Genomic DNA, 70,280 nt, shown 5'->3' with positions numbered 1-70,280 from the left:
GTGTTCTCGTGCAGCACCCGGCTGCGCCAGGCCCAGTGGCACCCTGGCACCCGGGCGTCCGTGCCACGTTGGCCACAGGACCTGCGCCTCGGGCAAAGGGCTAAGGTCCTGCTGCAGGCAGGGGGGATCGGCGTGGGCACCATCCGGTACCTGGGGGTCTTCCCCGAGCAGAACGAGTTCTCTGTGGGAGTGGAGCTGGAAGCCCCGGAGCAGGGGGCACCCGATGGCGCCCTGGTGGGACACTGCTGCTTCCCCTGGTGGGTCCTTCTTCTCCTGGGCCGTGTGGGGTGCAGTCGCTGGGTCGCTCGTGGGGCTGGCAGCACCCAGAGGAGACGCTCACAGCGAAGGGGAGGGGAGCCACAGGTGGGGGAGGGGAGGCCTTCCTTGGGAACGACAGAAACAGCGTGCAGCCCCGTGCCCCAACCCTGCTGAGGGAACGCGGGTGTGAGCAGCAGCTGGGGAAGGGGAGGGCGGCGCTGGAGAGCAGCCCTGAGGCACGGTGCCTGGTCCCGCTGCAGACGTCCCAGGTGGGGAAGGAGAGCGTGCCGAGGTCTCTGCTGCCTTCCGTGGCCTGGAGCCCCCCAGCTAGAGGCTGAGGCAGTCCTGAGGGGGGCCACGCACTAAGCATTATGGCTGGGAGCCGCGCTCCCCTCAGCCCCAGCAGCAGCTTCATGCGCCGCGTCTCTGTGGTTTTTATCGCTGCAGCCAACCCGGCCGTGGAGTGTTCGTGCCCTTCCGCAAAGTGCTGATGGTCTGGGACTAGGCCCACGCCCTCAGCATGGTGCTGGGCGCCACACGTGCGTGGGGAAAGAGGAAACGGCCTTTGCCCAGGCCTGGGGCCATAAGAGGGGCCGAGAGGAAGAGCCCAGCGTGACTGAGCAGCAGCAAGACCCCGTGTGCAAGGGGCAGGAGCAGCGCAGGAAGCCAGACCCGCGGCCGGGTCTGTTCCACCAGCAGACGCTCATCCTGGGAGCTCGGGGGCTGTCGCTGCTCGGGGGCCACACCAGGCTGGGGAAGGGGAGCCTGGACAGGGGCCAGTGCCTTGTGCGGATCCCACTGCCCTCTCCTCCCAGCATGCTTGGGCTAGAGCTGAGGGGAAGGATCAGTCTCCTGCCCAGACAGGTTCTCTCTCTCACGGGACCCTGGTCGCGAAGCGGGGGAGGCAGTGGCAGCAGGGTGAAGTGACTGGGTTTGCATCCAGCGCAGCCTCAGCTCAGCCGTGCCCGTTTTCTGCCTCCCTCCGGGTGCTTAGGGCTGGCGGGGAGTGGACAGGGAGCACGCCGACAGCCTAGCGCACGCAGCCCGGCTGCACAGCTCGTGGGCCCTGTTCGAGGCTGGGCCACCAGTGCCACCGTATGCCTGACTCGCCATCCAGCCCTTCGCCCGTCTCCTTCAGCCGACCGCTGCTCTCGCTCCTCCCGGGCGTGCTGCGGCGGGCTGGGCCAGCCATGCCCCGATGGAGCGACGCATGCGGGGAGCCCACAGTCTCCACAAGGGGCAGGGCTGGTAAACAGGAGGAGGCCGGCAGCTTCGTGTGGCTCCCGGGCCCGTTCCACACAGCTCCCAGCTGAGCCGCCTCGGCTGCCTCAGGGGACTGCTCTCCCAGGTGCAGCTTGTCTCAGTGCCACCTGAACTGGGGCAGGGGAGCAGGGCGGGGAAGGGTGCCGAGAGCCCTTATACTAACACCCTGTGGCCATGTCAAAGGTCTGGGACTGGCACCTGGGGCCCCACACGCGTGGCCCTCAAGCTGTGGGCACCGCGTTCCCTGAAAGGCTGGCAAAGCCGGCCCTGCCAGCTGGCAGAGCCTGCGGATGGTGCCCGCCTTCCCCCAGGTCATTTGGAAACAGCCCCCCAGGCTTGACGACACCCCAGTTCCTTTCCAATGAGGCTCCTGTGGGCCCCACCCCTGCCCCGAGTGCACTCTCACTGCAGGATCCTAGGTCCTTTAGTTTGCCTGGGGTCTGGGGGGGGGGAGGGCATAACACCCCTGGGGCTGGCTCTGTGCCCCGCCTGCCCGACTTGTCTTGCCTTTTCACCAAGGCCTGGGGCACCAAAGCTATGGCTTGCTGGCAGCTGGCTCCGGCAGGCTGGGCTGATTCACAGCAGGGCAGGATGTGTCTTGCCCACCAGCTGCCGGGAAGCCAAACCAGCCACGAAGAAGGGGAGTCAAGAAGCCGTGTCTGGGAACAACTAGGCCAGGGTGAATCGGGATTGCAGGTGGGAGAGAGCCAGAGACGTGCCGGGCTGAGCCCTGCTCAGAGGTCAGCACTGGCCCCAGTTCCCGACTGCCTGGCAGGAGGCAAGCAGACCCAGGCTCATCTGTCCTGCCAGGCACCTGGGGCTGCCCTGGCCTCCCTCCCAGAGAGCCAAGCGGCCTGGGCCAACGCGAAGGGCAGGCTCAGCCCCACAGGCAGGCCCCTCAGCCAGGCTGCAGCAGGGAGTAGACACCTGCCCCTCGGGAGCCCTGCAGGGCGGCTGGTGGGACCCTGCTTTATTGGTTTTGAATGGCTCTGATGCCTGAATTTGCTACAGGAGCCCTGCCCACATAACTTCCCCCTTAGCCTTACCGTGCCGGCTCTATGAACCTGGAACCCTTGGAAGGCCTTGGGCTCCATTCCAATGAGTTCTGGCCTCAGAGCCTTGTCTGCCCGGCCCACGGGGCGGCTCCCAGGCATCTGGTGCTGTGGGGAAAAAGAAGCGAAACCCCAAGGGCTGCGTCTAGACTGGCAAGTTTTTCTGCAAAAGCACTCGCTTTTGTGCAAAAACTTGCCAGCTGTCTACACTGGCCGCTTGATTTTGCGCAAAAGCACTGACGTTCCACTGTCCGACATCTGTGCTTCTTTGCGCAAATGCTTTGACGTTCCCGTTCGGGCAAAAGCCCTTTTCCGGAAATGTTTTTGCGCAAGAGGGCCAGTGCAGACAGCTGAAAACTGTTTTGCGCAAAAAAGCCCCGATGGCGAAAATGGCGATGGGGGCTTCCTTGTGCAAAACCGCGTCTAGATTGGCACGGACGCTTTTCTGCAAAAAGCACTTTTGCGGAAAAGCGTCCGTGCCAATCTAGACGTACTTTTCCGCAAATGCTTTTAATGGAAAAACTTTTCCATTAAAAGCATTTGCGGAAAATCATGCCAGTCTAGACGTAGCCAAGGAGCTGGGAGAGAAGCCCAAGGGGCAGAGCAGGCAGGAGCCTGACTCCTGTGAATGGCTAGTGCCCGTAGCAAAGCGCTGGCTCCCCACAAGCACGGGGCGGATCCAAGGGACCCTGCTGGACCCCACATTCCCCCAAGGGGAGAAGCACAACAGCCTGGGGCCAGGCAGGCACCAGGCCTCGCTGGCCTCCCATCCCAGCGGTGACCCGGCCCAGCCCTGGCACAGCACAGTGACGAGATGCAGGCCCTGGCCTTGCAGTGCTCTGAGTCCATCCGTTTTATCACTGGGTGGTTTCTCCTCAGGCTGCTTCCTGCTACCCAGCCCTTTCCCGGTAGTTATCAGGGTGCAGCAAAAAGTCATAAATCGGCCTAGCCCAGGGCAGGGGTGGTGCTGGCACGGCAGCTGCACCAGGAGTGACAGATCGCCTGCCGCGGCCCTACCTGCTTCATGCCCTGCAACTTGGGCAATGGCACCAGGTCCGCAGCCCCGCTGCTGCCTTTGATGCGGCGCCGAGAGAGCAGCACCTCCCAGCAGCGGGACACCTTCAAGCTCGCCTCCTTCCCGCAACGCGCAGGCTCCCAGCGCGCTCAGGGGTGAGGGCTGCAGCCAGACGCCGGCTCCTCCTGCTTCTGGGCTCATGCACTCCGCCCTCCTGCCCCTGTCCCCGAGAGCCAAGCCCGGGGGGAGGTGTGCGGACACAGGCTGCAACCGCCAAACCCCCGCCAAACCCTCGTCCTCCTGCACGTCCTGGCCACACCCTGACACCGGCAGCCACCAAACAGGGTAGAAAACTTCTAAGAGACTGTGCTCCAGCCACATCATCAAGTACCCCTCATCCCTGCCCTGCGCCCCAGGCTGCCCCCAGCACCGGCCACAGCATGCACTCCCTTTGCCGTTGCTTGCCAAAGGAGGCTGCCAGGACACCAGGCGCGGAACTCCGCTGGGCGGGACGGACACAGAACCCGTACTACGGGCACTGAGAGCAACCTCCCTGCGCAGAGGGAGGGACTAAGGTGACCAGATGTCCCAATTGTATAAGGACAGTCCCAGGGTTTGGGACGTTGTGGCACCAGCGACCCTCCCCCTCTCCCTGCCTCCCCCCCCCCCCCTCCCCCCCCCCCCCCGTCCCTATTCTTCACACATTTCCCAAGCAGCTGACGCTTGGCCAATGACCTCGAAAAGAGGACTGAAAGACAATGTGACCAGGGCATGAAAGGGCTGCCTTCGCTCCGGGACATTGGGTGCTGCTGTAAAGGTCACAGCCGAACAGCTGTTCCTGCTCCGACCATGGCTGGCTGCCAGCAGCCCAGCTTGCCAAACTCCCGCCCGGGCTGCACACAGAGACGCTGGCACAAAACGGGGGGGCAAGAGCCAAAGGGAGGAGGCAGCCCCAGCTGTGCCCGGACTGAGACAGAGAACCAGGCGCCCTGCCCCTCCCTCTGAGGCAGCATCCTGGCTGCTGCTGGGCCGGACAAGCACCTGGGCCTGGGAGACATGGTATCCAGGTTTCAAACAAGCTGCAGCTGCCCCATGGGAGCCATGGGGTAAGCACTAGTGCAGGGCCCTCAACATGCTTGGGCCTGGCAGTCTCCAGCTTCCACCACTGGACCCAGGCAAGGTGAATGACAGCGACCAAGGACCTGAGGGCCCATTCAGCCCCGGTTTGAGGCTGCAGCGCTTGGAGACGGGTTTCTTGCCTAGAATAACTGCAGGTCTATAAAATCGTGACAGGTGTGGAGAAAGTGAATAAGGAAAAGTGATTTACTCATTAACTTCATTTGGTGGCCCCTAGTTCTTGTGTTATGGGAATAAGCAGCAGGTTTAAAACAAACCAAAGGAAATTTTCTACACACTGCGCACAGTCAACCTGCGGAACTCCTTGCCAGAGGATGTTGTGAAGACCGGGACTTTTAAAGGGTTCAAAAAAGAGTAGATAAGCATCAAGAGACCTATCTTCCTTGAATCTATTAGCCAGGATGGGTAGGAATGGTGTCCCTAGTGGTTTGTTAGGGGCTGGAAATGGGTGACACAGGAGGGATCACTCGGTGAGTCCCTGTTCTGTTCATGCTCTCTGGGCACCTGGCATTGGCCTCTGTTGGCAGACAGGATACAGGTCTAGGTGGACCTTTGGTCTGACCCAGTCTGGCTGTTCTTATGTTCGGGCCAACATGGGGAGGGCTTTGGCTGTACCCTGGGGTTCTTGTCACTTAGACACGCTTACATCCCAGCAGCATAGCAGGCACGTCTCGGGCTGGCTCTCAGTTCCGGTTTGCTGCAGGTTTTCTCTGGCTCCATCCTGTAAAGCTCAGCCTTCCCATCCCCCCTCCTCCAGCCCAGCCAGCGGAGCTGCAGCTGTTTCAAAGAAACAGGAAACAAAAGCCTGGCAGTTCTGGGCAGCGAGGGAGAGTGCCGGGCGCCCAGGCCTCCCACCTCTGCCAGCGTGAGCGCGGCGAGGGCGTCACACCGAGCGCTTTGCGTTCCAGCAGCGGCGGGGGCCCAGGCCAGGCGAGGCTGAGAGAAGCCAGCGTTTCCTTTCCTGCTGTGTCACGCGGCAGGCAGGGCATGCGCTCGGCATTCAGCGAAAGCAGTGAGCACCAGCGTGGGGATTTCCCAGCCAGGCTCTGCGCCAGCTGAGTCGTCTGTGGCCTACGAGGGGCCCTGCAGCAGGGAGTCTGGGACGCATGGGGGGGGTCGTGGGTCAGGCCCCTCTTCCTGAGCCAGGATCATTCCCAGCCCTGGAGAGGGATTCACCTCGCTGACCATGCCGCTCTCAAAGCTCAGCCCAGCCCCCTGGCAGGGGACGCTTCCTCCCAGCTCCTGCCAGCTCCATCCTCTGTTCTGGCTGCTGGGTTGGTTCACTTACCCCGGCAGGCCATGCACAGGTGGGCTCTGAGTCAGCCTGGGGGGCAAACAGGGAGCCAGCCACTGAAGGCTCCAGACAAAGAGGCGCTTTCAGGCACAGGCTGCTAGGTTACCGCATGCCCGGAGATGGGACATGTGCCACCGTTGGAGGCACCTGAGTGCGAGGTGGCATGGGGCTACCCGGGCAGGGATCAGGCTATTCTCAGGGACAAACGGAGTTAGGAGGTGCCTGGGCTTGTGTTGGCCCTGCTGCGCCTGGCCACAAATAGTCACACTGCCAGCCGGTTCTTGTGTCAGCCCTGAGATTCGGGGCAGGCAGTGCTGCTCAGGGCTTGGCCGAGGTCACTGTTATTAATACGAGCACAGCTCCTAAAGCCCTCGTAGACCAGCCTCCCTGTGCTAGGTGCGGTACCACGCACCTGGCCTGGCTCCTATGCCGATTAGTGTCTTACGGCCTTGGCTCTTGGGGCAGCACACAGTGCGTCGTGTCTGGCTTCTCCCATGGGCCCTGCTTTGTCCCAGTCCCTGCCGGCTCACTGGCAGCATTGAAAGCTGCTTCCTCTGTGGGTCCCAAGGGGGTAAGGGTGGCCCTAGACTGGAAACTGGCGCCCTGGGCGAACCATGCAATCGGTGCCCCCTCTCCAAACCCCTCAATCATATTGCGCCACCATTTGGCGCCCTATTTAACTTGGCGCCCTAGGCGACCGCCTAGTTTGCCTATATGGACGGGCTGCCCCTGCAGGGGGGGGTGATGGTCGTTGGGCTCCATTTTACAGTCACAGGGAGGGACTTGCACTAGGGTGCGCAGCTCATCATGACTCCGAGACAAAGCCAGGAATATACCTCAGCCCCCTGCTCTAACCACTAGCCCCCAGGGCCTTGCACAGTATGAGCGTGGACACCTGCGTGTCGTGGTTTCCCTTGGTGACGGCTGCCGGGCAGATCACGACTGAGGGGTTCGCCTGCCATGTGAGGTGACTCTGGATCAGTCAGAGTAACTTGGAAAGCAAAAGAGGAACTGTGAGTGTCTCTCTGCCGGAGGCTAGCGAAACGGGAGCAGTGTCCTGCAAGGGCCGGTGTGTGTGGGGCAGGAAGGGAAAGCAGTTGTTAGAATGCAAAGCCAGGGGAGGCCCCGAATGAACCTGCTCTAACCAAGGCAAAGCAGTAAACCAGGCTGGTTAAAACCCCCTCTTTTGTCACTGCTCCGTGGGGCACTCCTGCCGGGCCTCCCGCCAACCGGGATTGTGTCACTGGGTTTATTTGCAGGCGTCCCAGCATGCAACCCTGAGTCACCCTACCCAGCGATGCTCCCTCTAACCTTTCCATTCATGTGTGGAATCAGTTTTGTCATGCGCACTGAGGCATGCGCGGCTGTGCACTGCCAGTAGAAGCACATGCTGCTGGCTGTGAGTGCTCTGCTAATCAGCAGGGAGGTATTTGACTTGCTCCTGAGGGGCCGCCCAAGCACTCAGCTGCTTGTTCCCACGAGCCCTTTCGCTAATGTCGCTGTGTGGGTCAGGCCGCACCGCTCGGCGCACAGCCTAGCTCTTCCCTCACCACTTTGTTTTTAAAAGCCTGAAGAGCAGAGCTGGCCTGTGAGCGGCGGCTGCCACCGGCCTGCATTTTGACCCAACCCTTTCTTTTTCCCTTTGGAACCTCCCAGGTTTGTTGTTCTTTAAAATCTTTCATTTTTTTCCCGGGAGGAGGGAGATACGGCTTCAAAAGTACAAGGCAGGGCAGCAGGGTTTCAGCTGACTGGAATAAAGGAACACGGAGCCCCATTCCAGCAAAGACTCAAGCATGTGCTTTACTGCCATGCCTTGAGCAGCTGCCCTATTGAAGCCAATGTGACTCTACAGGGCACAGATTTCAGCACGTAGCTGTGTTTGCAGGATCGGGGCCTCCATGTCCACCTTGTAGCTGCGACATTGCAGCAGAAAGTGTCTGGCTATGGCAAGGCCCCACCAATGTTCCCTCTAATTTTTTTTCCATCCACATGCAGATTTTTTTCCACCAGTGTGCGGAATAAATGTTATGTGCGCCAAGGCTTGTGTGGATGTGCACCACCAATAGAAACACAAAACCCAGCTGTGGGCACTCTACTAATCAGCTGGGCAGCTTTTGAATCTCTCCTGAGTGGCCACACAAGTGCACAGCTGACAGGGGTCACTGGGCCCCACCTATAAGTGATGCATCAGGCTCAGATCGGTCCCGTGATGACCAGATGAATTTGAGAGGGACAGGGCCGTCCTGGGACGTGTACACTGCCTTGACAGCCACCTCCTGCATGAGGCCATGTCACTGTCTCTCTGAGCTGCTGGCATTTCTAACACCCAGGTCACTGGCGCACCGGGGCACCTGTTGTGGCTTTAGAAGGGACAGGGAGGTGACCCGGAGGGAGTCAGCCATGTTGTGTGTGCGGCCACATGGGGCAGACAGAGGCACACACAGGCCCTTAGGCAGATGGCACAAAGCTCTCAGACACCATGCAGCCCGCTCCACCTCTGCCCGGCAGCTCTAAGAAGCTGTCAGTGAGGATGGATACCCCGGCACCAGGGTCATAAGGATTTCCGCTCTGCAGGCTGCCACTGGTCGCTAGGAGCCCTCGCCCCAGCTGGAGAATAGGGACTAGAAGCCGGGCCCAAGAGATCCCCAAAACAGGCCTCTCCTGCCAGAGCTAAAAACCGAGCTATCTGCTAGCTGTGCCGAGTGCTCCTAGTGAGCGTAGAGCTCCTCTCAGACTAACTCACAGGTGTCAACGCTGCCCTGGGTGCAAAGCAAAGTGGGATCAGCTCCCTCTCCGGTTGCCAGATGGTTTAACTGGGGAAAAAATTCTGTTGAGCAAAAAAGGGGGAGACCAAAGGTGTTGAGAGAAAAATAAGTGACCCCGAGAGTTAAGCAAAAAAAATAAATAAAATAAAATAAAATAAAACCCAGCATGGCCCCTTTAAGAAAAGCCTTTGAAGCTTTTTGCCGGTGGCCATCTTGTTTTCCTGATTGAGCCAGAAGGTAGCTTCCCTGCGGAACCAGGTTGGGGGGGGGGGGGGGGGTGCGCCGGGGGCTGGGCCCAGTTACTGAGAATGTGTAAGGTTGCCAGGTGTCTGGTATTTTCGCCTCCTGGCAGGGAAAAAAAATCAGAAATACCTGACATTTTAGGTGTCCGGTATTTTCTGAATTTTTTTTTTTTTTTTTAACAGACAGGAGATGGAAATACTGGACTGTCTGGGTCAATACCGGACACCTATCAACCCTAGCTCCCCCGGAGCACCACCCCTGCTCCCACTATAATCCAAGGCCTAGCAGATCGCCGAGAGTAGGATCGGGCCGAGAACTCCCCGACAAGCCAGCAGGCACAGGATCAAGACCCCAAATTTCCCACAGTTAAAACGGTTCCTAACATTGAAGGAAGCTGGATTTCATCAAGCAAATGCAGGTCGCACATGAGCTCCCAAGGGGGCCGGGACACAGGGATTTTGAGCTACAAGGGGCATGCTTCCTGCTCTCTAACGCTGGCTCACCCAACGGGGCTGGCTCAGGTGCTGTGCGCTCATGCCTCCAAGAGCAATTGCTGAGGGTCAGGCCAATGCAGGTTTCCAAGCCATGGTTACAAAAGGGGCTAAAACGAAGCCGTGACTGCAGCAAGCAAGCTGTGCCCAGGTGGCCACTGCTCCGTGGTTGAAAGGCTTGGAAATAGGAGCAGATGCTCGTGCGCGCTCAGTGTCGGCACCAGCCTCCACGCCTGGGCCCAGCACCACTTTCTAACCTCACCCTCCCCTCATCCCAGCCAGTTCCTTCCTGCTCCTCCACACTCCCTAGCTCAGTCCCATGCTCCCACCTCCTGTGCCCAGGCCCATCTCCTCTAGGCGTACGACTGAGTCAGGCCATGGCAGTTTCCTTAGAAGTTGACCAATTTCTTGGAAGCTTCCAGGAATTCTTCTGGGAGGGGTAAAGCCAGAACAGTGCCCAGTGGCACTCCTGGTGTCTGCCTGGCTGAGCCTCTTTCACAAATCGGAGAAGCTGGAGTAATGGGAGGGTTGCAAAACTCAGGCATTGTCAGACCAATCTCCCTTGTTAGCCTCTCCAACACATTTTTGCTGGTCCCTAGCAGACACGCTGCTGGTGCGCAGAGGCACAAGCCACCTGGAAACACTAGTGCAGCTGGAGTGAGCCCTGTTCCAGCCAGTCTGCGTGCCATCCGCTGCATCAACGTGAGCTGGTTAATCCCCAGCAACTTCATGTCTCATTAATCACACGGAGCTAACTGCGTCTGGGACCTGGAGACAAAGAAGCGTCTATCCCGCAGAAGCAGGAAACGGAGTCACCTACGACTCAGGCACGGAGTGCCAAGTGCCCTGTGGATGCACACGCGGCATGTGACAGTGAGACACGGGGGTCTGTCTCTCCCACGCACTGCCTGGCATGAGGCTCAGAGTCCTGGCTGTGAGTCACCCCTCTGCACAATGCCCGAGGTGCTACCTCCGTATCCTTGCCCGGAGGCGCGTCCGGTCGCAGGAACAGACTCCCACCGTCCTCGTCTGCAAAATGGACCTTTGCTTTCTCCCACTTCCTCTCTTGTTTATTTTCACCGTAAGCGCTTCTGCGCCGGGCCCGTCTCTCGCCCTGGCGCAGGGGGCTGAGTGGCAGCCACCAGCTGCGGTTCTAACAATGATACTTCGATTGAAGCCACAGGCAAAGGGGAATGAGCGTCATTGTCTCGCCTACGGGAGAGAACGGCCTGGGTTCCAATCGGAAGTTCAGGTGGGACGGAACTTGCCCCTGGCCCTGCCCTGCTGGGCTGGGATCTGGATGAGCTTGTCCCCAGTGTAGGGGCCACTTGCAGGGGAGCTATTTGGAACAGGGCGACAGACTAACCCGCTGAGTGGGAAAGGAAATGGGGCGTTCCTGGCGCGGAGTGAATTCCAGGCTCCGGGAGAGCCAGGCAGCGCGAGGCCGCATGTCAGTGCAGGGAGGAATATGGAGCAGGCAGGAGTTTTCTGAGAGCGCGCCAGTCTGGAGGTACGGGGGAGCTGATCATAGGTGGCCTTTCCCCAAGCTATGGGGCTGGGGACACGGGCTGGCCCCTAGTGCGGGGATGTTACACCAATGCATGGTCCCAGGTGGGCTCCAGCCAGGTGGCGTCAGCAAACCGGGGGTGGATTCCCCCTTTCTGTCAAGATATGAAAGCCGGGGCAGATCAGCATGGGCTGTCGTGGCGGAAATGTTTATGGCAGTGCTGCCCACAAGGCTGTATCGGTGTCTCTTGGAACGTGTGGCCACAGCCCCTTCTGCCTGGGAGATAATCCCCAGAGCCAGGAGTCTGGGGAACCAGCCTCGTGACGGGACGTGCTCAGAGAAGACCCCTTGGGGCTGCTTCCCAGTGTGCTGATAAAGCCACCGGCACTCGCCTCCTTGCTCTCTGGGGATTCTCACCACCCCGTCGTGCTGGGCCAGATCTCCTGGTCTTCCCCAGCCAAGGCACAGAGCGGAGATCATCGCCCCCTCCCCCGAAGAGCAATGCGGCTCTGAGAAGGCAGTTTCAGGCCTGGCTTCGAGGAAACCCACCCCCAACTGGGATCAGACCCCCCGATCAATCATTCAGGCGAAACCCCTGTAACAATGAAAAGAGGGTGTGCACGCTGATGGCTCCCCCAGGGAACAATTATTTACACTGGGCTTGAGAGTAAATACAAGTAATTTTATTGAGTACGACCAGTAGGATGTAAGTGGTTGCAAGTGAAAACAGGCAGAGTAAATTACAAATTGAAAATACACAGAAAACGCATCGCGAGTTCTAACGCATTAAAACTTACTGCAAATTTACCCTAAAACTGTTCTTATTTCAGCTAAACCTCCAAACCAGGGAAGATCTTTTTATCCTCTTGGGAGTGTCCTGCCAACCAAAGACCAAGACGCTGGAAACTTTGCATCCTAAATAGACTTCCTTTTGGGCAGGAATTCTGTTTCTGCATTTCCCCCGCTCCCATGGAAAATTACCTGGTCGGACCCTGCCAGGTGGGGTGGTCACATGTCTTCCTAAGACCAACCACTGCTTAGACTTAAAGGACAAAGGAAGCTGTTTACAGGTGATCACCCAGACATTGAGGTGTCTGTGCACTGTAAACACCCTTGATGGCTTTCATTTGCACATTTAAAACCATAAACCATTCCCTACCTAGGGGCTACTCAATTTAGGAAGCCCCAGGAGGTGGGGGGGGAGACCATCACCAGTCTCCCCTTGCCAAATGTCACTCAAAATACCTCTCTGCAGCCTTGTCAGTGCTCAGCTTGTGCAACCCTGTCCCGCGGGCTCTGCACAGCACGTTCTACCACTCATCCACCAGCGCCGCCCTTGGCAACAACAGCCTCCCGGGCCGGGGAGCCCACTGGGAAGTCCCTAGATGTAGCAATTTCCTTTTTGGGCCAGATCCAGAACGAGTGTGGGAAACAGGTTGCTACAGAGCTTGACGTGCAGGCTGGGCCCAGCGCTCTGGATAGCGGCGACCTCTCTCACAAGCCAACCCTTTGCTGCTCCCTGTAAGCCGGGCTCTTGTGCGGCCACTCCGGAGAGAGTCAGATGCCGCCCAGCTGATTAACAGAGAGCCCCCGGCTGGGTGTTTTGTTTCTACTGGCTGGTGGTCCACCTCCACCCATGCCTGGGTGCACACACACATTTATTCTGCACATGGATGGAAAAGTTTAGAGGAACATTGCCTCTGAGCAGGGCCGGCTCGAGCCATTCCTGCGCCCTGGGCCGCGGACATGTGACGCATGCGTGGCCCCGCCCCCCGGCGCACCACACATGCGTGGCCCCGCCCCCCGGCGCACCGCACATGCGTGGCCCCGCCCCCCGGCGCACCGCACATGCGTGGCCCCGCCCCCCGGCGCACCGCACATGCGTGGCCCCGCCCCCCGGCGCACCGCGCACCTTTCAGCTGCAATCCGGCGTGCCCCCTAGGTTGGCGCCCCAGGCAGCTGCCCGGCTTGCCCCCCCTGAATCCGGCCCTGCCTCTGAGCCACCGGCCTGGGCTTGTTTGGCCCCTGCCCTTGCTACAGAGAACACCCCTCAGGGCCACTGGTGACTGGTACCCTGGACAATTGCACCTTAGGCAGTAGTTGGACCCCCAAAGCAACTCCTCCCCCGACTGCAGCACAGGCGGCTGTTGCAGCTCATTCGGGACTCCCAGCCCCTGGCCATTCCAGTGCTATTCCTGTCCCTTAGCACAGCTGTCTCCACATCTGGGCTCCCACAGACCCCTGCTTTCTGCTTTCTCTTGTGCAGGTGCAGCCAAGTGCACCGAGCTCTGAGTGGGATTAAAGTCCAGCCCCAAACTGGACCTGTCCAAGACGCCTGCTGCCTGGGCCCTGAGCTTTCTGCCTGGATGTGCTGCCCTGGCCAGCGCAGACAAGCAGCGCCTGGGAGCCACTAGGCTGCAATTACTGGGCCGTAAGGCCCTGACAGAGTGTGGCTGAGCTCTTCATGAACAACTCAGCACAGTAACCACTTCGCCTGACCCAGGCCAGGTTTTCTTTGCAGCCAGGATCCCAAAGCTCACTTGGTGCTTTTTACCTGGGCTTGGCTGATGTTTAAGGTCAGCTAGTGAGATGCGATGATTCTCGGCTCCGTCCTGGCTGCTGGCCTGGGGCTCCACGGGAATTCCTTCAGGCTGGTTTCCACTCTCCAGGAGATGCAGGTTTGTCCTCCACAGCAATTTGCCAAGGATCCCGTGATGAAACTGACCGGAGGCGGCACAGTGTGGAACCAGCCATGCCAAAGCTGGGCCTGCCCCCCTCAGCATCCCCTTGCAAGTTTGCAGTCTAAGCACTAGCACACTCCCCCCGTCTTTGCACCTCCCTTCTGGGAGCCAGCTCATGAATCTGGACTCAGGGAACAGGCTAGGAGCATGTGCAGGGGCTCTCTCCCCCAACAGGGCAGGGCCTAGTGCAGGGGTAGCCAATCTGCAGCTCTTCAACCCTGAAAGTGCAGCTCACAAAGCCTCCCCCGGCCTACAAATGGCCCCCAGCTCCCTGTGCTCACTGGGTACAGGGGAGCTGTTCAGCACGATAAAATGGCATCAGCAAGATGGAGTCTGATGTGGCCCAAAAGCCTAACCTGTGGTTTTTAAAGGGGCAGTGTCTTTTTCCTTTTTGATCAACAACTCTGGTTGGTGGGGAGCTTTTCTTTCCCTCCTCCCTCCCCCCAATGCATTTTTTCTGCCTCTGTTTCAGCTCTCTTCATTTAATGGGATGGCCACCCCTGGCCTAGTGCATTCTGGGCACTGCTGCACCACTGATAATAAAGGGATGACCCCATTTGCAGGGACCCGGCTCATGCTAGGAGCTAGAGATAAGACAAAACCCTGCGGCTACGTCTAGACTGGCAGGATTTTCCGCAAATGTTTTTAATGGAAAAGTTTTTCCCTTAAAAGCATTTGCGGAAAAGTGTCCGTGCCAATCTAGACGCGGTTTTGCACAAGAAAGCCCCGATCGCCATTTTCGCCAAGAGGCCTTTTTCCCAAGCGGGAGCAGCATAGTATTTCCGCAAGAACACTGACAATCTTACATTAGATCGTCAGTGTTCTTGCGCAAATTCAAGCAGCCAGTGTAGACAGCTGGCAAGTTGCTTTTGCAGAAAAACTTGCCAGTCTAGACGCAGCCTGCGTGTCTGAAGTACCAAAACTCGGCGTTCAATAGGGCAAGGCTTAGACAGAAGCGCTTGCTGATATTGGGTCACAGCAAAATCCCAACCCAGAAGGACTTGGGAAACCCAAATCATGCCCACATTGGCATAAGTCTAGATGGTATCCAGGCATCCTTCCGTGTGGGCCCTTGGTGAGTCAGCTGAGACAGCCCCAGGGCATGTGTATGCAATACTGCAGGGGAACACAGCAGCTGTAGATGAGCATGCAGCAAACTCCTCAAACCTCATGCTCCCCAGACCCTCTCAGGTGCTCAAAGCCTTTTACAATCATTAATGAATCAATTCCCACAAGATCTCCATTTCCCCCTTCCACCCAGTCTCACAGGTGTTTATTTAACCGTGTTCCTTCCATGCACTTTGCCCTGAGGCCACTGGACCTTTTCAGGAGTATTTCTGTTTCTGAAAAAAGACAGGAGCAACAATTCAGAATAAAACCCACAGTCAGCCCAGGCAGGAGCCAGCCCCCCATGCTCATAGACTTTAAGGTCAGAAGGGACCATTATGATCATCTAGTCTGGCCCCCTGCGCAGTGCAGGCCACAGAATCTCACCCACCCCTCCTAGACTAATCCTCTCACCTATATCTCAGATATTGAAACCTTCAAATACTTTGAAGGCCCCAAGATGCAGAGAATCCTCCAGCTGTGATCTGTACCCCATGCTACAGAGGAAGGTGAAAAACCTCCAGGGTCTCTGCCAATCTACCCTGGAGGAAAATTCCTTCCCGACCCCAAATATGGCGATCAGCTAAACCCTGAGCATGTGGGCAAGACTCACCAGCCAGACACCCAGAAAGACTTATGCTCAGCAAGACTTAGTCAAGATCCCCCCCCCCATTTTACAGGTGGGAAAACTGAGGCATCAACAGGTGAAATGACTCATCCAAACTCCCAGGTTGAGTCCATGGTGGAGCCAGGAACAGAGCCAGAGTTCCTGACTCCTGCTCCTAGACACACTAGCCTAGAGCTGGTGGAGTGCTTAAGTCTGCTGTGTTGGTGTTATTGAAGTGCAGGGGATCATGGGGCCCTGCACCCCATCTATCCTCAGATGTGGTTCTCAGGCAGCAGGGGGAACAGGTTTATTACTCAGCATAGAACAGACTTGTCATTCGCAAATTCAACACCATCAATTTAGGGTTGAATAAGGATCTTAACTGGTTAATGCGTTACAAAGGCAATTTCCCCTCTCTTGCTATCCACATAGAATCCTAGGGCTGGAAGGGACCTCAGGAGGTGATTGAGTCCAGCCTCCTGCCCAAAGCAGGACCAATCCCAGCTAAATCATCCCAGCCAGGGCTTTGTTAAGACGGGACTTAAACACCTCTAGGGATGGAGATTCCACCTCCTCCCTAGGGAACCCATCCCAGTGCTTCACCCCCCTCCTAGTAAATTAGGAAAAATCGTAATATCCAACCTAGACATCCCCCACCATTGCTCCTTGTTCTGCCATCCATCACTACTGAGAACAGCCTCTCTCCATCCTCATTGGACCCCCCCGCTTCAGGAAGTTGAAGGCTGCTATCAAATCCCCCCTCATTCTTCTCTTCTAAAGACTCACTAAGCCCAAATCCCTCAGCCTCTCCTCATAGATCATATGCTCCAGCCCCCTAATCATTTTGATTGTCCTCTGCTGGGACCCTCTCCAATGCACCCACATCCTTTCTATAGTGGAGGGCCCACAACTACGGTGAATGAGCCACTTCCACTCTCACTTGATTAGCCTAATTTACACAAGGACCCTCTTTCTCTTTTTGTCCTTGTAGACAGGACATCCCCGCTATACGTCCAAGATACGTTCAAAAACACGGGGATGAAAAGTGGAAGGTTGTAAAGTGGGGGATTTTTTTCCTCGCAGCTGGCTTCCGTTTGTGCAAATTGGTCTTTTTTTTGCATGCATGACAGAAGAGTGGGGAATGGGAGGCCTTAAAGCAGAACAGTTCTCACAAGCGTCAACGACACTAGTGTGGAACCAACATATACCGGGGCAACTTATGCGGGGAGGCCCTGTATACACACTCCTGCCTCTGTAAACTCCACTCCCAATCATCTGAGGAAGTGGATTTCACCCACAAAAGCTCATGCCCTAATAAATGTTAGGCTCTAAGGCGCCCCAGGATTCCTCGTTGGTTTTAGCAGCACAATAACCAGAAGCAGTCAGTACAATCCAGCGTTGGGAGAGAGAGGGGGCCCAGATCTGCATGCAAACTGCCTCTCTTCCCCGCTGAATTGCAGCAGGCTGGCCTAGAGGCTGCACACGCACCAGTTATCTCCAAATTTGGTAACAGCGGCTTAGCTGAGCCTGTAACCCCCCCCCCCCCCCCCAGGCCCAAGTGCCAGGGAGAAAACAACATGCAAATTCTCCCGACCTGTTGCTCAAGAAGACGCTGCATCTCCCTTGCTGTGTATGTGCAATGCAGGCCTTGGGATGGGGACAGGGCGGGCCTTCCATACACCTAGGGCACCTACCGCTGGTTGTTCCTGCTCAGCTGATGACTTTGCTGCTCATATTGGATACTGACCTGGCCTCTTTCCCTTTGTTTGTGGAAGAGCAGACATGCTCTTTCGGAAGCCCTGTCCTCTTTGGTGGCTGGACAGGGACCAATGTCAGAGGAGCAGATGCATTCCTGGAAAAACTCCATAGTCTAGACATAGCCGTAGCAAGACACACAGACAGACAATCTAGGTCTGCAGATAATGGAGATGGAGCCCACTCTGAGTATGAGCCAGCAGCGTGATACAGCCATGAAACAGACTAGTATCATACTGGGTGTATTAATGTGCAACATGTGGGAGATCATTGTCCTGCAGTGTTGGGCTCTGGTGAGGCTGCAGCTGGAGTACTGGGTCCAGTCCTGAGTGTCATGCTTAGGAAAGATGAAGACAAATTGGAGAGAGTCCAGAGGGAACAACAAACACGATCGAAGAAAAGCTGGTGTGGCAGGGGAGGTTTAAAAAAACCCACACACAACAGGCGAGTTTAGTCTCAAGGAAAGACGACGGAGGGGTGATCTGATCAGTCGTCAGCTACACTGAGGGCTGGCATAAAGAAGATAGAAGAACGGTGTTGTGATATTTAACCATGAAGAAGTGGATAAGCTCTAGCACAGGTTTGGAAGGGAGGTTGCAGAATTTCTTTCAGTGGAGGTTTAAGAACAGGTTGGAAAACAGCTTCCGGCATGGTCTGTGTTTACTTGGTCTTGCCCCAGCTCAGAAGTTGATGCGTTTGAGGTCCCTTCCAGCTCTACAATTCTATAAAAACTACATCTGGGTGGAAGGCTGCTTTCCCACACAGATTGATCTTCGGTCTCCCTCTCCCACACACTCCCCACTTTGCCTGGTTTCCTCTCCTTTGGCTGGACCTTGGTCCTTGACTTAGTGAGATATTTACTCTGCTGTGTTTGCTTTTACACTTCCTTCCTCCTTTATTCCCGGGATGCTTTCACGTGTCTATCAAATTACAAGGTGGGAGGAGGGAAAGGCTGTAAGCCTGACAGACTCTCCCAGAACTCTGTCGAGCCTTTTGGGTGGATGCAGAGAACTTCACGCTCAGGCTCCAGGCTCCTATAGAACGAGGGACACAACAGCACAAACAACATGGCTTGCAAGCTCCATCTTCGCTAGGCCCCAGCAGTCAGGTAGAACTCTCTGTCCAGCACCATCGTGAATTGTTACTCATCTCTAGCAGGCACAGCCTGAGTTGTCATCCACAGCGGAGAAGCTAGTTCTAAACCGGCCACTTCCTGGGTGTTGGGAAACCCCCTCCAGGAACCTGCTGAATTCACAAGCACATTCAGCACCAGAAAGGCATGGGGAACTTCAGCACATACAGAACGAAAAGGAGGACAGTGTAATTAATCCCAGTCTACAGTAGTTTCTGGAAAACAGATCCTGACAAGCTAGTGTGCTTTTCTTTTGGATGAGATGACAAGTTCGGTCGACAAGGTAATGGCATTGACATAATGAACCTATCCCTTTTGGAAGGCGTTTAACTTGGTACTGCACAACTCTGATTAAAAAAAACTAGAAACAGTGGAAGCTCACTTGGCTCACATTAAACAGACTGAAAGTTGACAGGACTGCCGTTGTAAGCGTAAACGGGAAACCACCATTGTCTCTCCAGTGGGTTTCTGCCAGGTTAGGTTCTTGGCGTGGCCTTAACGTTTTTAATCAACGGCCTTGCAGACAACATGAAAATCCTCACTGAGAAAAGCTGCAGATGTCACAAGAACATTGGGGGAGTGGTAAACAAGCAGGCTTAGCGAGGTGGTGGAATCTCCAGTTTTTAAGTCTCAGCTTGACAAAGCCCTGGCTGGGTTGATTTAATTAGGATTGGTCCTTCTTTGAGCAGGAGGTTGAACTCACTGACCTGCTGAGGTCTCTTCCAGCCCTAGGATTCAAACGGGCAGGTGGCAGGTTCAGACAATCTTCATTGCTTGCTGATCAGGGCCCAAGCAAGCACTAGGTTTTAACATGGCTAGGTGTAAATGCACACATCAGAATGCACACACTGAATGTTGGCGGAACTTACAAGCTGGGGGGGGAGGGGGAGAAGATTCTGCCCTGGGAAGCAGGGACTCTCGGACAGGTTTGAGGATTGTGGTGAATGAACAGCTGAACATGAGCTCTCACTGTGGCCAGAAGAGCTCATGGGATCCTGTGATGTGTAAACAGGGGAAACTCTTTGTCTTACCTCGTCAGTAGCACTGTTGGCGGAATCCCGTGTCCAATTCTGGAAACGAGGCATTCTTGTTTAATGGCAGGAGTAATTCACCGCCGGAACAACTTAGTGATGGTGGAGTCTCCATCACTGGCAATTTTTCTAAAAGCTCAGCATTACTGGAGGGGATGTTCTCCCACTGGGCTACAGTGGGGGTCACACTGGAGGACCAGAATGGTCTTCTGCCCTTAGCATCTTGGCAGAAGGAACGTGACCAAGGTTGCTAAGGAGCAGGTCAGTGCTGCAGGAAAGCAGGGACAGACCCAGTGCAGACAGCTGGCTGGGATTTCACCCATTCTGAGAAGCAGCCTGCCCCGCCTGGCGTTTTGCTGAAGCCCTGCTAAGCTGAGACAGGAGTGTGGATATATCCCCCCTCCCCTAGGGCTCATTGCAGCCTGAGGATCAGCCTGACACGCTGGCCCCAGAACCTCTCTCGGATTTGCCTTTCGAGTCTGCGCTTCCTGCCCAGGCCTTGCCTCCCCCTCCTGCATTGAGACTAACATTTAAAACAAAGCAAACATCTAGACACTTGGAACATCAAACTCCTCCTCCCTCCCCTGCCAGCTGATGTTCAACGAGAACAGATCAGGAAAGGGATCTGGGCTGGTGCCCAGCGTAAAGGGGAAGCAACCTCTTCCCTCTAATCAGGAGGCAGCGTGGTTGAGTGGACGTTTCGTTCTCACCACACCCCCGAGTCTGGCCAGGACTCTAGTTGGTCAGCCATCTCTAGCCCCCTTCCATTGCTGCCATGTCTTTTGGGATGTGCAGACCTGAGCCTAGCCAACTCAGAGACTGGAGGGGGCTGGATGGCCGGGGAGACAAGCAGGAGCAAGAGAAAGCGTAGCGACAAATGCCGCAGTAGGGTAGAGGAAAGAGCAGTTTAGAAGAGGGACAGGACAGATAACTTGAAGGTCAGCGTGGACTCGTTCTGCAGGGCTCAGAGATGCTGCATTAGCTTCCCCAGGCATGTCCAAAGTCCGGCCCGCGGGCCAATTGCGGCCCGTGTTCCGGTTTAATACGGCCCCACAGGTAATTTGGCAATATCTATCTTTTATGGCCCCCAACGAATCCATATGTATTGAGATGAATACATTGTAAAATCTGTTAATGTCAGTTGGTCTAAATCAGTTATAAATATATTTGGACACAACATGTATACTGGGTGTTATGTTCCTGTTCATATTTTTTTAACTTAAAGGTTGACAGACAACCTTTATTACCAATAATATGTAATGTACTTTACAATGTTCCTGACATATTTCAGCTTCCTGGATTTTTTTTTCATCTGGCCTTCAGATATGAAAGGCAGAGTGATTTAACACCTGTTTAGATTTGTCATCCATGTGACAAAATGAAAAGTATGCCGTTTGCAATAAACTTTGCATAAAATAGTTTATTTGCATTTAATTTTAATGGTTCAAAGAATGTCAGGCAAAATGGTCGACCCTCACGCATGTTCACTTCATCAAATCTGGCCCTCTTTGAAAAAAGTTTGGACACCGCTGCTCCAGCCTCTGCTTCCAGGTAGAAAGTTGCACTGGGAGATGACAGGAGCGTCCTTGCTCTTCCACTCTTGCCCTGGAGGAGTCTACTGCCCCATGCAGACTTGCCCTGTAACCTTACAAGACTTCCCTCGCGTGCTTCCCAGCGGCAAGGCAGAAACGCCTCACATTTTCCCCATGCATGATAGTAACGGGTGGGACCCTCACTCAAACAGAAGCTTTAGGGCTGAATATATCTGCTCACTTACCGAGTAGGGATGTATCCAAACAGGTAACCGACAATCCTGGGCTCATTTGTTAACCTTCATGGTTACACACAGGCCTCCCTCCCCCTCCTTGTGCTTCTGCCTCCGATACAGAGGCAGCAGCAGGGGAAGAGCAGGCAGGAGCTGGCTTTTAAGCAGGCTTCCTGCCAGCACCAGCTCCCACAACCACCTCCCCCTACACATGTAACCACCCACATTTTCAGCAGTTACACATTTACCAAAATAAACGCATTTTAACATTCCTACTGCCGAGATATGCCCCAGACTAGGCCAGCCACATCCAAGCCGAGGCACAACACGGATTTCACCAGCACGCAAGTGGGCTCCTCCACCCCTCCCCAGCAGACCAGCACATTGCGAAAGAGGATATAACCTATTTAGAGGGAAGAAATAGGATGCAGATGCACGGCGCTCACAAAGCTCTCACTGGGTTCTGTCTACGCTGGGGTATCCAAAAGGAAGTGGTGACCTATAAGCCGTTTTTCAAAAATTTCACAGCAGCAGACTGTGCTACAGCCAGCTTGGAGGGGCTTGGAAGGAAGACACAGGGCAGGTTGTTTTGAGCTGATGGGCCTGAACCAGTCCATGCAGCAACTCAGATAGATGCAGCCATTTCCTTCTAAACAACTGGAGAAATGCCATCTGAATCCAACAGAAAACTAATGGGGTCACTTCACCAGCAGCCCCGTGTTGAGTCACAGATACCTGGGTATGCCCCGGATGCCAGAGAACAGCAAAGCAACACCAGCGCAGATTGCTGCATGACTGGCAGGGGACAGGTTGGCAGTAGATTAGCAGGCTCTGCTCTGGGACACTGGGCAGGTCACTGTCCCTGTGTCCCTTGCTGCATTTGGGCTCCTAAATACTGTTTAGGAGGGAGGGTTCTATAATTGAGACCCAAAGTCTATGGCTACAAAGTCTGCTGTAGAAACAGAGGCAAGATCAGGGGTGGGCAACCTGCATGCGTGCGGCCCATGAGACATTTTGTTTCACATTGCCCATGACTGGGTTGCCAGATGTCGCTGTCTCCTTCCATGTGGGGGGGGAAAAAAATGTACCCGTATTAGCTACGTGACAGGTACGTGAAGTGAGGTGTGTGTTGATCACGCACAACGCTGCCGGAGAGCCGAGCGCTCCCCTGGCAGCTGATCAAAGTGCTGCCACCGTTCCATCAGCACGCAGATTCTAGGGACGCAAGCAGAGTTAGAACTACGCTATCCTGGGAGACCATCTTGGTTATGACAATCTTTGCAACCCACAGAGATGGAAGAGGGTCACTCACACAGCCCAGTCATTAGCTTAGGTTGTCCAGTGCTGGGCAAGACCAAGCTCTGTCAAAATCACAGCTGAACACAACACCTACAGCTCCCTTCTCTGTCAAGTTACATTAACTAACCTGGGGACTTCGGCACAGATACCGTGGATGTCTGCCAACGTGTCTAACGCTACAGTTCTTGGCTTGATTCCAGTATATGAATATGAGTGACTTAGAAAGGGAGAGCTTTTATTTTGATACAAGGAGGCATTTCCTTTTGAGAGACATCCGTCCATTCCTACAAGCTTTTTAAAAGTTCTCTTGTGAGGGCAATGATGATGGCTTAACTTTCAAGCAGCAGCTGTAAGTGAATTTCAGGATCACCACTAGAGATTCGCGCTCTCTCAGCCCATAACTACTAGGTAGAGGGGTATTTAATTCAGCCCCAAATCTCAACTGCATTTGCCCCCTTTTTGGGCCACTCCACTTTGTCTAAGTCCGTTCACTCTGTAAAGCAGAGGAAAACCACAGATGGTTAGATTGCAGCACCTTGTTCTGTCCATCGGCGCTAGCGGCGCCGACTGCATGTGTAATGGTGCAATGTTTCCAACCTGGCTGACGCTTTTGGTTTGAAATCAGAGTTTTACTTTGAGGTGCACTGCCTGCCGTTGCTAAGTTCGGAGGCCAAGAAAGGAAAAAACCCAGACCTTCTGAGTCCCCCTCCCAATTCTTCTCTGCCACTGCTCTCAGACTCATTAGAACACAGATACATCTACCACCTTCAAGGGAGATACCACTTTTCCTTCTGTTGAGGGAAGGGGTTTTTCCCCCCCATGTTCGCTGGAAAGAGCTGCCTTTCTATACTAGATCAAGTGACCACTTCTTTGAATATCAGAGCATGAAGTCATTCACATAAGTGAGATAAGAATATGCTGTTCTGCACTATAGAGGGTGGGGCTGCAAGGGGAAGGATTCCCCTGGAGAAATTTGAATGTTAAATTCTTAGTAGACTTCCTCCTAAGCTCATAAACAAAGGCCCATGCCAAGAGCCTTACTTACAGAAAGGTGTTATGACACAGCTATTTACACAAGAGCTTGTGTAATACAATGCTAGACAGTGCTTAGTGTGTGCCAGGGCTTGTCACAGCTAACCTCCCCGCTTCTGGAAGCTTGGCACCTCTGGACTTGCTGCTTCATTTGTGAAAGTTAAAAAAAAAGTTTGAAAGAGGGGCCGGGGCCCACGCATTACAAACTAGGCATTGGTGTTCAATGATATCAGCTCTCTGATCAGCTCTTCATGAAGATCACAAAGCTGCAGAGAGCCAACATAGGTCTCTTCCCTTTGAGTGTTCAGTTTTAATTAGCAAGCGGATCAGAAAACAGTTTGCTTTTCTGTTCTGTCCAACATTCGAGGGGGGAGGAGGAGCAGGTCTCTCAGTCCTACCAAAAGAACACACACAGCATGTACCTCGTCACTTACACTACAGCAGACACTTTCCCCACACAGCCTGGTCAAAACCCACATGCCAGCAGAGTGGCATGTCCCTGGACCACTACACACTTCCATGGTCTCCAGCCTTACAACCAGACTCAGGCAGGGCAATCTCATGCCCATTTCACAGATATTTAGTGATTTTCCTCAAGCTCATCTAGCGAGTCAGAGTTGGGAATTGAATCCAGAAATCCCAAATCTCAGTTCCGTGCCTTAACAGCACATTGAGATACATTCCTTAAAAATCGCAGCCAAGCTGTAAAATAGGCTTCCCCAAACCCTTCAAAAAGAGACCCCAACAGCCTAATCATTCAATCTAGCCATTTTTATTTGGATAAAGTTCTTAGTTTGCCAAGAGACACACACCATATGGCTAGCTGACTGCTTGAAATCTAAGTGAGACAGCAAGTTTCAATAAATGTCAACTTTAAGTATAAAAAGGTGTCTAAAGTCTTTAACTGCAATAGGACAAAGTATATATTGCTACTTACTCTTCCAGAAACCACCAGAACACATAATGGTTGAGTTAAGTACAGTACTAAGTAAAATAGTATCGCCAAGCAAGTTTCTGGACAATACCACTAAAAACATATTTCCTGTAATTTACAAATATGCAAAGTTATCAGGTTACATAAGATTAAGAAGCATTTTGCTTACTAACATGAAACATTACAGTTTTGTAATGTATCATAATTAACCAGGTATACAGGGTTTCTGTGTCCTTGTGGTTTCCATGGCACATAGTGCCAATTTGGCTCGGCCATCCTTTGGAAAACGTGAGTGGTAAGAACCAGGAACAGAATAGCCACCAACACACCACAGAGGAGTGGGGTGCTCAGCCACATCTGTACTCAGCTCTTCCTCTCATGGTTTGCCGCTAAGAAGGACCTTTGTTTAACCACAAAACGGACATAATTAATAAAAACCACCACACAGATACAATGTGTATCAACAAAGTCAACTGCTTCTGGCCTGCAAGTGCAAGAGCTTACTCTGTGCCCTAATGCAATGCTGGAACCAGAATCAATTGCTACAGTATTTGTTTAAAATATTAGTTACAGTATGTACAAGTCACAGAAGTGATCCTTAACCAAAACCGAATGAAGAGGGGCAACCGTTACCGTCATAAATGAAACCACAGTTTCGGTTATTTTGGGAATCTCAAGGGGAGGGCTGGGGAGAGAACAAGAGAGGAGTGAAAGGGCAAAAGAGTGGCAAGTTTCAAAGAGAAAATACTTAACACTGCCAAGAATTTGGAGGAGCCTTAGAACCGTAGTGGCTACAGGGCAGGTACACAACTGGCAAGTCCAAATGGGACCTTAGTCATTTCATTTCAGTGATCCCCACAGCGATAGTGAGGTGATGTCAGAGGGGGAGGTACATCACATGGATATGAGGCTTCTCCTCAGCACTACACCAATGAGTCCATAACAGGGCAGAAGGGGAGACCCGTGTTTTAGAAGAGCAGCACAAGTTGGCTTCTCTCTAAACTTTGGTACAGAATGGCCAGTTTGGGGGACGTGCAGGAAGTGAGGCTCTGGAGTCTAGAATGCAGGAGGCGCACGTCAGCCTGGTGCGGTGCCAGGCCCTTCCAGGCAAATGAGAAGCCTCATTGATCAAAGTAGCTGGCTACAGGGCTCCCACTATTCACCGCAGTGGCCCCACGTAAGGCCAGCTCATTGGGGCAGGCAGGCCCAGGCAATAAAAACGGCCCCTCAGCGCCTGGCTTTTCTCAAACACAGCAATGGAACCTGAGGCTGACCGACGGGAGTTCAAAGCAAGCCGTTGAGTTAGGAGCTAAGGGGCCCGCCTCTCCAAGATGTAGTCACAGACACTTATTGCAAAAGGCGCCACCCCAGAGTAACCGCACAGAACCCATTTGCTCAAGTGGAACCGTTAGATCTTTCGCTTCCAGCGCTATGTTGCCTTTGAATGCTGCAGGCTAATGGGAAGAACAAGAGTCCAAAGCACCCAATGGACAGTTGCCGGAGCTCAATCAGCAGGACATACCCACCTGGTCCTACAGGGGGATCCCTGCTCTGTGCTCCAGAGAAAGGCAAAATCCACCCCCCACCCCGATTCCTGGTAATATGCTCTCAGGGAGTATGGAACAGTCTCCTAACAAGCCATTTTAGGAGGTGTATTAGGACTGGCCATACCAGAATAGGCCACTGGCCCACTGAGTCTACTATTCTCCCTTCATCTTAGGCCTAGGGCTTCAGAGGAAGGTGAAAACCCTCATTGAGGCAGTTATACCAGCCGTGCAGTGCTGTCCACAGGAAACACCTTGCGCCCAGGACTCCCGGCACATCTGGCCACCAGGATAGGCTCATCCTCTGCCTCACAGACCTGGGTTCTGAGATTTGTAGGTCAGTATTTCAGCAGCTAGTCTTTGGGGATCCAACAGCTGAGGGAAACGGCTCATCACAGCATCTACTAAATGGGGGTGGAATATGCCACACAATTTCACGTGCACGTTAGCTCGCTCCTCTGCAAAGCGGTCTGGCAGGGGCCACGGGCAGTGGTCACTGTAGGCTGGTCCGGGGGCTCTAGGCATTGGGTGATGGTCTCGAATATTGCTAGGCTGTGTTGAAGGGGGAGGCAGTTGATATGGCTCAGACCAGTATTCACGAAGATGGGGTGCTGGGGGGTTGTACTCGCTGGGAACACTATAATGGCCAGCACTTCCTGGATGCAGAGACACTCCATAGCTTGGGAACGAGTGAGAGGATCTTGTGTGTGACATCTCAGGACTATATGGCAAGAAGCTACTGCAAGGGGAGACAGATTTGCGAGAGCTATGCTTATAGTGGCCCAGGGGATCCTGCTCTGCACTAGAAGCGTGTTGGTAAGCAGGTCTCTGTCGGCTGCAGCTGCAGCCACATGCTGCCCCCTGGTCAGGCTGGGAATGCTCACAGTGACTGGTAGATCTGGAAGGCCACATCTCAGACATTTGGTTCTCAAGGGATCCAATGCCTGAGTCAAGATGCTCCTGAGAGATGTAGGAGAGAGAGTCCATATGGGGAGAAGGGGGAGGGTGCTGGTACCAATTGGAAGATGGATAGCTGCCATTGACAGAAGGGATACTGCCCAAGACACCACCCTTGGTTAGGTGGGAAATGTCACCAGCTTTTGCTTTTTGGGCTGAACTTTTCCTCTCCATGGAGACCTTCTGCACGGAGCCTGTGTCGCCATCTATGGATACAGAGCACACGGACTCTGCCTGGGAAGGTTTCCTGCTCTTTTTTTCCTCTTTGGTTGTGCTGGTGGGACTTCTGGTTGGGGACAGCCTTGCATTGGCCCGTAGTTCATCAGCTACAGAGCGCTGCGGCTGGTTGGTCCTTTCGGGGTGATAGAATTTACACTTAATCCCATAAGTGCATTTCTTCCCTGAAAGGAAAAAGCAGAACATTGGGTCACTTGCTGCAATTCACCAAGGGCGTTCAGTTGACTTGGCACGGCCACTGCAGCCCTCAAGCGGACGAGGTGAGTCTTACCGTAAGGGCACTGCTGCTTCTTGTGTTCTGGCACCACAGGTTTCTTTCTCAGAAAGTTCTCCAGGCTGGGGCCATGCCGTCCTAGCGGGTCATCCGGAGGCATAAACCTAAAGCAAGGTAAGTCTCAGTCAGGACCAGCCACTTTCCTGGGCCAGAACTTCACACTCACTTCCATGAGGATTCAAAGTTACCCAAACCCATGAACTGTGTGCCAGCCAAGAAACAAGCCCTGGCACAGCCAAAAGGAGTCACTGATTTCAACAATTCCCCAACCCAGGGTCCTTACTGGGAAGAGAAGTTTCCTTTTAAAGCCTCTTTCAATGACCCATGGCAGGCTGACCCGTCTGTTAGCCATTCAGAACAGGGCTGTGGCTCATCAGGACTACTCTCAAGTAAATCAGAAAAGGATTTGTGCAAGATTGTTGCAAGAGGCTTCTTGGCCCAGGAGCAGAGCAGGCGGCTTCCACCGCTCTGCTGGTCATGCCAGTCCCGTGCTCTGCTATCAGCATGTTGGGCCAGCTGATCGTTTTCCCATTTGTAACAGAGGAAGCAAGTCTTTTGTACCAGTGCCAGGCCGGCTCAGGAATGTCAGCAGGGAGGCGCTCCCGGTTCCAAGCTAGCCAAATACAGGGAGAGCTACTCCTGGCCTTGTCTTTGGGCCCTCCCTGTGACTTGGGAGGAACTATTTCACACACAGAGCACTGAGTCACTTCCTCCCGAATTCTCACCTTACATCATTTTCTTTACCCTTGGTTTGACACTCACCTTTCCAGTCTCTACATGAGGGATGGGGAACCTAAGGCTCGGGAGCCGAATGCAGCCCCAGGCTTGCCTGGATCTGGCCCCTATAGCTCAGGGCTGCCCCACACTGGTACTCTAGTCCTCCCCCGACACCACCCTAGCACAAGGCTGAAGTACACAAAATCTACTAGCTCCCCTCAGGCACTGTTGTGTAAGGTGAATATGGGGAATGTCTTTCTGCTTCTCAGGTGGGGGCCAAGTCAGCGAGGAGTTTGGTTTTTTTGGCTTCTCACTGCTGCACTGTTGTATGTGACCGGGGAATGGGAACGTACTTGTCGTTAACGAAGGAATACATCAGCAAGCGCTCCTCGATGAACTTCTTCCATTCCGGACGCTCATTCTGCAGGTCGCGGTAAGTGTCATTGGAAACCACGATTCCATCAGATTCATATGCCAGTTTCACAATGAAGCGGTCATCGTAACAAACGACGCGTTTGCCTCCAACCCTCCTAGAAGGAGTGAAGACCAGAATTTTCTTCTTTTCGAGGTCCCGGAGAATGTGCTGATCTGGAACAAAACCACCATGAAAACGTGGCATAAACACAAACAAGCACATACAATCTGGCATCATTTACAGGCAACAGATGCCAAGGAAGTAGAAGTGTAAGGTTTACGGGAAATAAGCAACTAGCTGTGAACACACAGAGCCTTAGGTGATAGTTAGTAGGTTCCAAAGGGGCTTCGTGTCAGAATCAAGGCCTGCTTCCACACTTCATTCACTCTGTGCCCTGCCCAGACAGCTACTGTTAAAATCTTGTCAAGTTTTAGAAGCCTTTCAATTCCCCCACTCAGTTCTCCTCGGATGGGTTAAAGGTGGCACTGACACAAATTAAATTTAACACAGACCAAGAGCCATGAGAGATTGTCTTGTGCCCAAGACACTAGACTGGGCTTCTGAAAACTGGGACGTAGTCTGTGGCAGAGCCAGGAGAAACTGCTGTTATCCTAGGCAAGTAACGGAGTCTCAGTCTCTCTGGGCCCTATCTGCAAAATGGGAGACAATCTTTTCTTTTCTTGCACACTTTAGCTGTGCTGTCTGTGTAAGTCTCTGACACATGGATTGACCCCACTTAAGCGTTTCTACAGCACCTAGCTTAGCGAGATCCCGATTTTAGCTGGAACTTGTAGATGCTGCTATTGTACAATGAAACTCAAGTCCCCATGTTTTCCCTCCACCTATGACAGGCAGGCTGATAAGACAAGGCCAAAGCATGCCTTTGATTGCAGTGATCAGACTGACTTTTTATGGTGTTCTGGAGCATGCATGGATTTCTTTTCTAAGATGAAATATTTATTTACTTACAAACTTCAAACCTCAGCTGCTTGAAAACTCAGAACAATAATTATCACTGACTGGATCGATCTGAACAGATCCCCAGCCTGCTGTATTTTACTTAACTGCATGACTGTTAACATTTCATACAGGTGCGCTGCGCTGTATGGCCATTTACCAGAGGAAAAAAAAAAACCTGGAGATAAGAAAAGGTAACTCACATTTCTTATCTCAGGACTTAGGAAGCATTTTGGAATAAAGTTAGTTATATTCTTCAAACTCTGTCACCTTATCTAAGCAATTTTTTGCTCAGAGGAGAGGTTAAGGATTTGAAAGCTCACTGGTAAGGAGTGTGGTTAAGTTTCCAGTGCTCTTATTTTCCATTCACTCCTTAGGAGCTTACTGGCCAAAAGGACCTCAGCAGGCTTATTAAAGTACAACAACAGGACACTTTAGATACTTAGTTTTGGCTTTAGAGTCCCACACCTGTGATAGGCACATCCGGTCTTGGCTGTTCTTTTCTCCAGGATGGCACAAAGACTGTGATATCTGGGTGTCCTCGGTCACAAAACCAGCGAACTGCCAGCAGGATCCCTCGGCAGGAAAACACTTCTTTATTTCCATGGCTGTATTAGAGGATAGAAGAGGACCTTGTTTTCAGTATTCAGATACAACTGACTTCTGCATAGTCAGACACCACACAATCCAATACCAAGCAAGTCGAGCCAGTGTTTCAGACATTCTTTCTGAGGTGATATTTTTGTAGACCCAGTATTCAGTTACTCAACAGTTGCAATAAATGCTCAAAGTCACAATACAAAAAGGTTGAGGGCACCAGCAGGCCTGTCTTGAACTATTCTAAAATTGAAAACTGCACAAATCCTCAGAGGGCATGGAGCAACCACAGCATTCATCAATTTTTAGCACCACTGAAATGGGGGCCCATTTGCTTGCAGCTAGGTACTCAAACCCTGCTTTAGACTCCCAAATTTAGAGATTTTTTTCCCTTTACTGCCAGAAAAACTTAACTGTAAACAGGATAGTTAACTTGGGAGTGGTGAAGGGGAAATAGAAGGGAATTACACTTACAGTCAGCTCTAATGGCAAACCCTAAGGCTGTGTCTACAATGGCACGTTCTTGCGCAAAAACATGCCGCCTGTCTACACTGGCCGCGCGTTTTTGCGCAAGTAAACTGACGTCGTACTGTAGAAAATCAGGGCTTCTTGCGCGAGAACTCTTGACACTCTCTCCCAGGAAGAAGTCCTCTTGCGCAAGAGCTCTTCCAGAAGAGGCCAGCATAGACAAGCAACATGAATTTCTTGCACAAGAAGCCCCTATGGTTAAAATGGCCATCAGAGCTTTCTTGAGCTTGAGAGCATCTACACTGGCATGGATGTAGACGCTCTCTTGTGGAAGAGTTTTTGCACAAGAACTCTTCCGCAAAAGAGCTCTTGCGTAAGAAGCTGCCAGTGTAGACTGAGACTTTGTGCAGTCATGCTGGCAAAAAAGTCCATTTGCAGTACTGTATAGCTTTATTTTGTTCAGAGAACTGGGGGAGAGCAAACTATACCAACAAAAGGACTCATCACTACAACTGCATTCATGCTAGGAGGGTTCGCCAACACAGCTCTATCACCAAACAGCTGTAACATAGACCTGCCTTTGTTTTTGTCTTGGCTTTACTTCATACCAAAAAAGCGTTACCCATCTTTACACATGAATTTTTTGAAGGACAGATCCTCTCCTCACTATACAGAGTCCAGTATTATAGACTACCTGTGACTGCACTGTGTTTGTGAAATGACACCTTCAAACCTGAAAGCCCCTAATGAGTCTTTGATATGCAGCTGCTAGAGACAATCAAGAAAAGGAAAAATTCTACCAGAAAAGGGCAGTCACAAGTATCAGAAGTTAGCTGCTAGTACAACATAGTCCTTCCTACTGAATGGTCAATTAAGTCTGATCAGTAATTCTCCAGCGTGTCTATAAAACAAATGGCTGGTAATCATTTCTTTGAAAGCTGCAGTATTCACAATGTTATCAGTACTTAAGTTGCACATTAACTAGAAATATTATCAACTGTTTCCAGGTTACTAGTTTCACAGTAGTGACAGATCAGGGCTGAAGGTGGTATTTATTTTAGGGTGACCTTCAGAGACCACGCATATTACACTGAAGAATATGAATGGGGAGTCATTCACACTGCAAGGTAATTAAATTATGGAATGTGCAAATGTGAATCCTTCAGATTTCAAGGAACCTGCTTTATGTTTAATCAACCCTCTCTTCAGCAGGTGCTACTCTGGAAGGCTATGTTCAGAGTCAAGTATTTCTGAAACATATATACCAAGAACCACATTAAAGTACACTCCAAGGTAACAAAGGAATGCAGCAGCTTAAAAGGTGTACATAAAGTTGTCTCCTGGTGGTGGACAATTGATTGCCCTTGAACCTAGCTCACTGTGTTACAGACTCTGTAGTCTTAACTAGCTGGCTTTGATCAGGCCATCTAGGGATCACTATCCTAAATACAATCCATGATCTGGGACTCAGACACCCAACTCACGTGGGTAATTCTCTCTGAAGAGCACTGACATCATATCACTTTTCACAAGCACCAGGGCTGTAACTCTTGGATCCTTGCCAAATTCTAATTCAGGTAATTATATGGTGCCAATTTAAGTTCCCTTGCAGTTTCAGAACAAGACTTGTTTCCCGTGTCACGTTAATATGTGCCAATAAAGAAAGGTCACATTCCATGCCAGAGGCAGTTGCATTTCACTGATGAAGCTATTCCTGTTTCAAAACTGCTTGGAGAGCCTTCGTAACAAAAGGAGTGACTACACGTAAGATAATTTGGGCATATTTGCAGAATGAATGATAAGTGAAAAGCTAAGACTCTGGGATTTGGCATAATGGATGGTCCGAATAGGAGAGGCAGACCCCACAGAGAATGGTAGATGATATAGTAGACTGGTGCAGAGCTAGTCTACAGAAACTAAGCCACTCTACACCGGACAGGGAAAGTTGGAAGGAAATAGCAAGGGAGGCATTGGTCACCAACGGGAGCTGAGCCCATGGTTGTTGATGACGACGACGACGACAACAACATGTACGATGATACAAACAGGATCAGCATTACCTGCGAGTATTGCCCGTAAAGTCTGAAAGTTTTCTTATGTGAAAAAGCAAGAGCCATACCATCTTAGGTGATTATGCAATTTTAGAGACTGATCTGGCAAACCTTTGGCCAGCCAGAATCATAAGTATTGAGTAATCCCACGGTCTCCTCACAGTAGGCAGCACTACACAGTCAGTGTTTCCAGGGTCGAGGCATAAAGCAGATACAGTATAGTTAAATGTAGCCCAAGAGAACTGGAAAAAGCTGAAGCATTGACATGCGAGGGGGCATCTTTCTGGTCCATGTGGGTGTAAAAACATCCCTCATAAAACATACCGAAGTAAATGCTCTGTGGAATAAGCTCTGAATGCAACTGTTGTAGTAACCATTGCATGCTGTGTTCCTCTTGAGCTCCCACACTCAAGGGCCATAAACCTGCAAAACGGCTAAATGCCAGAAACCTTTGTATCAATGTGAGCAATGTGTGGAGACAAAATAACAGAGGCACTAGGATTTTGGCCTCTGACTCCTTGTTAGGGTCTGTGAAATGAAAGCAGAAGGCTTATTATCCAAATTCTTTGCTTTTTTTGTAAGTAAATTGAGAAAAGAACAAGATTTTCCCCAAGACCAGATTTTAAAAAATGGCAAGCAACTCTACAGTACTCGTTTCTGAACAACTTGCAGAGGAAAGGGAATTACAAGCTTAAACGTAGCATTATTTGTCTTTTGCCAGTTTAGTTGTTTGATGCACTTTGAGGCCAGGTCTATACAGAGGCTGTGTCTAGACTGGCCAGTTTTTCCGGAAAGTCAGCCGCTTTTCCGGAAAAACTTGCCAGATGTCTACACTGGCCGCTTGAATTTCCGCAAAAGCACTGACTTCCTATTGTAAGAAATCAGTGCTTTTTGCAGAAATACTATGCTGCTCCTGTTCGGGCAAAAGTCCCTTTTGCGCAAAACTTTTGCACAAAAGGGCCAGTGTAGACAGCTGAGATTTGTTTTCCGCAAAAAAGCCCCGATTGCGAAAATGGTGATCGGGGCTTTTTTGCGCAAAAGCTCGTCTAGATTGGCCACGGACACTTTTCCGCAAAAAGTGCTTTTGGGGAAAAGCGTCGTGCCAATCTAGACGCGTTTTTCCAAAAATGCTTTTAACGGAAAACGTTTCTGTTATAAGCATTTCCGGAAAATCATGCCAGTGTAGACGTAGCCAGAGGGTATGTCTAGACTACATGCCTCTGCCAACCGAGGCATGTAAATTAGACATACTGACATAGTCAATGAAGCGGGGGATTCAAGTATCCCCCGCTTCATTAGAATAAAAATGGCCATCACGTTGTGCCGGCTCAGCTGTTTGTCGGCACGAAGCTGTAGTCAAGACGGGGATTGGTCGGCAAGGAAAGCCTTTGCCGATCGATCCTGTAAACCTCGTTGCACCCAACACATGCAGCAGCCACTTTCTCAATGAAAAAACTAAAACATGTTTTCTTCTCACCCACTGCCAAAGTAACGAAATACTAACCCTAACCCTCTACTTTGCCTTCTAGAATACAGTACAGTAGAACTTCGAAGCTACAAACTGATCCATTACCCACACACCTCATTTGGATCTGGAAGCACACAAGCAGGCAGCCACAGTGACAATAAAAAGCAAGTAGAACAGGGTGTTAAATGTAAACTTTTGAAAAAACAACCATAACATTTTGTTCGGAGTTATGAACAACCTCTGTTCCTGAGGGGCTTGTAACTGAGTTTTCTACTAGAAAAGATTGTTTTTAAATGTCCAATGCCATCCAGAGCTCACATCTTCACAAAGCCAAACGCCAGCCTAGAGATACATTTTTAAAGCTCTTGAAACAGAGAATTGTATTATAATGCAACTGACGACCTGCTCAGATACTACAATGATGGGAGTCAAACAAGTAACTGACTAGGCAGGCCTTTCACTGCCAAGGGACCAAGAATTACTATTTTGCGTCAGCTCCCAGGTTGTAGAACCATCATTTGAATCTACTTTATGTAGAGTGCTCATCCATGGGTAAGAGTTTTATTTTTCTGTTTAAGTTTAATCAAGAGTACAGCGATTGTCTGGTTTCACCCACAAAGTTGTTGTTAGGGGCTCATGGTACACTGCATGAGGTACATCGCGTGTTGTGACAGGCACATGAAAATAGGGATGTTAGATATTGAGTAACGGAATAGTCACGTAACCGCATTAAATCTTTGTGGTTACATGACTATTCGATAGTCCCCGGAGGCGGGGTTGGCAGCCAGTGTGCTCCTGGCACCACTCCTGGGGAGCCCCCCGTCACCCCGCACTGCTGTCTCTGTATCAGAGGCAGCAGCACAGGGAACTGGTCCACGAGGGGAGCTAGTTGAAAAAAACGCTCCCTGTGCAGACCACCTGCCTGCCCACCCTGTGCTGCAGTCTCTGATAGAGACAGCAACACAGGGTAGCAGCAGCCCTTGTTTGGGGGAGGAGGTCCGAGCTTCCCACAGACAGAGGCTGCTCCACAAGATTCAGAGCCGCCAACTGAAGTTAACCAACTGAAGCAGGATATGGACTGGGGACCGCTTCAATCTGGCTGGAGCAGCCCCCTTCTCTTGGCAGGTGGGAAGCTGCTCTAGCCCCCACCAATTACCGGTTAACTGGAACCGGCAAGCATTACCCATTTAGGATCATGCTTACCAGTTAACCCGTGGTGTCCAACACTCTGGCCATTAGCCAGTTGTGGCTATTTGGCCAATTGAGTGTGGCTAGTTCACCAGTAGCCACTATAGCGGCTACTGATTCAGAACTGGTTGGACACCATGGCTGCAAGTTGGACACCATGGGTTAATCTTTCACATCCCTTGTTCAAAGTTGATCCAATAAAATATATTTGAGACACAAAGTAGATGGAGGTTATATCTTGGGATGAAAAGGATTCAACTACACTGCAAAACAGGAAATAAAAAGTTAGTTTTACTACTTTCGGGTTTAAGCCACAGACCAATTTGAGACGGTTGTGAGGGCTATATAGATACTGAGATGAACAGGGGGAATTGAATATCTAGGTTTGTTTTTCTCCAATTAATTCAAAACAAAAGCAGAAGTTGACTGTGCTTCCAGGTAGCACTGCTATCCCTGGGGTACTCTTTAAAACGTCATTGAAAATGTTTTAAAATATTCAGCTCCCAAAGTTCAATTAGCTTACATCTGTGGCCAGAAGAAACACACTCAAAAAGGAATTGTATAAAACTCACAGGGTTGAAAGATATCCAGACATTTACCACATGAGAATCATGCATTCAGGTTCCTGGAGTCCCAGTACTAAGTCAAAGTCTGTAACAAAAGTGGCCAAATAGGCCTATCTGATTTGGCAACTACTGAGAAATTCCCTAAGAAGGAAGTAGAAGCTAATTTCCACTGAGATTTGCATATGGTATTGAGACTGTGAAGGGAGGCCTGTTGCACACTGTGAATCAGCAGGGATCATCATACACGATTAATACAGGAAGTTTCAGAATGGAATTCCCCTCCTAGTAAACTGCTTTAAAAGAAAAACCACACACACACACACCCCAACTGACTGCTTTGCAAACAAACTTTGTTCTAGCTTCAGTATTACTACTGCATCTTTATAGAAATCAGAGGAGAAACATTCCTTTAAATGCCAGTGAAAGACCAAGCATTACAAGCACAGAAAAGAACCCCAAGGGAGACATTTCCAGACGGTCAGATTAGATTCTCTCCTGGCAAGTTCTCTCAAATATATCACAACAAATATTCAGAAGAGCAGAATCAAGCAGTATTTACCCTAAAGTTTAATCATAACAAGTGGCACATTTCTAACGGGACAAAAAAAGCATTCGTTAACTTAACACAGCAAAAGCTTCAGAGGGGTAGCTGAGTTAGCCTGTAACAGGAAAAACTTAAACAATGAATAGTCTAGTAGCACTTTAAAGACTAAGAGCTTTTGTGGGCACAACCCACTTCTTCAGATGACGAGAGTGTTGGAAGCCCAGATCCAAGAATAAATAAGGGAAGGAGTGAGAGGGGGTGGGAAGGAGAAGGAAAAAAAAATTGAAGGGGAGGAAGGGTGGGGGTGGGGGGGAAAAGGACAGTGAGTAGACAAGTTAATGGTTTGAATCGGGATATCAGATGGCTCGCACATTATTAACTAACCAAACAATGAAGGTGCTAACGGTTCTTGATGTCTGTAAAATCTGGTGTTGGTCATGTTCTTTTTCCACGTGCAAACTAATGAGTTCTTATCAGCCTCTTGTAACTATTTAGTCCAGGGATGGCCACCACAAGGCTCTTCACTGCAGAAAGTGCAGCACACAAAGAGTATCCCACAGCCCATGAAGCTGCCCCTGCCCCCCTACAAAGGGTCCTCAGTTCCCTGGGCTCACCGGGTGCAGGGGAGCTGTCCGGCGCGGACGAAGCAAAATGGCGCCAGCAAGATGGCATCGGTCGACGGGAACCTGATGTGGCCAAAAAGTCAAACCGGAGTTTTCATTTAAAGGGGGCAGCATCCTTTTGCCAGCGCTCGACAACTTTTCTCCCCTCGGCTATTTGAGCTACATCCACCACTATTTTGTGTCTCTGCCTGTAACGGGTTGGCCACCCCTGATTTAGTCTTTAAGATGCTACTAGAGACTAATTGTTTTTTTAATTTTTTCCTGTTACAGACTCACTCCACCATCCCTCTGAAGTTTATCTACTCAGTCTTTTTCTCTTCCTCCCCTTCAATTTTTTTTCCTTCTCCTCCCCGCCCTCATTTATTCTTGGATTTAAACGTCCAATACTCCGGTCATCTGAAGGAGTGCGTTGTTCCCATGAAAGCTCACGATACCATCTACATGTTGTGTTAGTCTTTAAAGTGCTACTACACTATTTGTTGTTGTTTAAGTTTTAACACAGCAAGAAAGGCATAAACCTAGATATGTAAATCAACTACTCCTCTGAAGAAGCAGCAACTAGACATGACAGTGCGGGGAGAAACAAAAACCCTAACCATTGGATGCCTCACCCCCCTAGGGAACATGCTCCAACTCCTCCTTCCCCAATGTAGCACCCGAATGCAGAAGGCCAAACCCCACTCAGGTGGTCTAGAAATCCCACTAACTCTGAAATGCTTAGGTGGGCCAATTCTTTTCTGCAGTCATTTCATGGAATGAAAGTGCTGAACAAATATCTTCCTCCCCAGTCACAAATCAAGGTGACTAGTCACCTCACACCTGGTCTGCCTGTGACCAGGTCTGCCAATGTTCTTGCCTTTGCTTGATGGAATGGTATTCAGGGGTAAGAGGCCACTGCAGCCTAATATGTTGACTGCATGAATAAATAAATTCAGAGTTAAAGGATTCTGCAACAAAATTAACACTACCCACTAGCACATCTCTTCAAATAAGTTACCCCACCCCTTAGAAACACACTATGCTTGGAAATGCATTTTTACTGGAGAAACAATTATTAATGGAGAGGGGTTAATCTCCTGCCTACACACTAAGGATGTTAAAACGCATGTCATTTGACAACCATGTAACCGCTGGGGTTGCACACAGGGCGGCAGCTCCTGGCACACACTGGCTCCTGTCTGGCATCCTGCTCTGGAGGATCTAGTTGCTACCCCGTGCTGCTGCCTCTAATAGAGGCAGTGGTGGCAGGTGGCTCCCAGGGAGCTGGACTGGGAGCCATGTGTAGCAGTGTAGGTAACCGATTCTTACTGGTTACCCTTTTAAACGGCTGCACTCTTACATCACTACTACACACACTTTCAGGTCAAGTGCACTGGCTATAAAGCCTGATAAGTCAGAGTCCACATCAGAATGCAAACACTGTACTGCATGTTCAGACTGGCTAAGTTGGGCCTTGCCACTGTCAGGAAAAGGGACGTGCCCCTTCTTTCCTCATACAGTCTTACTCAGCCATACTACCAATCCCGACTTGGGGGAAAAAACCACACCTATACGGCAGTCTTCAGAAAGAACTTTCCTCAGCCCTAAGCAAATCTAGAGTAGTTCTATGAGCACCAGCATTTAGTTATCTTCTCATTACAAGAGAGAAGACGACTATCAGATCTAAACTAAAGAAAATTGGATTTGAACTGAAGTGGTGGACTCAGATTTGAAGTTGGAGTATATTATCCTCTGGCCAACTGGCTCCACAGGACTGATTTTTTTTTTTAAACCTAGAGATAAGAGTACTTTATGTGCAAAAAGAGAATTCACTGAAGGGGAGCCTTCCTCATATCCCCTCCCCCCTTCTGACCAAATAATCCTCTCCACCATTCTTATGGGACAAAATGAGGCTGAAAACTTTTAAATCAGCCTGGGTCAGTGCTGAATTTGCCTAGTAAACCTGTTATGAAAGAGTACAGGCTGCCTCAACAGAAAATATGAGAGATTTACAGATGAGTCATCCACCTGACCCCTGTTCCCAGCGGTCAACGATACTGAAGAACTGGTGTCATTCTAAACTGGAAATCTGCCCCTTTTTTGTTCCATCCAATCTGCAGATTTGTCAAGAGTTTTAGCAAAAATGTTATAGAAACTAGACGTAAAATGCCTTTAATTAAGTCTGTAAAAATTTGTAGATCAACTTCCTGCTTTTGGAATTTACATATAATAATTAGGTAACAGGACTACACATGGATTTCACTTCTGCTCACTAATTTAAACAGAAGAGTTTTGGCATTTCATATGAAATAGATTTGAAGTTCCCACTGGGCACAAAAGTCCCCATCATTTGCAGACTTGTGAGAAGTCATGGCAGACGGACCAAGCACTGAATGGGCCATTAAGGCAGATTTAACCTCACATTTGTAGATGTTGCCCATCAGGTGAGGGAATGAGACATGTTGGTGAAACCGGTCTACCAAAGCTCAGCCCATCCTCACCTTTGTGGAGAATTTAGAAGCATCCAGGGGTTTTAATCTGGTACCTTTCACAAGTACTAAGTTACCCAAAAAGTAAAAAAAGGCTTAAGAAATGTAAGGAAATCACTTTAATCATTTTTAATCTACTGTCACTCATATTAAAATAAGAGATGATATTCACACTTAAGAGGGCAAACTTACCTCATTGCCACATTGCTTCCATCAATAACAATGGGTTTTAAGTTATTGCCTTCATTTTCCTCCAATGACGGCACAGGTGCAGGGGTTTTGTTGGCAACTAACCCACGAGGTACCAATGGGGCTTCTGGGGCCTCCTGTGGGGGATCGTTTGTCTCTCGGTCAGCAGCTGCAGCACCATGCTTCACAAGCTCCCCAAGTACTGTGTTGGTGTCAGCATTTAAACCCAGTTTTTGGAGGACAACATAGATCTCTTCTGATGAGTAGCCCAGTTTGCGGAAGAAATCCACTTTCATTTGCATCTCAGCACTGTTCATGAAGTCCTGCTCCAAGATCCTGAGCCTTTCCTGTGCTGCCTGTGGTTCCACATCCACTATGCTGAGCGGCTCATATTCTGCTGGATTCTGGCCCTTGGCAGGAAGCACACAGTTCAGGTTGAGGTGATAGTTCTCAGACATATCTCTAGTGCTCATGCTTTTGTCGACGTGAGCAACTTAATGTTTGCAAACTGGAAGCATCTCACTCCAACTGGGAAAACCCAGAGCAGAGGGAATATTGTCAAAGTTCATAATTTTCCTTGGGCAAGTTCTGTTTTCCATTCACACCCAGTATCTGTGAAACAATACAGTGATTATCATCTCCTAGAGATTTGTTCTAAAATAAAGGGAATGCAGGAACTGTTTTCATATGAACATTCTTTAAATTCTTCTCTGTGTCTCACTATTACTTAAGAACTCTGGAAATCCTTTAATTGAAAATGCTTCATGTTGGTTTCCAAATCACATCACAAGAATGGAGATAACTTTACAAAACCCATCCTCAACATCTTGTTAACGTGCAGACTGTTTGCACTCAATTCAGTACTTTTGTCAAAATAGGGCATCATTTCCCTACAGCACATCAGATTTATTAAAATGACCACGTATGCCATTTCTTTTGCAATAAGGATCCTGGGATGTGCAAAATATCATGCTTAGCACATAAGTAACACTTTTCACCTTCAAAGTGCCCTACAAATATTAACTGATTGCACCCCCAAACACATCTGCAAGGTAGGGCCAGTTATTAATCCTATAAATACGTGAAAACTACAAACTTAGAATTTTGCGCAAAGCCATGCAGCAAGGACAGCAGTGGATATAGGGCAGGGCGAGCGAGGCGGCTGCCCCGCGCTTCAATAGGCCCTGCGCAAGCGCCAGGGGCGGACTGGCCCGGCGGAATACCGGGAATTTCCCGGTGGGCCATCCGCCGAAGGGCAGCTGCTGGGGGAGGGAAGGAGGATTGTGGTGGGGCGCCGCAACCCTGCACTTTTGAAATTCCCTGGCGCCGGCCAGTACAGGCCACGTGGGGCCGAGGGAGCGCGTGCGTGGCGTGCTGAAACACCAGGCAACAGCTGGGAGGGGAGACGCCTGGGCGTGGCATGGTGCCACGGCCCGGGACTTTAAAATTGCGCGGCCCAGCATTGCACCACATGGTTCGGCACGTGGCCTGGAGCCTGGGCTGGGGCCACGGCCGCCCTGCACACTGGAAGGCAGAAGGTGGATGGCAGAGGAAGGGGCTTGTGCTGAAGGCAGGGGGGGCAGGTCAGGAGAAGAAAGAGGAGGAGACAAATGCCAGGGGGCCAAGTGGAGACAATGAGGAAAAGGGCAGGAGGGGAGGTGTTAGTGGGAGGGGGACAGGGTGATGCTGGGAGAGGAGAGGGTAAGGGCATTGAGGGCTAAAGGGGGGAGGGAGAGGTGCTGGGAGAAGGCTTGAAAGGAGGGGTGGGTGTGAGGAAGGCAGGGATGGAGCAAGGCATGTGAGAGGGCACAGGGGCATGAGGGGAATGGGGTCAGAGGGTGGTGAGGGGGCGGGCATCAGGGAAAAAGAGGGCAAAGGGCGCAGGGGCAGTGAGGGATGGGGGAGGCACCAGGAGGGTGCAGGGCTAAGGGAAGGTGCAGGTGCCGGTGCCGGTGCCAGAGAATTCTGGGGATGAAGCAGAAGGGCAGACACCTGCAGGGGAGGGACCAGCACCAGGAGAACAGAGGCAGGGCAGGTGTGTAGAGGGAGGTGTTAGGAGAGGGGATAAGGAGGGGGTAGCTCACATGATCAGAGTGGGGCTACTGGAGGAGTGGGCACGAGGGTGACCCCTTTTTTCTGTTTTTTCTCCAAAGGGGGGAGCGCCCGTGATATTGTGCTGCCCTGGGCCCCGCAAAACTCTCATCCGCCCCTGAGCGAGGATGAAGGACACATGGAATTTGGAACTTAACATTCCTGGTCCTCTGCTCAGACCATGCAACTTTCTTGCCTGTGTTCCATCCTACAAATGGGGTCACACTTATAGCCCCTTAACTGCTACAGGTTGAACCTCTCTAGTCCAGCACCCTTGGGACCTGACTGATGCCCAATCAGAGAGTTTGCCAAACTACGGGAGGTCAATATTGTCTAGCAGCATTACCCACACTTCCACTGCTTAACGAGATCTTAGAAAACACTGAGGGGTCAATTAGAGCTAAACAGCAGCATAGAACACTGACAGGCAGGACTGGTGGCTCTAAACAAACTTTATAGGACTTGGGAAACTTGCCTCACCCAGGATAAGTGGACATCCATTCTAACTAAACACATGCCAGACCACGGATGTTGCCAGACCAGAGAATGACAGACAACAGAGGTTCGATCTGTACTGTGAGGAGAGTTAAAACCTAGCCTCCGAGTAACCTGTGCTCAAGGCACTTCTGTGGCCTCAAACTTTGGTTAAAAAGTACCCATTTCACTTACTCCCAGATTCTTCTTTCAGGCCTGTCCTGCTTCAGGGACAGCAATGCAGGAAACAAACAGGGTACACATGGATGACCTGCCAGGGCTTCTAGAAGAAACCGGATGACTCTGCCCTTTGCCGTACCAGTACAGTCCTGCAAAGACAGTTCTGGAACAGGGACTAGGAAACCTGAGTTTTATTCCCCGCTCTGCTAGGGAGCCGTGTTGTGATGTTGAGCAAGTCACTTCCCCTCCATGACTCCGCTTCTCGTAAGGCACCCTTGGTCTGGGACCCTAGTTCGGCAGCAAACTCTTCAGGGGAAGGGACAAGAGTGGGTCTAATGGCTCGCACAAAGGGGGGGGGGGGACCTTGATCACAGCTGGGCCTAGGATGACAGCGTAACAAGTAATAAAACAGATGCCACACTGGCCCTTGCCAGGAAGGGGGGGGTCACAGCTACCCCCCCCCCCCCATTTGCCCAGTAATAAAGGGCAGCCCCCCCGTTGGCCACTCAGATCGTCCCCACTCTACTGTGTAGGGGAGGGGAACCGAACCCCCGCTCTCGCCCCCCCCCCCACCATGGAGGGGGGCAGCCCATCCAGCAAAGGGGACCCCCCCTTTTAACCTCCCCAGATTGCCCCCCCACTCCGCCCTACTGTGAAGGGGGAGCCCCCGCTCCAGCCCCCCCCCAAAGCCCGGCCGCGAAGAGGAAGGGGCAGCCCCCCCCCCCCCCCGCAGAGGGAACCGCTCCACTGACCCCCCCCGCCCCGCCCGTGAAGGGGGGGCCCAGCTGCGGCCCCAAAGCCCCTCGCGGGCCCCCGGCCCGGCCCCACTCACCGGGCGGCGCGGAGGGTCCGGCGGGGGCGCGCGGGCTCGGCCGGGGCCGCCGCTTTATACCTGGGCCGGGCCCGGCAGGTGGCAACGCGGAAGCGGGGCGGGGAGGAGCCGCGGCCGCTTCCTCATCCGCCGCGCCCGCCCCGGCAGCTGGGCCCGGCCACGTGGGGCGGGGCGGGCCGGGGCTCCCTGCCCCCGCGCTCCGGGGGGAGAGCACAGGCCCCCGCCTCACGCTGGGGCGGGGCGCGGGACCCCCCCCTCCATTCCCGCCACACACGGGGGGAGGGGCCCATGACACCCCATTCTCTCTCCCCCCACACACGGGGGGAGGGGCCCATGACGCCCCCTTCCCCCACACACACGGGGGGAGGGGCCCATGACACCCCATTCCCCCCCACACACGGGGGGAGGGGCCCATGACACCCCATTCCCCCCCCACACGGGGGGAGGGGCCCATGACACCCCATTCTCTCTCCCCCCACACACGGGGGAGGGGCCCATGACACCCCATTCCCCCCCACACACGGGGGGAGGGGCCCATGACAACATTCCCCCCCCCCACACAACACGGGGGGGAGGAGCAAATGAAATCCCTTCCCCCCACACTGAGGAAGGGGCACATGATGCCCCATTTCCCCTACCCACACACTCACTGAGGGGAGGGGTACCAACACCCCTTTTCTCTCCACCCATACACTGGAGAAGGGGTTCCTCCCCCCACACAGTGTGTGGTACCTGACACCCCCTTTATCCGCCATGGGTCCTGGGGGCTGCTGCACACATTGGGGGAGAAGTACACCACACACCTTTCCCCCACACACATACTGGTGGCTGGGTACAACAATCTCCTTACCCTTCCCCCCCCCCCACACACACACTGAGGGCAGGATACAGAAGCCCCCCATCTTCCCCACACCTTGCAGAGGGGTACAAGAGCACACTGCCTGGCACCCCACACATTGGGGACATGATACAGAAGCTCCTCTTCCCATGTTCAATGTTTTAGGGCTGAGCGAGAGGCTGGCCAGTGGGGGACTGTTAGCCAGGCCTCAAAGCCAGCATTCTATGGGCAGCAAGGGCCAGAGGTGCTGGATCTATGCGTTCTGGGGGCTACTGCACCCCCAGCTTGAAGTGGTTTTATCATACAGGGTTCAGTTCAATGGCTCAGCACACACCCTATGCAAAATGTACCAGCACTTCTGCTGAGGGGAGAAACCCTGCTGGCCCCATAGCCTTAACCCAGTGACTCACTAGCTTTCTCCCAAAGCAGGGCGGGCATGCCTCCTTGTGCTGATGGCTGGTTTATTTCACCCCTATCTGAGGTGTGTCTTGAAACTTTTGCCTAGGGGTGAACAGCTGAGAGCCCTGTTTAAATGGCCAAGGGATGTTTTTAGCTCCCAGGATTGCAGAGGAGAGCATGGAAATGTGACCCAAGTGCACATCAATAGCTCTGACAGCAGCCAGCCCAGTAATACGAGCCTGAGCATTAGTACTTTTGAGAGTTTCAGAAGTTTAAGTCTCTTAATTGGAATACTTGGACTTGGTAACAGGCAATTTCAGGAACTAAGTGAGTGAGAGTTGTGGGGATCCAGGCCTTTGGAAGGCAGCTGACTAGATTAGGAACCTTAGTTTAGGCTGCCATGTTTGTGGGAGAGGGGCAGCAGCATTTTCAAATCAGAGACAGAGCTTTCTGCTGCTGTGTGATTGATCTTCACAGTGCTTTTCCCAGCAAGCTGTGCAGCTTGAAATCCTAAAGCAGGAGCGGGGAAACCTTTTTGGGTTAGAGGCCACTAACCCACAGAATAATCAGTCTGCACAAAAGGGAGAAGCAAAAAGACTGCAGGGGCCCAGACTAGTAGATTGTGGGCCCCCCTATATTCTGGTGTGTGGCCAAAAATGAGGTGGTCATTGTGTGGGAGAGGGCTGACAGGATGCAAGCTTGAGGTGCAGCATCTGGGCGAGAGAGAGGATGCAGGAGTGGGTTGGGGGGGCCAGCTGAGTGGAAGGGTGAGGGAGTAGACTGGGGGTGCAGGGTCTGTGCAGGAGGGAAGCCACAGGGTTTATTATTTAGTGATAATAAAAAGAAAAAACAAGGCATTGCAAAATAAGTGCACAATGTTCTTTAGATTTGTTTGTTGAATTTTAAAACCTACAGTAGGAATTAGTTTAGATTTTATGCATCTGATGTGTAGCTATTCAAGTATGTGATTTTTGGAGAGTGGAAAGAAGGCAGTGCAGATATTGTTTAGGCAAGAGTGTCGGTATCATGTTTACTTGATATTTTCCTTTTTTATTAACTTAGTCTCTTACCGGTAGCTGACTAAGGTGCTTATTTGTAGAATAAGCATAATGGATGAAGAAATAGATCTTTTTCTGAGAGCACCTGGTTTTTATGCAAATCATTTTACAATAAGGAAGATTTGCCTCAGCAAGTGTACTTAGATTACCCAGAGTAACTTTTCTTCCTGGTGTCCTTTAAGGACAGCCTTTGCTCTGGATTTTGCTGTCTGGAGGTCATTACTGTTTTTCCTAGCTGCTTTTGTATTTGTTGCAGCTAGAAATAGCAAAAGCCGTTGTGGACAATTTAGAAGGGGAATTTGGTAGGACTATATAGCCAGGGATTTTAGTCCCCATGGAAGTGTAATGCCACAAGTTTCCCTTTAAGGGCTACTATGGAGAAAGCCCTTTTTCCTCTGGTAATTCTCAGACATGTGGCCAGTTGATAAACTCAGAATGTCCAACATCTTGGAGAAGTACATTTTCAGAATGGCTGCTGCAGGCCTGTCATTTCTCAGACCAGATCCACTTTGCAAATTACACCACATTTTTACTGTTTGAGTACCCAACATTTCTTAGGCACCTCCCAAAATAGAAAGGACAGACTTTTTCAGACCACCTTTCTGTATAATAAAGATGAAAAAAATTAAAGTCCATTTCCTTCCCTGTGTTTTAAGTAAATGAGCGCTTATTGCACAGAACTAAGGCATGCAGTAGCTGGTTCAGCCAGTACTCTAAGGAAACTGACCAAACATCCCCCCCTGCTGGCAAACAGAGGGGAAGAACAAGGGGAGAGTGGTGTATATTGTTTACTTGTGTGTGTGAATTTTTTTTGCAAGTATTTGTATTTCAAATGCTTCCCAGAGTTAGATGGTAAATAAACGAGGGGAGAGAGAGAATAATAAATTTCACAAAAGAAAAAGCTATTACAAGCAGGACTATCCTTAGGATTAGTAGGGCCCCATGCAGTACTATTAAACGGATGCCCGTATTCCCAATGGCAGCTGGAGGGGAGGGATGATATTTTAGAGATGTGATTTTATAATCTTCAGCAAGACACCAATAAAATGAGTTTAAAATTTGCTTTAAAATTAAGTCCTGTCAACTAACATAGTAAATTAAGAAACTGATAGTATATAGCTGAGGTTGGGAAATGCCTGTTAAATGGCTTTATTGCCACTTGATGGCTCTTTCACAGGTTCAATGTTCTGCTAATAGGTCTGGCAGGCTCACTCCCTGTTAACTAGCTCCTCTCCAGAGAAAGCAGAGCCCCAGAACAGGGATAAGAAGAGGCAGGTGGGTGGGCATTAACACCCAGTGATATCCCAAATTTTTGGGTGCCCTATACAGCTGTATATGGGTCAGGATCGCCCTGGGTACAAGAGAGAAAGGTCATGAGGCAGCAAGCCTGCTCCAGAGAATAGGAGCTGCAAGAGAGAAAGGTCTGGAACCCACAATGCTGAGACTGTGGCAGAAGCTAGGAGGTGGAAGACGAGGAGTCCATGATCTTCTTGGCTAGTGGGTCTTGGATGGTTTCAAGAATGAAGCCCATTCTGAAATGAATCGGAAGCCATTGAAAGAGGGCAGTATTTCAGCAGTACCATCTAAACTAGCACAGCTTCACTCAGCTTTGCATCATCAGTAAGCTTGAGACATAACAGGGATGCACAAGTGAGCTTACCTGAGGCCAGTGAGTGGTCTCAAAAGCATAGGGAGACCAGACTGCACACAGCACAGTCAGCTGTACTGCAGCTCTCAATTCTGTATTGTATAACTGTGGCAAGGGGCTCTCTCACCCTGGCCATTTCCTTCTTCCTTAAGGGATGTGTGATTTAACCCACCCTAAGATAGTTCACCACAAAGCCGCATGGCAACATCCCGCTTCTAGCGCCACATGCGGCAAGGGCCCCTCTTACCCTGGCTGGACTCTGCTTTTCTCTTCTTGGTGAGAAGGACCTCAGGCAAAACAGTCTCTATCAGGCAGGGCAGGGAAGGGCAGTCAGCCTTCACCTCAGAAGCAAGTTAGCCTGGTAGTCTGTCCCTGGGGAGGAGGCTGGAGAGCCCAGCCCAGCCCAGCCCAACCCAGCCTCCCCTTCTGTTTCTTACTTTGTGACTGTATTATTATGTTGCTACCTCTCTCCTTTCATGGAGCCAAGAAGGCTTTTTAAAAAGTCTCCAGCTGGCCTAAGTGGAGTCAGCTGGCCCTCTCTGAGCCAAGATAGCCCCGTCTCAGGTGATCCCTAATCTGCCTGAGACAGCTCTTTGTCCGCTGTTCTTAACTGGCCCACTCCTCCTTAACAAGGGAGTTGGCTTTTCCTTTCCCTCCTTGGGCTGCCTTTTCCCCCTGCTCCATTGCAGCTCTCTGACCTGACTGTCACAAATGTTCTTTTTCCCCAGGTCAGAATTTACATTTGTGTTTTTTGTTTCCATACTGAAACTTTATCACACTAAGATATATTGTCTCTGGAAGTGAGCTTCCTAGAAAACAGCCAGGCTACGTCTACACTGGCATGATTTTCTGAAAATGTTTTTAACGGAAAAGTTTTCCGTTAAAAGCATTTTCAGAAAAGCACATCTAGATTGGCAGGACGCTTTTCTGCAAAAGCACTTTTTGTGGAAAAGCGTCTGTGGCCAATCTAGACGTGGTTTTCCGCAAAAAAGCCCCGATCGCCATTTTCGTGATCGGGGCTTTTTTGCAGAAAACAGTACTGTGCTGTCTACACTGGCCCTTTTACGCAAAAGTCTTCCGGAAAAAGACTTTTGCCCGAACGGGAGCAGCATAGTATTTCCGGAAAAGCATTGACGATCTTACACGAGATCATCAGTGCTTTTCCGGAAATTCAAGCGACCAGTGTAGACAGCTGGCAAGTTTTTCCGCAAAAGCAGATGATTTTGTGGAAAAACTTGCCAGTCTAGACACAGCCCCAATGTAAAGGGCTACAGGTGGCAGAGCTGGACTTAGGCAGAACAGTGATCTTCACCTCTTTTCTTGCTTGCTCCTCAACCAACAGAGTTCTCATTTTCCCCTCCATACCCTGGCCTGGTTGCAGTAGGGCCTGTATCCTGGCAAGGCAGAATGCACAAGCTAGCTTGTGTCATCAAGTCAGTTGCATCTAGGGCAGTTGCAAGTTAATTAGGGCTGGTTTCTAGTTCCCTGTCTTTGCATATTTACATTCACAGGAAGGGATGTATGGAAATCCCCTCTGCAGAAATCACATGTATAGGCTTTCCTGATAAACAGCTTCCTGTGAGTGATGGGTGGGGGGAAGGGAAGGGAAGAGGACTGAGCAGGCAAAGCTAGACACCAAACCACAGGGTAGATTATGATGATTCTATAGGGCAGCTGTACCTAGCAGCACATTTCACTCCTTTATTAACCTCTGCCAATAAAGGGATAGATATTGCTCTCCACAAGCACTCTGAGTAACACCTTATACCCTGTAGCCTGAGGGCTCCTTACAGAAGAAGGCCTTGTATAGTACTTTCTCAAAGTAGAGTTAGTATTCCAGAACAGAGCACCCACATTGGGAGCTAGGCCACAACAGCACTAAAGGAAGAGCTTATTGTACTGTACTTATACCAATTAGTTTCACTGATGGGCTGTGTCTACCCTGCACCCCTTTTCCGGAAAAGGGATGCAGATTAGACAAGTCGGAATTGCAAATGAAGCGGGGGATTTAAATATCCCCCGCTTCATTTGTATAAACATGGCTGCCGCTTTTTTCCGGCTCGGGGCTTTGCCGGAGAAAAGCGCCAGTCTAGACGGGATCTTTCGGAAAATAAAGCCTTTTCCGAAAGATCCCTTATTCCTCTTAAAATCAGACTTTTATTTAATAAAAAGGCTTTAAATCCCCCGCTTCATTTGTAATTCCGATTTGTCTAATCTGCATCCCTTTTCCGGAAAAGGGGTGCAGTGTAGACACAGACATTGAGTCTCCGTGGGCTGGATGCGGCCCACCAAGTGAATTGATCCAGCCTGTAGAGGCCCTGCTGCTCTCCCTACCCCCAGGCCAATGAGAGCCTGGGGGCAGGGGTAATGGGATTGCCAGGTGTCTGGTTTTTGCCTGGACAGTCTGGTATTTGTGGCCCCTGTCCGGTAAAAAAACCAGAAATGTAAAATGTCTGGTATTTTCTGTTTTTCTTGGACGGAAGGCCAGCAGGGACATTTTCCCCCTGTCGTGTCTGGCAGCAGAAGGGGGAGCAGGGGAATGTGGGGATTTAAAGGCGCAGTTACTTTTTTTTTTTGCTCAACAAGTTTGGTTCCCCAATTTTTCCCCCCGCCATGTTCGAGATTTTTTGTGAAAGTATCTGGCAACCCTAGGAGAGAAGTGCACAATGTCTCTTTCCACTCCACGAGGAGCGTGTGGTGCGCGGCACACTCCTGGCAGGGTGGGAGGAAATTTCATGTGCTTCCCCCTGCCCCCAAGCCCTGATTGGTCTGGAGTGGGGGGAGTGCACAAAGTCTCTTCCTGCCCTGGGAGGGGTATGGCACCTCTAAGCACTGCAGTCTCCTTGCAAGACAGCAGTAGCGTGGGAGGAGACTTTGCATGCTTCCCCCACCCCCAGGCCAAGCAGGGCTTGGGAGTGATGGGGAGGGGGGGGAAGGAGAGCACATGAAGTCTCCTCCTACACTGAAGGGGCTCAGAACTAAAGTCAACCATTTTGACTCTTAGTATAGTGCTCCCTTGCAGGGTGGGGGCAGGGAGCGAGAGACTTCACGTGCTCCCCCTTCCCAGCCCCTAACTTGAGGGCAGCAGGGGGGACATGTGAAGACTTTGCGTGCTCCCTCACCCGCAGACCAATCCGGGTCTGTGGGTGGGGAAGCATAGAAGTGTACTGGCCCTGCCCCTCCCCTCTGAGGCTCTGCCCCTTCTTGTGGAGACTCCACTTCAAAAATTACTGAAGTGGCTCCTGGTAAAAAATGATTGCCCTGCCTTAGGTGTACTACACAGCATAGCAAACCCAGGGCCTGTGAATGACACAAGTGCTGATTTGCTTCTGCAAATAGACAGTCCTTTCAGATATACCCTGTGGTATTTCAATTGTGTTTACTTTGAGGAGTTGAGCTACCACCTCATGGAGCTCTTTAATCCTTCATGCATGATGTTTTTGAGGGTTTACAGGACACAGAGGCTGCGTCTAGACTGGCAAGTTTTTCCGCAAAAGCATTGCTTTTGCGGAAAAACTTGCCAGCTGTCTACACTGGCCACTTGAATTTCTGCAAGAACACTGACTTTCTACTGTCTGAAATCAGTGCTTCTTGCGGAAATACTATGCTGCTCCCGTTCGGGCAAAAGTCCTTTTGTGCAAAAGGGCCAGTGTCGACAGCTCAGATTTGTTTTGAGCAAAAAAGCCCCGATCGCGAAAATGGCGATCGGGGCTTTTTGGCGCAAAAGCGCATCTAGATTGGCACGGATGCTTTTCCGCAAAAAGTGCTTTTGTGGAAAAGCGTCTGTGCCAATCTAGATGCTCTTTTCCGCAAATGCTTTTAACAGAAAACTTTTCCATTAAAAGCATTTGCGGAAAATCATGCCAGTCTAGATGTAGCCACTGGGTAATCAGCAATGCACTGCAGTAAAGTTAGAGCACAAAAGCCCATGCCAGCAACTCAGGAGACTCTGCTAATAATTGGTTGGGGGGCGGGGGGGGAGGGGGGGGGGGGAAACAAATTGGTTGCACTTGTGTCTCTAACAGCAGCCATTGTATTGTTGAGCTACCTCCTTGCTTGCTGCAAAACATCAGCCATAGCTTCCTATAACCAAAAAGTAAGCCTGTCTTTTGCTAAGTTCACATGCTGTTTGGTGGCAGTGCTTCTAATCATGGATATACTATCTGCTCTGAGCCACCCAGGAGATGTTAACAGTGCAGCACTAAAGAATATCATGTTTAAGCAAATATTTGATTGTTTAAACATGATCTTCCAATAGATCACAAGATATTTCAGTCCACTCAGGCTAGGTCTGGACTGCAAGTCTCTTTCAAAAAAGCCTCTTTCGAAAAAGAGCATCTAGACTACAACTAGTACTTTCGAAAAAGAAAGCCGCTTTTTCGAAAGAGAGCACCCAGGCAGTCTGGATGCTCTCTTTCGAAAAAGCACAGTTTGCATTACATAGTGCCTTTTTTCAAAAGAGCACTTTCGAAAAAAGGCGTTATTCCTCATAAAACAAGGTTTTCTGCGGTCAAAAAACTGCCGTGTTCTTTCGATTTACTTTTGAAAGAAAGCGGCGGTAGTCTAGACGCAGGGGAAATTTTTTTTTTAAAAAAAGGCTCCTTTTTTCGAAACCTCCCCCCCCCCCCCCCCCCCCCGTGTAGTCTAGACACACCCTCAGTGTAATAGGAGGAGATCAGGGACCAGCACAAATCCTCAACATTGTCTGTTAGTAAAAACAAACCCTTCTAGCAAATGGAAACTTTTTGTTCTGAGAAAATGGAAATGCAGCATCCTTGAAATAACAGAACCAAGGGGATAAGAGTGGATGAGTTCTGCTGCCTCTCCATCAAAGCAGGCCCTCAGAGGACTTGTGCCCAAAAATGACCCAGAGGCCTGTAAAGAAAATTCAGCCACAGGGCCATAGGAGAAAGATCTCAGGTTGTGGAAACTCTCAGACAACTTGGTGGGGACATGTTTGTTGATGTGTCTCTGATCTGACCATAGGGAAATAGGATTGTAAGCTAAACAAGGACAGCTAGAGCTGTATCGCCTGCTCCGTCACTCACCGGTGACTGGAAGCTTGCTCTGCTCTGAGTGTTGGGTGGTGAGCAAAGCATTCCATAGAACTCCTGGGAAGGGGCTGATCCTGCCCCATGTACACCCTGGCTTGAATGGGGCTGTTTGCCAGAAAGGGAGGCTGAGAATGGGTTGCTGCGTCAGGCTAGGGTGTGTGCATGGAGGACACAGAGATTGCTTTCTCTCTTCCCCTCCCCATCAGTGAGCCATTGTGTCTCACCGGAGTTACTCACCTGCAGGAGTGTTTCTGGGGTGTCTAGAAACATGTGCCAAGAACCTAAAGTGTAGAATTTTGCCTAAGCAAACAAACACACAGCCCTACACTATTTGCCTTGCAGTTTGTTATGTGACGTTTCCAGCCCTGAGCATGGGAACTCCCCAGTGTGTGAGTCACTGAAACATGCTTTCTCCTGGTAGCTTGTGACCCATTCCTTCCTCTCTGCCTGGGCCCAGTCACCTAGTCCTTGAGTCATCCGTTCCAGCACACAGAAGGGAGTAGTAGCTCTGGAACCAAGTTGGGAAACGCAAAAATCAGCCACATCTGAGAACGTCCAGTGTGGGGCAGGCTGTTTCTGGCTAGACCCCAGGCCTCTCTTCCCGTCAGGGCCTGGATAGCATTGCTGAAGGGACAAATAACTCCCTTCGTGGCAGGAATCACAGGATGGAATGTCCGGTCTGTGCTACGTTGCAACTCAGACTGGTCTTGTGTGGCCATACAGGCTGTGGCTCACAGCTGAACACTGTTCAAAACAAATGTGGTGAAAACAACACCAGAGCATCACCTGGGCAGAAGCGCACTAGTTGGACATTTAAACAGGGAATATCAGCGTGTGTGAGAGGCACCGACACTTCCAAAGGGCAGGCGGAGCGGCAAAGGGAGAAACCGAGGAATAGCCAGGAGCTCAGTGGGATGGATTTACTAGAGACCAAACCAGTCAGGAGAGCCAAGTCCTGAGATGGCCTTTGCTGTCCCAGGTGGTATAATCAAGCACCAGCAGAGACGCACTCCACATTCCCTTCAGAGGCCAACGTGTTGCTAGCTCCTGGCCTAACCTGATGTGCACAGCCAGCCAGCCAGAGAAGCTGAATGGCACAGAACATCCTAGCAGAGCCCAAATCTCCTACTGAAATCCACGGAGAGAATGCCCGGCCTGCCAGCCCCAAACCCTTTCCCAGCGTTGCACTGGGGGCTTGGGAATTCTCTGTCCCGTCTCACGGCAGCGCTTGAAGGGAACCTGCGAGTCCAGCTCAACGCCTGCTGCGACTGGGCTAAGCAGACATGAGTAATGTTGCTTCCCCGCTGCCCATCCCAGGGCCCTCCCTCGAAGTGGATGAGTGCCTGTGGGGGCCGAAATGTAAATATAGTAAGCAGATCACCCCCTCTCCATGACCTGATGTCGGAGGCAGCAAGAGGCCGAGCTCGGCAGGCAGGAGCCACTCTCTGATGTGACTCAGTCTGTGGCAGCACAACAGCGCACGGCGCTGGCATGCAGGGACCACAGGCTGCTCGGCTTTCTCCTCACGTGGCAGGCAGAGCGGGCGCTAACCAGACCCAGTTCTTTGTGGCTTTGACCATTTCCAGCATTTAGCAGGCAGCAAGATCCTTATCGTCACCCAGGGCTGCAGCAGTGGAGCGCAGAGGCACAGAAAAGATGGTAATGCAGCTTCCCTTCCACCAAGCGGGTCTCTCATTCAGGCTGGCTTCATAAGGCTCTACCTCTGCTGGGCCAGATCCTCTCGTCCTTTTTCTGTCTCTAGACAGATTTCCATGGGGGGGAGTCCCATGGGCGGGGGAGAGTCCCTCACTGGCACAGAGCTGCAGTAGCCAGTTCTTACGCAGCCCACTCGATGATCTCCTGAGGTCTCTTTCTCATATGATTCTATGATTCACTCAGTGCGCAGGGTGAGGCTGGAATGCTACTGTGCTTCAGCTGTTCTTAGCTAATGCCTGACCGGGTGGGCCGTTAGTATCTGGCCCATTCAGCAGCCCTAGGCTAGAACCAGCCTTGTCATCAGGAAGCTGCACTGGGTGCCACCTCTGCAACCTGACTGCCCCCAGGAGCTACTGAGCAGAGCTCCTTGAGCACTGTGAACTGACTCCTGGTTTCCAGCAATGTGAGAGGCCAACAGGTCCCAGCGAGTGTTCCCCAGTTGTACTCTGACGAGGTGAAAACCCGGCGGTTGTTGGGTGTCATTCGCCAAGTGTCAAAAAGTCCCTGATGCTCGAGAATTTATACTCCGGGAGGTAACAGAAATGAATCCCAGGGCTGATCGGACTTGGTGATGATCGATCCAAACGAGCTCTCAGCCGTGCCTGTAGTTTCCATTGTTTCTCACTGACTGGGATGCTCCGGGCTTCCGCGTGACACACAGCATGTCAGTCCTGAAATCTCAGGCCCCAAGCCAGCGGTGTATTCTTTTCAAGACAGAACATGCGGGGCAGGGCAGGAAAGCGAAGCAAGGCAGCTACCAGCAGGTAGGAGAAGATAAATTAGGTCATGTCCAAAACACCTCAAATAGCTGCTACATGAGATGACTTCAGGGTCAGACCTGGCAAACCTTCTACAGTTCCCTCCTGACACAAAGGACTCAGGGTACGTCTACACAGCAGCGTTATTTCAGAATAAAGGACGTTATTCTGAAATAACAAAGAGCATGTCTATACAGCAAGCCATTATTTCAAAATAATGTTGAGCTGGAGGACTTCTTACTCTGACCCCTGTTACCCTCATTGTATGAGGAATAAGGGAAGTTGGAGGAAGAACACTCTTTCTTTGACTTCCTGCTGTGTAGACCACATCAAAGGCTGAAATAAGCTATTTTGACTTAAGCTACGCAATTGATGTAGCTGAAGTTGCATCGCTTATTAATTCGACTTTTGCCCTGCTGCATAGGCGTGCCCTCAGTGATTTGGCTCCGTAGCTAAGCAGTGTGTGTGGGGAACCTAGCTGCATTGCATTGGCCCTTTGAAAAGTTTGTTTGGCAACGAGACTGAAAACGACTGTAAAAGCACAAAGGACGGGTAAAAGTCCCTGCCTTGTGCTACCAGGTTTCCAGTGCTGATGTGTGTGCACAGCCTTCCACCTAGTGGACTAGAGCCGGCATTGCAACTTGCACAAAGCTTTCCCATCATTTGACACACGGTCCTGACTTTGTACATTGGGGTGGAAAATGATATAAACCAGACAATCTATTGCTGCCAACCTGATGGCCAGTTAATGCCATCTCCCAGCAGCTGTTAAAGTAATATACGTTTTACTGCCTTTCCCAGCTTTCATATCACTGTAGCACAGACGTGCAGACAAGAAAACCTTCTCTTTAAATCGTGCCACCTTTTCACCCTTCATATAACCCCCACTCCTCCAATAGCTTCCACTTATTACACAGTGTTCTTATAGCTGATCCACATTCCTATTCAGGTAAATACATTGTCTATCTAAATGCCCTCCTCAGCGAGTCATTGTCTTCATCTTTTTTCCTAAACAATCGAGGGATGTTGCTGTGAGCGAATAGCTATTTTTCACCCCACTGATGGCTGCATTTCAAGGGTGGCATTATTCTATTAGTTTGTAAATGGGCTTCATTTGGCAGCTGCCCCAATGCTCTGCCCTGAAAGTGGGTGGAAATCCATGTGTGGAACATAATCGTTATGTAAGTGTGCTACAGTGCCTGGAGAGCCTTTAGCAAGAAAGGTGCTGCAGGGCTGTAAATCAGTATGGCGGGGATTGCTTGTAACAGAGTTAATTCCACCCACCATAGCCAGAGATCGCCCTGCGGAGCCCTGCCTCTGTTTCCCCCTTCTTCTGGACTCCTTTAATGCCCCCTCCCAGTCACTCATCCAATCACTGCCCTTCTTAGGGCTGGCTCCTTTAGTCACAAAACTCCAAAGGCAAAGACAAAAACAAACGTGCCACTCGGCCTTAAACTGGGACCAGCCCCTCCTCGGAGAGGTCTTGACTCAGCCTCTGCTTTGCTTCACACAATCTCGCGAATGCTGTTTGCCGAGTGGCCTGCCACAGCTCCCTTCTCAGCCACAACCCCCCTTTGCAACTTCCCGCTGCCTCTCCTGCTGAAGTCCCAGGATTCCAACCAGGTGAGGCTCATCTGGGAGTCAAGGCTGGCTTAGCCCCAGCTCTGGAGCCATGTAGGGTTCCTTGCTATAATCCAGAGGCCCGATCTCAGTCCAGCAAACTCCACCTCCCTTTGCTGACAGGATCCGACTTGGGATGTGCAACTGTCCCCTCTGCTCCTAGTTCCTCTTTATTCTGTCTGCAGGTTGGCACTGACATGGTCATCCTTTGGGGGAAGCCTCCAAAGCGAGGGACATGGGAATTCCAAACGTATGTGGTGGCACCAGATAGGATAAGGCCTTTCTCTGTAGCCACATTGGAAGACCTAAAACCTTCACCTCAGCCAGATTGAAAGACCAACAGCCATGAGCTGAAAAGCCGGAAGTCACATAAAGAAACAGATCTGAAGCCAGTTAAAGAAAACTCTGTCTGACAGAATGTAGTCTGGCAAGAAACTACTTATCAATAGTTATGGTTGTGAAATCCTCATTCTTTTTATTCTACTATAATGGTTCCCACTTTCCTACTGTTTGTCTGCGTGATTTCTGCCTGGTTTTTAATTGTTTCTGTCTGCTGTATAATTACATTTGCTAGGAGTAAATCAGTGGAGGTGGTAGGGTGTGATTGGCTGGATAATTCTGTTACAGTCTTTTAGGATTGGTTAATAAAATTATAGCAAAGTAAACAGAGGTGAAACTAACTTAAATTTCTGACAGGTATTGTTGCATCACAGCTCTTCCGTTGGTGGGGCGTCTAAGGGCAGGGGGCTGAGGGTGTTTGGGGGAAGTGCAGGAGGCTCAGTCAAGGAGGTTGGGGTGTGGTTGGGGGAGTCAGGGCAGGGTGTTGAGGTGTGGGGGATGCAGGAGTCAGGGCATTGGGTTGGGAGGAGTCAGGGACTCGGCAGGGGATTGTGGGCTGGGGGGTACAGAGCAGGAGGTTGGGGTGTGCATAGCGAGGGTGAGGGGGGACTCCTAGGGCAGTCACGGTCAGGTCCCTGGTCCCTGCCCTGTGTTGCTCCTGTTGACAGTGAAAGGGAGCTGTGTTTATGGGGGTACTACATAGAATCATAGAGCACTAGAACTGGAAGGGGCCTCAAGACAGTGGTGGATATAGGACAGGGTGAATGGGGCAGCTGCCCCGGACCCCGCGCTTCAATAGGCCCCGTGCATGCGCTACTTCCTGTTGGCTGTGGCCGTGGCGCATGCGCAAAATTGTGCTGCCCCGGGCCCCATACCCTGGGCCCTGCAAAACTCTCATCCACCCCTGCCTCAAGAGGTCATCGAGTCATCAATGCCCCTGCCCTCATGGCAGGACCAAGCACCATCTAGATCATCCCTGATAGATGTCTGTCTAGCCTGCTCTGAAATATCTCCAGTGATGGAGATTCCACAACTTCCCTGGGCAATTTATTCCAGTGTTTAACCACCCTGACAGTTAGGAACTTTTTCCTAATTTCCAACCTAAACCTCCCTTGCTGCAGTTTAAGCCCATTGCTTCTTGTCCTATCCTCAGAGGCCAAGGAAAACATATTTTCTCCCTCCTCCTTGTAACACCCCTTTAGATACATGATAACCACTATCATGTCCCCTCTCAGTCTTCTCTACTTTCTGAGAACAGTTGTCCATCCAGCTATGCACCCACCTTATAGTAGCCCTATTTACATTGTATTTGCCTAGTTTATTGATATGAAGATCACGCGACACTGTATCAAATGCTTTACTAAAGTCTAGGTATATCATGTCCACCACTTCTCCCTTATCCACAAGACTTGTTATCCGATCAAAGAAAGCTATCAGATTGGTTTGACATGATTTGCTCTTGATAATCCATGCTGACTGTTATCTAGCACCTTATTATCTTACAGGTGTTTCAGATGAATTCCTTAATTACTTGCTTCATTATCTTTCCTGGCACAGAAGTTAAACTGACTGTTCTGTAGTTTCCTGGGTTGTTCTTATTTCCCTTTTTATAGGTGGGCACTATATTTGCCCTTTTCCAGTCTTAATCTCTCCCGTCTTCCATGATTTTTCAAAGATGATAGCTAAAGGCTCAGATACCTCCTCTATCAGCTCTTTGAGTATTCTAGGATGCATTTCATCAGGCCCTGGTGACTTGCAAATATCTAACGTTTCTAAGTAATTTTTAACTGGTTCTTTTTTATTTTATCTTCTAAACCTACCCCCTTCCCACTAGCATTCACTATGTTAGGCATTCCTTCATCATCAGAGTTCTTGGTGAAGACTGAAACAAAGAAGTCATTAAGCACCTCTGCCATTTCCAAGTTTCCTGTTAGGCTGTGTCCAGACTCAGGGTTTTTTTCGGGAAAAGTAGCCTTTTTCCGAAAAAACTTCACCTGCGTCTAGACTGCAGCCGCGTTCTTTCGAAATTAAATCGAAAGAACGCGGCTTTTCTTTCGACGGCGGTAAACCTCATTTCACGAGGAAGAACGCCTTCTTTCGAAAGTGCTTCTTTCGAAAGAAGGCGTTCTTGAATGTAAATAGGGCTTCTTCGAAAGAGAGCATCCAGACTCACTGGGTGCTTTCTTTCGAAAAAGCGGCTTGCTCTTTCGAAAGTTCCGCGTGCAGTCTAGACGCTCTCTTTCGAAAGAGGCTCTTTCGAAAGAGGCTTGCAGTCTAGACATAGCCCTGGTGTTTCTTCCTCTTCACTGAGCAATGGACGTAACCCTGTCCTTGGTCTTCCTTTTGCTTCTAATATATTTATAAAATATCTTCTTGTTCCCCTTTATGTCTCTAGCTAGTTTGAGTTCATTTTGTGCCTTTACCTTTCTAATCTTGCCCCTGCATACCTATATTGTTTGCTTATATTCATCCTTTCCACTTTTTATATGAGTCCTTTTTTATTTTTAAATCATGAAAGATCTCCTGGCAGGAAACAGCAGCACTATGCAAAGATCCCCTGCTACTCCCTTCCCCTTTTCCCCCAGGGGCCACATGTTTCAAGGACCCATCAGGAGTCTGGCTGGGAGGGTGCACCTCCACTTACAGCACCCCCCGCTGTTCCCTTTCATGGCACACACATGCCTGCTGCTTCCAGCCGGCATGGCACAGGGCCAGCAGGGCAGGCGGGGAGCCCCACCGGGAGCCCGTGGGGCCCCGGCTGGGACCATGCACCCCTTTCTCAGGAGCACAATTAGCTGCTCTAGGGGGGCATGCAAGATATGACTTTGGGCCCCCCTTGGTCTCCCTGCTCAGCTCTTGAGCATAACTGCTCAGCCAATGTTAATTATTTTACCCCTTCTTCTCAGTGTATTAAGAATGATTAAATATGTTTGCATGGTTTTAATTGAGCCTAGTAGTTCACAGGGATGAAAGTAACGGAAGTTTCTTACAGATACTGCTGTATTGCATCCCCTGGGGGGGGGGGGCATTCATGGCAGGGGGTTGGCAGGTGTGATATAACAGTGTGGTGTGGTGTGGTGTGGTGTGGTGTGGTGTGGTGTGGAGTGGGGGGGGAGGAGGGGGCTCAGGGCAGGGAGGATGTGAGGAGTGCAGGAATCAGGGCAGGAGCAGAGAGTGGGGAGACAGGGCAGAAGGGCTTTGAGGCATGCAGGAATAAGGGCAGGAGAGTGGGGGTAGGACATCAGGACAGAGGAGTTTGGGGGTTCAGGAATAAGGGCAGGGGAGGGAGGATGGGAATTCAAGGAAGGGGGATGTGTGTGTGGGGGGGGGGTGCAGGAATCAGGGCTGGGGCTGGGGGACTGGGCTGGGGGTGGGGGAGAGGGTAGGGGGTTCAGGAACAGGGGTAGGGGGCTGGGTGGGTCAGGAAAGAGGGGTTTGGGTTTCAGGAATAAGCGCAAGGGGCTGGAAATGGGGGGTCAGGGCAGTGGGATGAGGGGGTAAGGAGTGCAGGCATAAGGGCAGGGAGGCTCAGGGGTTCAGGAATAGGGGCTGGGGGCTCAGGGCAGGGATGATGTAGGGAGTGCAGGAATGAGGGCAGGAGGCTGAGGGAGTGGGGGGTCTCAGGGCAGGAGGCTAGGGCTGGGGGGCAAGGCACCATTTGGGGAGGGCGGGAGGACTGCAGCTGCACATACTGGAGAGCTGCTGCTCTTCCTCTGACAATCAGGGAGCGAGGGGAAGTGCATAGCTTGTGAGAAGTCTCCTCTGCCACTCTACTGGGCAGCCTGGAGTGAGAGGAAGGCACACACACTGCACCCTCTCCCCTCACACCCTCAGTGTCAAGGGAAGAAGAGCAGCAGTGTTTCAGGTACATGTGGCTTCACCCCCCCCGAAGGGCATGGTGGGGTGTGTGGAGGGGCAGGTGCAGCCCCAGACTGGGGGTGGGACACACCCCCGCCAGCTCTTTTCACCTGCCTGGCTGCCTGCTTCTTAGCAAGGCAGTCTGCAGGAAAGCCCCAGGAGCCCAGCTGGGAACAGCTGCAGCCGAGCACCGCAGCCTGCTGGCTTCTCTGGATAGGGCCGCCATATGGTGGTGGGCCCGCGTGTGCAGCATGTCCTGCGCTGCATGCTTAGCGTGGGCGTTCTGAGTTGGTCACTGTTCATAAATAGAGGTTAAGTAGGATGTTTCGGCGTAAGGCTCTTTCATTGATAAAAGACCCCGCAAACCCACAGAGGGAGAAGATTACAGCCTGAGCCCACAGAAGGGTGCGGGCAGGTGCCCCTCGGGTGTGTGAATGACAGAATTTTGTTCTGGTAACACAAAGCTGGCCCCCAGCGTTTTGGCGAAGGATTTATTTATCCTGCAAAGCAGGGAGTCCTCTGAAGTAACAAAGGGTATGTCTACACTAGCCCCCTAGTTCCACGAGGAGTAACGGTAGTTCGAATTAGAGATCCTAATTCGAACTACCTACTCCGTGCCGCGTGTAGCCGCGGGCACGGAGTTCGGACTAAGGGGGATTTAAAAATGGCGGTGCCTGGGAAGATGCAAATGAAGCACGGGATATTTAAATCCCGGGCTTCATTTGCAACTTCAAATGCCTACATTAGCCTCCCTAGTTCGAACTAGGGGGCTAGTGTAGACATACCCTAAGGGAACAGGCTTGTGGGAGCAAAGGACTTCAAGGGGGAAATGTAAAACGACCCGCTGTATGCTGTGTCATTGTAGCCAGGTTGCTCGGGGCGGGGGGGGGAGGGGTCAAATCACCTGGGGGCAACAGATGGAGCCAGGGAACACAGTGGCTGCGTCTAGACTGGCATGATTTTGTGCAAATACTTTTAATGGAAAAGTTTTTCCATTAAAAGTATTTCCGCAAAAGAACATCTCGATTGGCATGGATGCTTTTGTGCAAAAGCATCCGTGCCCAGTCTAGACACGCTTTTGCGCAAGAAAGCTCTGATGGCCATTTTAGCCATCGGGCTTTCTTGCACAAAAAATTAAGGTGCCTGTCTACACTGGCCCTCTTGCGCAAGGATTCTTGCACAAGAGGGCTTATCCCTGAGCAGGAGTGTCAAAGTATTTGCGCAAGAAGCACTGAATTCTTACATTAGAATGTCAGTGTTCTTGCGCAAATTCAAGCGGCCAGTGTAGACACACCCAGTGGGTAGGTGCACAGGGACGAAAGTGGGGCCAGGGGAGAGACCTGGCCCCAAACTTTTCTGCGGCTGGGCCCGTGGGCCAGGAATCTTCTTGGAGCCCAGGCGGCACGGGCCCGTTGCAGCCATTTTGTGAGGCTCTTGCGCTTTGTTCAGGAAGCTGCTTTTTATGGTGATTTAAAAGAAGAGAACCACAGACAAATGGAACAGGCGCGGAAGCTCTCTGACCTGTGACTCTCCATGGCTGGTTAGCATTTTGCCCCCGTGCAAAGTGGGGGTTCACTCACACCGGATCAGAATTCTCCCCTCACTCAGCCAAGTGCATGTGGGTTGGACTGGGATCCCACATTTCACCTCCCACTGGTGCAGGCTGAAATCCGTGGCATGGGAGGCAAGCCAGGCTGTGGGAACTTGTGATGCCCCTAGCTCAGCACTGGGTGTCTCTGCTGCTCCACAGACCTGCAGGTGGCTCAGCCTGTCTGCCAGCGTAACCAGAGCAGGAGAGGGGTTGGGGAGGAAGCCGCCAAGCAAATGGGCTCACTCTGCATTTAAACAACTGGGATGGTCACATGCAATTTATATCCTGTTTGTTATGCAGCCCCTCTGCTAGCATGCTCCCTGCCCCTTTGCAGGTCTTAGCCCTAGATCTCTTTCCCCCAGGGGTTCTCTGATGCCTAAAACACACTCTCCTAAGGCACCCCAACCCACGTGGAGCCCTTGTGAAGTGCCCCAGGTGACTCATCACAACGCCACCCTCACTAACCTCAGTCTGGTTAAGTACCATGTCCACATAAGGGATGTAAGAGGTTAACTGGTTACCCGCTAAGCAGTAGGCTTATTGGCCTGCTTATGTGGTAACCGGTTAACCAGTCTGGCTGGCTAGACCCTGCCCACAGCTAACAAGTTCAACAAAATGGTTAACTATTTCGGTGCATTTTTACATCTCTAGTTCACATTCCTGCCTTCCTATTCTTAGCTCCCCCCCCACCATTGGACTCATGTATTCACCATACTTCCACAGTGCACATCCCCTCCTTCCCTGTGCGCTAAAATTGGCCAGAAATCCTCAAGTATCATTTGTACCTGGGATCTCCCTGCAGCATCTGACAGTCCAAGCTCTGCAATTGCCAGGCAGGGGCCTGTGTCTAGTTTATCATTGCCACACCTGTCCTAGGACGTTGTTTATAACATGTCTGTTGTCACCAGCTGCTCAGCTCCCATTCCTCCACACCACGGCTCCCAGCACGGCAGCCTCAGGTGGGAAAGGGTGAGGCATATTAGCAAATATTTCTAAGGCGGACAAGGTCCCAGGAAATAAAAAGTCGGAGGCAGGGAGCTGCGTTTGTTTCAGATGCTTTGTAGCCAGGGCAACCTACTCGTCTCACCTAGCACAGCCTCCTTGCTGACAGCAGAACCAGACTTCTCAGTATTCTGCAGTGTGCGGCTGTGTGTCACGCTGTTCAGAGGCACAGTAAATTAGTCTAAAGCCCTTAACCCAAGGGCATTACTGAAAATTACTATCCATTTGAATAGCTGAGAAGGCTGAGTGGGTTTAATGGGAGGACCAGGCAAGGCAGGGAGCGAGGTGGAGGTGGGAATAACTCAAAGCTCGAGCAAGGAGGGAATCTTTAAGACCTAAAGCAGCTGCACCAAATTAATATTGAGGCAAAGTTTAAGGGCAATTGCCTGCTTTAACAAAGTGTGAGTGCCCAGTGTAGCTTATTTCGAGGCTATTTCGAAATAGGCTATTTCAAAATTTGGTGCTGTCTTAGGATGAAGTTTATAGGATGTTGAAATCGCGTGTCTGCTGTATTTTGAAATAGAAAACGCATTCAAAAGATGCGGGGTAGCTATTTCCGGATACCGGAGGTATCCTGAAATAGCACTGCAGTATAGACATACCCTAAGGTGCCACAGGACTACTCACTGTTTTTAAAGTTACAGACTAACACAGCTAGTGCTCTGAGAGTTTTTAACATCCCCAGTGTTGGAAATGAAGTGGCACACTTTCAACTCCTGTTGGGTTATTTCTGGAGCTACTTGCTTTGTTTGAGAAGCACACTTTAAAACATTTGCCTCCGGCCTGGGAGCAAACAGGAGCTGGGAGGAGAGAAGGAGGGGAGAACCTATTGTAAGTTGAAGGGTAGACAGATCTGAATTTTGGCTTCAGTCCCCTGATGAGCCTGGAGCAGAGATGTTCAAAACCTGCTTGCTGTAGCAGGCCCAGCTCCCAAGTGGTTCGGGAAAAAAATCGCTCCTCTACCTGAAAAAGCCGGTCTGGAAATCAAAGACCGAACTTCCTGCCTCTCCAGGGAAAGCATCCCAGAGCTGTTAGAGTCATTCTGGTACAGAAAAGGAATCATTGGAATCAGCTTAAATCGGTTGGGTGAGCCCCATGAAACAAAGGGCACAATTCTCTGTTGCTGGGCACCTTGTGTTGTCATTTTCACTTGTTCACAGTGGGGTAAAACACAACCTGACCAGGATCTCTCTCCCACACCGGTCGGAGGGTTTTGTGCCTGCTTCACGGAGGTGGAAGGGATGATGCGGTGTCAGGCAACGAAGGACCCTGCCCTCCACCTTTGGGGCCATCTTCTCCTGCGTCTGCATGTCACATTGTTTCACAAACTGCTGTCCCTTGCCCCTGCTACCTCAGCCACTGTTATCCTGCCTCTCACCAGGTGCACAGTTGCCAATATTCACTTTGTTGGCCGCTTGCATCAGATTGGGCAGGGCAAGGCTGTGAAGTAATGTGGGGACAGCTGCTGCAATGTGACCCCAAAGGCCCAGATGACAGTGTGACTTAGAAGAATAATCAGGTACTCAGGGGGCTTGGCATCTTCCTGGTTAACCCAGTAAGCATGCAGGTAAAGCAATGCTTACCAGTTAACCAATTAAACCTTTACATCCCTACTGTAGATCAGCACACACCAGCTCCAGTCAGCACCAGACCCCAGCAGAATAACAGATGCAAAACCTGCAGAGACATCTGTACAGCTACAATGATTAATACCCACCTCAACACGCCTTTCAAGATCTTTGGTTCCTATGCATGCCTACCACGACACATGGTGTACCTTATCCAGGTCACTATGTGCTCCAATAACAAGTATGGGAGTGAGACCAGACAGTCACTACAGCCTCCCATGAACTCACCTTGAATAATCTCCACCTCACCTTGAATAATCTCTTAGGCCAAGTCTTTATTCCAGTGGAGATCGACACTTCCGTGATCAATCCTCCAGAGTTTGATTTAGCGGGTCTAGGCAAGACCTGCTAAATTGAACTCAGCAGCTGGTACTCCTGCTCCTGTGAAGAGTAAGGGATGCCAATGGGAGTGTTTGCTCCTGTTGACCTCCCACTGTGGAGATGGCGGGGAAACTCAAATCAATGTACTTCGACTCCAGCTACACAATTAAAATAGCTGGCATTGCGTATCTTGATTCAACCTTCTCCTTTAGTGTAGACCTGGCCTGTGAATGTGTATTAATACTTTGGCTTGACAAATCTGTTCCACCCAATATTAATCTGTGATGCTCTGAGGACCTTTTCCAGCTCAGTGTAGCTAGAAATCTTGTCTTTGTCACCAACAGAAATTAGTCCAATAAAAGATATTCCCTCACCCTCCTTGTCTCTCACTGACAAACACTGGCCTTTTCAAATAAGCACCGATACCACCATGAAGTTATATCAATACGATGACATGAGCATCGCTAAAACCCCTTTGAGCCTAGCTTAATAGAAAGCAGAGAATATTAATCCAGTTAACTTGGCTACATATATATAAAAAATATCTGCCTAATAACTTGTTGCAGCTTAAGGCATTTAGACAATTTTCAATCTTTCTGTAATTCTTTGTAATAATAATTAAATGACCTTTTAAATGGCAGTGAGTGGAAAAATTCAGCAAAGCTAAATAGCAATTCAGTGGCTGAAGCAGAATATTGAAAATCAACAGAGAAAAGAGGCACTTTGATGTTAATAAGAAAAAAGAAAAAGAAAAGAGAAAGAAATGAAGCTCTCAAGTGTCAGGCTGGAAGTTTGTTTTACATTTTCACAGGATGCTGAGCCACTATGTTTTGGGGGCTCTATTTTACAGACGAAACACTTAAGTTGTCTAACCATGGAATATTTAATAACATAGGTCTCCTTTCTCAGATAGTGGCTAGAAACCACTGCTTCAGAGAAGGAAAATTACAGTTTTTATATGGAGATATACCTCATATTCTCATAGAACTGGAAGGGACTTTGAAAGGTCATTGAGTCCAGTCCCCTGCCTTCATAGCAGGACCAAGTACCATTCTTGAGAGATTTGCCCCAGCTGGCGGCCATACAGGAATTCCTTCCTGAGCACTGTTCTTGAGAAGTGGGTCATACCTGGTGGCAGGAGGCTTTAGAACTGTTCTTGGTAAGGGGCATGTGGATGTTCACCAGAGATGTTTATAGGTGGAATAGTGGTGGTGCAGTTCCGGTATGTCCCTGCAGAAGGCGCTCTTGAGGAAGGGGTGTGGATCTGCAGCTTGCGCAGGAAGCAGATTCCCAGTTTTATGTGGAGTATTTAAGCACACAAAAAAGCAACAAAACAGCACAGGAGGAAACAGGTCCACAATTCAATGTGCAAGGTCACTGTCAGGGCCTTCCCTAGGGGTGCGTGGGGTACAGGTCCAGCTCCTTACTCTGCCCCTGCTCCACCCCCTCTGCATTTCCTTCTGCCCCCTCTGTGCCCCATCCCCCAAATGATGCAAGCCAGGGGCTCTCTTCACTCGAGGGAGTGGAACGGGCAGGGAGATGGCAGCAGGGCAGAGCAGGTTGCTGGGTTGCTCTGCTTCCTGCCGCCAGCCATGGTGAGTGCAGGGCGGGGGGCTGATCCCAGCTGTCGCTTCATGCCAGGCCCTCTGGTAATCCCCAAGGCTGCCCTGGGCCCTGCCACTGCGGCTATGATGGGAGACCCACAGGATGGTTGAGGTGGCTGCTTTGGGAGGGTGGTGATGGGGGGGGCTCAAAGTGCGGGGCCTGGCTGCCTCTAACCATCCTCTGATTACTGTTCACTGCTGGCAGCTGCCAGGACCGTCACACAGGACGAGTCTTTGTCATTTTTTGGTGTGCTCGCTGGGGAGGTAGGGCTCTGACTGGTCAGACAATGCTGAGCACCCATCCTCTGAAAACCAGGCCGCTCTAAGGCTGTTCAGCTTGGGCTCCTAAAACGGAGGAACCTACACTCCGTTGTGACTTTGGAAAGGCTGGGCTTGTCTCTGCTTTTGTCCAAGGCCGTGAGCCGCCGAGACGTGCCAGTGGGGGAAGGATCCTGCCAGCTGCTCTGGCTCCTCTGTAAAGTGCCTGTTGCCTTTAGCAGCTCACACTCACTCTGTCATGTCTGGGACCATCCAGTCCCCAGCTAGTGAGGCCCACAGTTATTGCCCACAGTTGTGGTCTGTTTTTCTGGCCTTGGACAGGGCTGTCCGGGCTTGGTGGACGATTCCCAAGGGCAGCACTAGATGTGACTGGGCTCTTGACTGCTTCAGTGTGGCAGTACAGGAGCGGGGAAGGGAGAACCCCTTAACAGGGGAGCCCTCTTTCCTAAGCTAGCCTGGCCGGTCAGAGGATCGACCAGGCCACAGTCACTTCTAAAAATGTAACACCCTTGTTGGCTGTCTTTGAGGCCTGCGCCTGACGCCCGTTCTGATGGTTCCTTGGGCTCCACAGACCTTACTCCTTTGGCTTCACACTTCTTGTTCTGGACTCCCTGGGCCTCCTTTCCTGACCGCTGATGCCCCATGGACCCCTTGCTCCTCACTCCCTGGGCCCCTCAACCCTTTTGCTGGGCTCTGTAGACTTTGTCCTGGGTTCTCTGAACCATGGATGTCAAGGAACTATGGCCCAGAGCTAGTCAGAAGCATTATTTAATCTGGCTCTTCGTGTAAAAGCTGCCTCAGTCACGGAAGCCGTTGTTCAAAAAGCCTCTGTATTGGTGCCCGATTGGCAGCCCAGCTTTCCCTCCAATATCACCGCTCTCCAGAAGCCCAGCCTGGGTTTGATCCCCCACTGTTCCTGGGATTTATCACCGCTGCTTTCATGTGCCTTGAAAAGCCCACCACTTTTTATCTCATTTCGGCGGCTTTTTAACAGCACAAAGAGGTTTTTAATGAAACGAGCCTGCGTCTGTTTCCACAGGCCGGATCGGCCCGGGTAATTTCAATATAAAACAAACAAGGCGGCTTTCAAAATTAAAATTTTATGTGTGGCGTTTTCTCATTTAATGGAATGCACAAAGACAGGCAAAACCAATTAACAGGAGGTTGAGGCTCAGTGTTTGGCAAAATTAAACAACAGGCCTCTGCAAGGAGAGTGATTTGTTCAAAGAGAGCCGGAGCGAGAGCGGCGCAGAGAGATTGAAGCGGGTATTCAGAAGTGCCAGTTCTGAAAACAAACAAACCAACCCCCACACCACCTTGCGGCTCTTAGAAGTGCCTTTGAATGAGGCAGATTAACGGTGGGAAGGGATGAGAGGAGGGTGGACAAGGAACATGCTGAAATGAGGTCGTTAGGCCCTGAGGAAGAAGCTTCCTGGAAAACAGAAGTGTTTTCTTCCCCGTGAACTGCGCTGCACTGGAGCAGCGGAAACGTCCACGGCAAAGGACTGAAATTAGCTAGAGGCTGGAGCCTTCCACCAACAATGGATTAGCTGCTTAGCTCTTAAAATATCCCACCCTAGCTCTCCTTGGAACAGCACCAGAGCCATCCTTCGGCCTAGGCAGAATACACAGCGGTGTAGGGCACCACCATAGAATCATAGAATTATAGGGCTGGAAGAGACCTCAGGAGGTCATCAAGTCCAGCCCCCTGCCCAAAGCAGGACCAATCCCAACTACTCCACCACTGTGCCCCAAATTTAGTAGTGCCCTAGGCTGTGTATGCCTAGTACTGGCTGCAGGCAGTTGATTCCAGCAGCCCCAGCTCTCTGGCCCCTGCTCCACCTCCTGGCCCTAGTGTCCAATCCCTCCATCTTGCTCAGCCAGCCCAATGCCCTGTCCCCTCCCCACCGACCCTCTGTTCTGCCTCCCGGCCCCAGTCCCTGGCCCTGGGCCGAGCAACTCCAGTCCCATCAATGTTCGTTTGGAAGCAATAAAAGGACAGAGATGGAGAGCAGAAAGTGTGTCTGGGTAGCAGCCTGGAGATCTCAGGGTGCCCCCTTCGTGGCCCCAAACCGTGGTGCCCAAGCCACCTGGGGAGCAGGCGAGGCGCTGTGATTGGATGGCGTGTTTTGCGTCCCTGTGGGGGATTCTGTCTGAGCCATCTGAGATTAGAGCGAGAGGTGGAATCAAGGCCAATCATTCTTGTTATCTGCCTGGAGGCTTTGCCTGCTGAGCTCCAGATTTATAGCCCCCGAGAGCAAGTCCGCGCTGGGCTCTGATTGCAGCAATCACTGTAAAATGGGGCGAGAATTTATTTGGTTGTTTTGCACATGTGGCGCAAACCACTAAATCTATTAAGGAGGCAAAATGAGTGACCCTGTCATTTCACTGTCCTCTCAGGCGACGTCTACATGGCGGGTTCGTTTGCTGCAGAAGATATGCAAATGATGTGCTCATTAGCATATCTCACTCTCTCATTTGCATATCCTTTTCTGATTCTTTTTGCGGAAGAGGTATTGCCATTAAAAAGCCCCATGCAGACGGGGCCATTTGTGGGAAAAAACCCCTTTTGCGCAAGATCCTGTAAACTTCATTTTTTGAGGAATAAGGGATCTTGCGCAAAGGGTTTTTTTTTCCGACAAATGACCCCGTCTACATGGGGCTTTTTAATGGCTAAACCTCTTCCGCAAAAAGGATCGGAAGAGGATATGCTAATGAGAGCGCAAGATATCCTAATGAGCGTGTCATTTGCATATCTTCTGCCGAAACCCACCCCGCAGTGTAGACGTAGCCTCAGACAGACACCTAAGGTACCTTAAACACTCACTGATTTACTGGGTGGTTCAAAACCACTTCATTAGATGCATGGAGTGGCATCAGAATGGAGGGAGGTAAATAGTGGGGTTTCCCCCTGTGATGGCGCGTTGGGGTGTTCCCGTCTCCTGCACCCCCGTAATGGCACGGACAGACTCCACCAGCCAGTAGAATAGAGAGTGTTTATTGCTTCTCCGGGATGCAGCACAGCACAGATATAATCTGGTTACAGGGCAGGCCTAGGATGCCTCAGCCCCCCTTGAGATGGGGGAGTCTGGCCCCCTAAATCCCAGCCCGTTGCCTAGGCTGCTTCCTTCATGATCCCAGACAGAAACCTCACTAACTCACTTCCAGCCCTGCTCCCCAGCCAGGGCTCCACTCCCCGTCTTCTCATTGTTCCGCTCCCTGGGGAAGAACTCGTCAGACAGGTTCAAAAGCCCCCTTGCATAATGACTCATCCCCTGCCCGGTTGGGCCGTGCTGCAG

At 51.1% G+C, this 70,280-nt stretch overlaps 2 protein-coding genes across 3 annotated transcripts in view; one reads left to right on the top strand and one right to left on the bottom strand.

The window, feature by feature from the left end:
- LOC112547616 (uncharacterized) overlaps positions 1–1,381 on the top strand; it is a 4,383-nt gene extending 3,002 nt beyond the window's left edge. The window contains exons 5-6 of the mRNA XM_075908519.1: positions 15–257; positions 706–1,381. Of these exons, the coding sequence (XP_075764634.1) occupies positions 15–257; positions 706–763 (301 nt within the window). The 3' untranslated portion in view covers positions 764–1,381. The remainder of the gene's footprint in view (positions 1–14; positions 258–705) is intronic.
- A 19,211-nt stretch (positions 1,382–20,592) lies between these two features.
- Positions 20,593–47,609, bottom strand: ZC3H12A (zinc finger CCCH-type containing 12A). 2 transcript variants are annotated; one of them, XM_075908549.1, is made up of 6 exons: positions 47,459–47,609; positions 39,695–40,303; positions 29,998–30,137; positions 28,511–28,745; positions 27,438–27,544; positions 20,593–27,330 (listed from the first exon to the last, which is right to left on the bottom strand). In XM_075908549.1, the coding sequence occupies exons 2-6, from the start codon at positions 40,162–40,164 to the stop codon at positions 26,282–26,284; spliced, it is 2,001 nt and encodes a 666-aa protein (XP_075764664.1). In that variant the 5' UTR covers positions 40,165–40,303; positions 47,459–47,609; the 3' UTR covers positions 20,593–26,281. The 2 variants fall into 2 exon arrangements, with proteins under 2 accessions (XP_075764664.1, XP_075764663.1); XM_075908548.1 differs by lacking the exon at positions 47,459–47,609 and adding an exon at positions 43,269–43,425.
- Positions 47,610–70,280: the final 22,671 nt, after the last annotated feature.

This window comes from Pelodiscus sinensis, chromosome 25 (assembly GCF_049634645.1).
Source record: "Pelodiscus sinensis isolate JC-2024 chromosome 25, ASM4963464v1, whole genome shotgun sequence".
NCBI lineage: Eukaryota > Metazoa > Chordata > Testudines > Trionychidae > Pelodiscus > Pelodiscus sinensis.
This window is presented reverse-complemented; position numbering and strand designations above follow the sequence as displayed.

Coding starts and splice junctions, on each gene's coding strand:
- ZC3H12A (XM_075908549.1), bottom strand. CDS start 40,164: ATGAGCACTAGAGATATGTCTGAGAACTATCACCTCAACCTGAACTGT. Junction 28,746..29,997: donor ACCGGATGTGCCTATCACAG/GTGTGGGACTCT, acceptor GTTTTGTTCCAG/ATCAGCACATTCTCCGGGAC. Junction 27,545..28,510: donor TATTCCTTCGTTAACGACAA/GTACGTTCCCAT, acceptor ACCTTGCTTTAG/GTTTATGCCTCCGGATGACC.